General features: G+C 41.5%; 5 protein-coding genes across 5 annotated transcripts in view; 1 reads left to right on the top strand and 4 right to left on the bottom strand.

Moving 5' to 3' along the window:
- Positions 1-648: 648 nt before the first annotated feature.
- WBP11 (WW domain binding protein 11) lies at positions 649-13,498 on the bottom strand (the record flags this gene model as incomplete). The annotated part of the gene is made up of 11 exons (XM_080705123.1): positions 13,323-13,498; positions 12,182-12,213; positions 11,048-11,141; positions 7,604-7,800; positions 6,452-6,585; positions 6,053-6,252; positions 5,327-5,518; positions 3,914-4,015; positions 3,236-3,526; positions 2,260-2,442; positions 649-1,082 (listed from the first exon to the last, which is right to left on the bottom strand). The coding sequence occupies exons 1-11, from the start codon at positions 13,384-13,386 to the stop codon at positions 649-651; spliced, it is 1,923 nt and encodes a 640-aa protein (XP_080561249.1). The 5' UTR covers positions 13,387-13,498.
- Positions 13,499-18,363: 4,865 nt separating this feature from the next.
- SMCO3 (single-pass membrane protein with coiled-coil domains 3) lies at positions 18,364-19,041 on the bottom strand (the record flags this gene model as incomplete). The annotated part of the gene is made up of 1 exon (XM_080705558.1): positions 18,364-19,041. One exon carries the CDS (start codon positions 19,039-19,041, stop codon positions 18,364-18,366), a length of 678 nt encoding a protein of 225 aa, XP_080561684.1.
- Positions 19,042-30,956: 11,915 nt separating this feature from the next.
- Positions 30,957-31,667, top strand: LOC308270426 (uncharacterized protein C12orf60; the record flags this gene model as incomplete). Its single annotated transcript, XM_080706321.1, has 1 exon — positions 30,957-31,667. One exon carries the CDS (start codon positions 30,957-30,959, stop codon positions 31,665-31,667), a length of 711 nt encoding a protein of 236 aa, XP_080562447.1.
- A 1,433-nt stretch (positions 31,668-33,100) lies between these two features.
- On the bottom strand, positions 33,101-49,905 carry ART4 (ADP-ribosyltransferase 4 (inactive) (Dombrock blood group); the record flags this gene model as incomplete). Its single annotated transcript, XM_080705038.1, has 5 exons — positions 33,101-33,177; positions 33,989-34,046; positions 39,544-39,644; positions 46,888-47,596; positions 49,825-49,905. 5 exons carry the CDS (start codon positions 49,903-49,905, stop codon positions 33,101-33,103), a joined length of 1,026 nt encoding a protein of 341 aa, XP_080561164.1.
- Positions 49,906-68,647: 18,742 nt separating this feature from the next.
- The window catches only part of MGP (matrix Gla protein), a 3,626-nt gene continuing 380 nt past the window's right edge, over positions 68,648-71,893 (bottom strand). Inside the window, exons 2-4 of the mRNA XM_080706699.1 lie at positions 70,741-70,773; positions 69,357-69,432; positions 68,648-68,956 (exon numbers count right to left, since the gene is read on the bottom strand). Of these exons, the coding sequence (XP_080562825.1) occupies positions 68,815-68,956; positions 69,357-69,432; positions 70,741-70,773 (251 nt within the window). The 3' untranslated portion in view covers positions 68,648-68,814. The remainder of the gene's footprint in view (positions 68,957-69,356; positions 69,433-70,740; positions 70,774-71,893) is intronic.

Here is a 71,893-nt window from a genome sequence, read left to right on the forward strand (position 1 = left end):
ATAATAATCTTGAGTTTTTCCTCTTCTCCATCTCTTAACACTTAAAAAACGAGTTAGGCTGATTTCACTGAGATTCTTATTCTGTCCAAGAAATGGTGGTTCCTTAAACCCGAATTTTAAATAACTGCTTCTTTTCGGTAAGACAGAGGGTATCTTGGTGTAGAATGTTTATTTTTTCGATGAAACACTCAAAGTTTAGATCAGTGGGAAGTATCTTAATCAAAGAATTGTACATTTTCTCCCCAAATATTCTGCTCTGCATCAGGAAATGACATTGAGATCCATTTCACTACAAGTAAAATATTACAAAATATTTACAAGGAAAATATTAAAAATAACTCAACACAAAGGCAAGATGAAATAAACGTTTCCCCCCAGGAATCTCTACTCCAGTGCACACAGCACACACGAAGCGAGTGGGAACACAAGTAACTAATATTCCCCTGATGACCAATCCCAAAGAACCACAGAGGGGAAGAGCCGGGGCGGAACTGGTGGTGTGGGGAGGGCGTCTGCAGGACGCTCGACACCAATCACTGAAAACACCCCCTCTCCTGTGCAGCGAATGCCAAGCAAGGCTCGACTTTAGGACACTCCTTGACTGAAGTTAGGATCCCACAGGACCGCGCGCCCGCCTCTGGCCAGCGGTCACAGCAGCCCTTCCATCTCCTTCATGAACGCCTCATACACATCGTCCTTAGTCTGCACGGACACAGGGACAGAGGGGCCAGACTTGGGGGCCGCTTTGGCGAGGGGCACGGCAGAGTCATCCTCCAACTTCCTCTGGGGAATGGCGGCGGCCCCTTTGTTCTCCCGACGTACCCTCAGTGCCGTGGGCACAAACCGAGTGATCTCGGCCTTGGGGTTCGTGATCTGCGGCTTGGCACTGATGGTCGCCGTGGCTTTCTTCTCGATGGTGGCTGCGCTCGTGTCATCCGCCTTGGGTCGCTGAATCAGGTTGGGCGGGGCACTCAGAACCCCCGGGTTGGGCAAGGGAGCTGGTGGGAAAAGCCCAGGAGGGGCAGGTCCAAGCGGAGGCACCAGAGGCGGGCGCATCATGCCAGGGCGCGGCGGAGGGATGCCTAGGTGAAGCAAGAACAGGCAGGTGAAGAAGCAGAACTGGTGGCATCGCTGCCACAAGGGGGTAAAGCCTAAGTGGACAATTTTTTTTTTAAACACAGCAATTTACAGGAAATAAACTGAACTCAACACCTGCTATAAGAAAGTCAGGAATATGCACTGATAGCAAGGACTAGTGTATTATAAAACATTCACCTTCTGGCTGGGGCTCTACAATTAATATTTTTTTCCTCTCTAAATAATGATCTACCTTAAAATACAACGTAAAATCAGTAATGCCAACTGGATTCAAACTCCATGTCAACTGAGAGCGCGGATGAGTCTAGCTGTCGAGTGCAGGGTGGGCAGCTCCCCCTCGCTTTATTACTTCCATAACCACTCTCACCGCACAAGAAGGCAACTCCCTGTCTCCCTGTGCAGAGAATACCTTTTTTTTTTTTTTTTTTTTTTTGTGGTACTGGGGATGGAACCCAGGGGCGTTCTACCTCCGAGCTATACCCCCAGCCCTATTTTTTAGTTTTTATTTTAAAACAGTGTCACACTGAGTTGCCAAGGGCCTCACCAAGTAGCTGAGGCTGTCTCAGCCTCCCAAATGCTGACATTACAAGCACGTGCCACCACGCCAGCTAGAGAATAACATTTCTACTCTGGTTATTAAGTGGACATGGAATGAGAGAATGTAACTAACTGAAATCTGAGGTTATTAAAAATAATTCACATACTACTGATGAATAAAATGATCATATACCAAGACTGCAAATTTTTTTCATCACCAGTCTTAAGATGGAACATTAAGTACCATATTGATTATAGAGCCTCGGTTTTTAAAGGAGACCTCTAAACCAGGACATTCAGTGTAGTTAATACAAACCACAAGGAAACTGGCACACTAACTGACAGGGGAAACGGAAGTCTCCCCAGTGACTGAAATGTCCGGCGGTACTCGCGCAGCTGCGTGGAGCAGCCTCACACTCACCACTGAACTCAAAGCCAAACATCTCAGAGCCTCAGGCGGCCTCTGGCTGGGAGAACCCTCAGAGACACGCAGAAGCGAACAAAGCCCCCTCCAAGACCTCTACTTCATCCCGGCCCCAGCAACTGAAGCGGCTAGTGAGATGTGCACATACACGGACAAACAAAGCACGTGGCGGGCAGCCGTGCTAGACACCGAGTCCTCACCTGGGGGTGCGGGGGGCGGCAGCCGTGGCGGGGGGCCCCGCGGGGGAGGGCCAGGAGGCAGGCCAGGTGGCGGGCCTGGCGGTGGGCCGGGCGGGCGGCCTGGGGGTGGCCCTGGAGGTAAAAGTCGTGGCAAAGGCCCTCGGAGCCCTGGCATCCCGGGAGGTCGCAGGAATGGAGGAGCCCCTGGAAAGAGAAAAGTGATACAGTGATACCAACAGGCAACAGCAAGCGGCAAGAGCGGCGCCCAGGCCACGCCAGCAGCTGCTCAGCCTCGCTGCACAGCTGACTTGATGGCCGCCACCTTAACCCCAAGTCGGGACCCCAAAGTCTCGCAGTGAAATGTGCGCAGGCAGCATCCACCCAACAACGGATGGGCACGAGAAGGGATTGTTAGGGACCATTCCTTTTTATTTCCAGCACTGATAAAAACACACAGTAACAGCTGGAAATATACAGAGGAGAAAAGTCTTAAATGGTTCCAGTGTCGGCTAAGAATGAATGAGGTAGGATGCTATAAAGACCCTCTGTAATTCATTGAGATAGGCAGAGACCACCGAGAATGGCCTATTTTGCTTTACACCAATCAGAAAAGGACTAGCTCAGCTGAAGACAACTCAATTGAATGTGAGACTAAAAGCATAATAGCTAAGAAGTTCTCTACGTTGTCTCAAATATTTTATAGTCTAAAGCTGAACACACACATACACACAAAACAGACTAATTTGTCTCTATAAAAAATATAACTAAGAAACTCACCAAAATTAGTGACATTCAATAATTTCTAGCCTGAGAAAATAAAATACTATTAACTGTGCCCTGGTCCCACCTGCTACCAATTTACAACTGGGTCAACGTATCATAAAAAAAAAGTAGTTTAAGGAAACAAGAAAGCGTGAATGCTGACAACGTAGAAGGGTCTGGAACGTCCCCTGTAACACCATCGGGTCACCCTCCTGCTCGCCGCCCAAGTGCTCACCTGGAGGCGGTCCCGGAGGGAGGCCCGTGGGCGGCCCAGGGGGCCGCAGAGGCGGAGCGGGCGGTGGTCCCAGCGGAGGTGGTCCAGGCATGGGAGGTGCTTGTATCTGAGGAGGAGGAACGGACTGCGGGGGAGCCTGCTGCTGCGAGGAAGCAGATGTGCTGTCGGAATGGGGATCTTCTTTATGCTGCTTCTGTGATTGCTTTTCTGCTTCAGAATCATCAGAATCCTCCTCGTCATCATCCTCTGAAAATTCCTCTACTTCCCGGCCCTCCTCAGGGATTTCCTGGCCTGAAAGAAGATTTTTACACACACAGGTGAACAGAGTTGACTCGTCTCCTACAGCCTGAGTGCAGCAATGCCCAAAGACACGTGCTTAGTAAAGCATCCGTAAAGCTCCTGACTGCCCGCCAGCAAAGTGCTCGGGTGTGGAGGGCACACCGCTTCCCATCATCAGAGCCAGGGTCGCACACTGGCACACACTCAGGCTTCTGGGCAAGAAGGGCTTGAGCTTAAATGCCAACTCTACCAATGCACTCCTGTGTAACCTGGGCAGCCTATCAAATGCCTTCAAACTTTAGTTCTTATGAAACACAAATTGACTCCTCATTTTGGGGCCCGCAGAGCACTGGTCGGCGGAGACGCCGGAAGGCGAGGCGCCCTGCCTGCCCGTCTTACCAGCCATCCGCAGCATCATGGCCTGCAGTGGGGTGAGCTCCTTCATGTTCTTCTTCTTCTTCCTGGACTTCCCAGGCATATCGGCAAACCGTACACTCAGACCTGAGGGCCAGGGAGGGTGGGGGAAGGTGGACAGGGACCAACAGAATTCAGTGAGCGTGCACCGTATAACAAACACTACAAAGCGCTATCTGTGATTACAAACCATCCCCGGCAGAGAAGTACACCAAGAGAGCCACAAGAGAGACACTACACAGAGTCTCAGCCTCCCGAATGCTGGGATTACAAGCGTGCGCCACCACGCCCGGCTCAAGAAAAACACATTATAAGCATGCAGGGTTGGTCCAGAAACGCAAGATGGCTTAACATTCAAAAAGCTAGCAACGTAATTCACTCTAATACACAAAAAAAGAACCAAAAACGCTCCAACAAATGCTTAAAAGTATCATTTAAAAAAAGAAAAATTCTTAGCTAACTAGGAATAGAAAGACACTTCTTAGCCCGCCAAAGGCTTCCCACTAGACAGTTCTACATCATGTGTAGTGGATGACCCTCAGGTTTACTGATTAAGCTCCACAAAGGCAGGGCATTAAGTTTGTTTATCCTTTGTCTTTATTACCCTCAAATCATAGTCGGGAGCCGGCTCCAGAGCATGTGTGCCCCGAGTACTCATATTAGCCTCATATACTGGCACAGTGATGAACACTGTGCTGGGGGTGACAAAACACCCCCGAAGCCCAAAACTTCTGAGCGTGTATGCTGTGCACGCTCGGTACAGAGGCCAAAGCTGAACATTTTCTTGACACTATGTAAACACACATTATATGGAGAAAACTTGGCTCACGATTCCTCTAACAGATGTACCTGAGTTTTAATTATGATTGCGATTCATGTTAGACAGCATGAACACAGAGAATTCAAAGGGCCTCTAACACAGTAGGCATTTCAATAAGCTTATTTTTTTATTTTTTATTTTTTTTTGCGGTACTGGGGATGGAACCCAGGGGTATGCTACCTCTGAGCTACATCCCCATCCCTAGTTTTTGTTCTTTGTCTGGAAACAGGGCCTCACTGAGTTGCAAAGGGCCCGAGTGGCTGAGCCTCACTGAGGCTGTCCGTGAAATGGGATCCTCCTGTCTCAGCTTTCCAAATGCTGGGATTACAAGCGTACACCACCACGCCTGGCTTCAATAAGCTTATTTTTAAAACAACCACCTTGTTATTCTTTCAGCATATCCACAATAGCGTATCTTTCTGGTAGTCAATAGTTGCCTTTTGCCCCAAAGTGGAATTTACTAGAGACTTCTGACTACAATCGCTATTTCCTCACAAGCGTCTATTGAATACTACGTCAAAAACCTCCGAATGCTGGCACGGAGGTGAGACAGCCGGCCCGGGAGCCCCACCACGCACCCGACTTCCTCTCCTCGTTGCCGTCCCGCTCGCCGTCGTCGCGGTGTCCTAGCCCCTCCCCCTCGCTTTCTGCATCGGACCGGTCAGTGTCGCTGTCGTCAGAGCTGTCGTCATGCTTGTCTTGGTCCATGTCCTCAGGGTAGCCATCGTCCTCGCTGGTGCTGGACACGTCGTCGTCATGGCCCCGCTGAGCTAAAGCGGGAGAGTAAGGGATGAGGATGGGACTGGGCTCCACCACACGGTACCGGAAATACAATCATGCCCCGCGCCACTCAGGGTTCAGCTTAGTGAGTAAATACAAAGTCTGTATATCTCTGCTATTCGTGTGGTCTGACAATATATATTTTCATGGGTTAATATTTTAAAATATTTCTTGGTACATAAGTTTTTTAAAGGTTTGAATTAAACAATACATCCTATTTAGAAACAGTAATGTGTAAATAACCACACACACAATCCTGACTGTGTTACAATGATGCTCTGATCTGACAATTCAGTCTCCAATCTAGGCAGGAGCGCGACACCTCCAGTCACAATAAAGAGCGCCATCCTTCCTGTACACGCTGCCTTCACCTGGGTAGATCCCACCCCGTCCATGTGTGTACACTCTGGTGTACGCATGGCATCCTCACACGTTTCCCAAGTTCTGACGGAGGTGAGCAGCACATTCCACACGAAACCTGACAGTGAAAAGGTCCCAGCAGGAAAAGAACAGTCGCTCCTTACCAAGTTCAGGACTATACAGCATGTCTTCATCTCGCCTACGAGGGGGAAGGTCTAGTGCAAAGCCCACCTTACGGCCATACATCTGCAAGACTTGGGGAGGAGGCGGACCAGGCGGAGGGCCAGGAGGCTTCCTGCCAGGGGGCAAGCGTGGAACCCCATGTCCAAGAAGAGGAAGAATGGAAACGGCGCGCGTTGGGGGTCTGTAGGGAAAACATGGCATTAACCACACAACTGCAGAAAACACTTCCTCTTCTCAGCGTTTCCAAGGGGTTTACTTCACACTGAGTCAAATATCACACTGTTACATCCACGCTGCCTTCAGTTTCTCACACATTAATGGTGGCCCGGTCAAAAGGGCCTTCTAATACCAGCAGCTCTAATTGTGGCGCGCCTCCTTACCCGTAGGCTGAGGTTTTCTTGAGGATGGAGGGTGGCTGGGCCCCAGGAAGCGGGATGTCTTGGATCAAGATGTTGGAAGGAGCGTGCGGCATGTCTGGCAAAGGAATGCTCTCCACCTCCACATGCTGAGCGTTCTGAAACGGAGGAGCTTTCAGTAGTATCAGAGAAGCAATCCAGAGTCAACTTCCAAAACTCCACATCTGCTCTTTTGAAACCTGAATTTACTCTCCAACTTCAACATCATAAAAAAAAATCAAGAACTGACAACCTCGTCAAACTTTTAAAGACTGTCAAAGAACAAAAGAAATGTTTGAATTTTCTTAACTTTTTTGTGCCTTTACTATTATCAGCTGATTTTTCTTGGTATGATATAAAATAGCTATTTAGAAGTCCAACTGCTGAAGTGGTAACAAAGCTACACTACTATCCTAGAAATATACACATATCACCAAACACCTAATCAATTACTAAGCAGTAGAGCCTGGGCCTTAAAATTAGTCTGCCTTAGTTGGATTTCTGTTTGTATTCTCTGTATGCCACTAACCAGGTTATCTTTAGTTTCCTTATCTATAAATGGGACGCATACTACCTTCTTTAAAAAAAAAAAATACACCACTTTTTAAATTTTTAAGTAAAATTTGCAATAAAAGGCACAAATTCAGTGAGCTCTGATCAATGCAAACAGCCTGTATCCTTTCCAATCAAGCCTAACACCATCCCATGGTAACTATCTAAAGAATTTCCTTCATAGATTACTTTTGCCTGAGCTAGAATTTCACACACATGTAATAGCTATGAGAGTTCAGCAAGTTTTTGAGATCCGTGTGCTTTTAATTGTTCTTGTGTTTTGAGCATCATTAGGCCATCTCTCTATTTGCTGGGTAGTATTCCATTGTATGAACACATTACAGTTTCATTATCCAGTATGCTATTAATAGACAGGGGCTATTTTCAGTTTTGGACGATTACTGTGTTAATAGGTTAATTTCTTTTCTGCCAATTAAGGGGATTAGGTTTGTGGCTTACAGGATAAGTGTATGCCTAGTGTTGTAAAAATTCACATGAAGAGGTTTAAAATGACCAATTCTCCCATTAACTTTTTAGAGCAAATCCGAGGACATTTTAATTTCTTTGAAAAAGAAGCTGGATTACCTTGACGGCATCGAAGTACTGGCTCAGCTGAGCCCTCTTCTGCTCATACTCCACCTCGAGCTTTCTCAACTCTTTGTAAATGTCTGGATTCTCTTTCTCATAAAGCCGCAGGATCCGCTCAAAGGTTTCGCGCAGCTTTTTACGCTTGTCTTTGAGCACCTTCTCGTTTAATTGGGGCTGTTGCACCGGGTTAAATTCTGGGAGAGAGAACAGATTACAGAATCATAAACAAAGGGACACCTCATCTAGGTAGTCACAGACTATGCCTTTTAGTAAAAACCACCTAGATAAAACATTGGATACAAATACGAAGCTCTTCAAATTTATTCAATAGAACTACAATAAATATTTGCTGAAACGCATGTTTTTAAATCTACTTATTTTTTGGTGCTGGCAATCAAACCCAGGGCCTTGAGCATGCTAAGCACATGTTTTATCATTGAACTATACATCTAGCCTAAAATTCCACATATTTTAGGTCATTAATTTTTATTTTCATTTCTCAGATGTTACCTGGTTGACTTTTTCATTCTGATAGAATTAATTTATATTTCTCTACACTAAAAACCTGCTACGGTGACGTTTCCATCTTCAGATCGGTGTTGATGTACTACATTGGTTGTCATTTAATCCTAAAATCTTGAGCATTTTACTTGAATTCTCTGCTCTTTAGCTTCTTCCCCTGGAGAATGGGGTTATCAATTATAGCAAAACTTTGATAAAATGGGATCACACATAAAATGCCCAGTAGTGCTTGGCTTCGCACTTCTACTGGTTTTATAATGGACCCATGTCCCTTGTCTAGCTACTATAGACGGTTCTCTCCCTGACTGACCATGAATCCATACGGGGCTTTGTTTCGGCCCTCTGCCAAGGACATAAGAGCCCTTGTCCTGCCTGGTCAATTGGATTCCTCCATCCTACTTTTTAGAAGGTTAATAAAAGAAATCAACTGGCACAGCAACCCAACTGAGACCAGATCTTTCTCTGAAGACTTTAAATGCAGATGTGAAAAAGAAAAGCTCTCGTTTTACTTTTTCTGGGGATGTTAAGCAGGTGAGGGATGAAGATGAAGTGAACCTAGGGCTCCGAGGCCTCGCCTCCAATCAGCACGACTCTCACACCTAGAGCTCCGAGGCCTCGCCTCCAATCAGCACGACTCTCACACCCCACTCTCCACCCAGAGCTCATCGCTGCGTGCTGCAGGAAGCTAACAGTAACCAGACAGAGTCCAGGCCTGATGACGGCTGGGTTTGCCGGACCAGTTTCACTCGGGGATTTCTCAATTATGGGAACCACTGCATACTTTTTTTTACTTTAATTAGTTTGTATTGAGTTTTATAAATGTAACAAAGATTTGATGAACTGTGTTCTCTTCTCCCTTGTCTTGAATATCTTGAATTATCTTCTTCCCTAAATCCTATCACTATTAACCTTGATGATTAATTCAAATCCAGAGGGTATATTTTTAGATCACAGTATCCCAGCGTGATTAATGAAAGCATTGGATGGGTTTAATCCCAGCTTTACCACCACACAGCAACGAGGCTGTGAGAAAGGTCTGTAACCCCTCTAGGCCCCAGCTTCCTAAAGAGCTGTCAATGTTAGATGAAACATATGCAAAAACGTGGAGCAGCCTATTATGATTAGCTTTTTTAAACGAGTGAGAATTTTGGACCATTTAATGGGGGATTCTGAGAGATTTCATGGAAAGTAATTGTATCTAGTGATATTTAAACCAGAAACAACAAGTGGCACCAGTGACAGCTTAAATGGAAAAGGCTTGGGATCTGTCCCAAAGCGAATGCCAGACGAGCTGCCCAGGCGGCACTCTGCTGCTTGGGAAACTGGAATACTGTTGCCACACACGGCTACACTTTTGAAAAACTGCATTTAATGCAACACTGAAGAATTTCAATGGACCTCTTTCACCAACATATTTCTGTGTCTTTGGAAACACATTTTTTTTTATTGTTTTAAAAGATTTTTGCAAGTTTCATTTACAAAGATACTTGGTTTAAAATAAAATGGGTTGGGGGACACGTAAGACAAAGAAGAATTGGCAAAAACGTACCGGTTGAAAAGCACATGGGACGGACTAGACATTTTTTTGCACATCTAAAAACCGCTACTTCATAAATGCTACATGTTCTACTATTAAGGCTGAGTACCGTAAGTAGAGACATCATTTCCTGTGGCAGCTGATGATTCTTAACTTAAGAATTTCGACTTTATAATGGTACAAGAGCTGTAAATGTTCAAAAGAAACATCCCTTCAAGTGACCACAAAGCCATTCCATTTTTCACTTTTAGTGTTCAACCAGCTACGTGTGAAGTTCAACACTTTAACATTGAGTTTGATGACTCTGTCTAACTCAAGGTTACTGTTAAGTGCTCGGAGGACATTTAAGGTAAGCCGAAGCTGGGTTGTTCAGTAGGCCAAGTGTACTAAAAGCATCTTTGATTTATAATATTTTCAATTTATGAGTAAACTATTAGGATGTAACCTCATTAAGTAAAAAAGCATCTATACTTTCTGATTTCTTCTACATTCTTTCCAAATAGGTATCTTTTTGGATAGTCTCACTGAAAAAATGGAATATTGTCTTATATTCATAGTTGCCTAATATTTATATTTACATGGTAACTGCCAAGACTAAAAAATAAAACATGGTAAGCATCAAGGTTTTTTTTTTTTTTTTTTTTTTCCTGTACTGGGGAATGGAACCCAGAGGCATTCTACCTGGGTTACACTCCCAGCCTTATTTTTATTCTGTATTTTTTTTGTTTTTGTTTTTTTTTGGTGGCACTGGGAGATGGAACCCTTCTACCTTCGGGCTACACTACCAGACCTATTTTATATTTTTATTTTTGGAAACAAGGTCTCTTAAGCCAGCAAGGCTGTCTTCGAACCTGCACCATCCTTCTGTCTCTGCCTCCCAAGCATGGGGATTACAAGCGTGCCCCATCATGTCTGGCTTATTCTGTATTTTGAAACAGGGTCTCATTAAATTGCAAAGGGTCTAAGTAGCTGAGGTTGGCCTCGTCGAACCTGCGATCCTCCTGTCTCAGCCACCCAAGTACTGGGATTATAAGTGTGCACTACCACACCCGGCTTCCAAGGTAATTTTATAATCCAGATTGTCTTTTTTTTTTTTTTTGAAAAATGAGGTCAGATATGGCTTTTGTTACCATATGTCCACAATTAGGTCAAGTGAAATAATGGCTTTCTCTCATTCCAGGATATGGGATCTCCAGTTTACAACAGCCCTCCAACAGTCTCTCCATGTTGCTTTCCCGACACTAAAACTAAATCCCAGCGTCAAATGCTATCATGTTGTTGTGTTTTTCTTGGTCCAGGCTGCTGAGCTCATTACGAGCTTTGCTGTGTGGGCTCCAGGTGATGCGGACCGCTATGCAATCTAGACCTTAACAACTTCTTACCCATTTCATCCAATTTCTCCATATCCCGGATAATCTGTTTGGGATCTTTCATCTTCAAAACTGCAGCTCGTACCATCATGCGTTGTTTTTTGTTCTTAGAAAACGGAAGAGCAGAATGTTAAGAAGTCAGAAGTTCACGAGTGTTTACTTCAATTTGCTTCAACAATCAGCTTAAATCGAATTCTGAATTCCCCTTGGTTTCTGATCACTTGTTTCAACCATCATGAAGCTGTGTACTATTTTGCTCTAAAAAATGTTTAACTTTAGTCCAAAAGATGTGATTTAACCTTGTGAGATCTTTAGCAGTTAGTTAAAACTTTCCTTTTTAAAAAAATTAAGGTAGTAGCAGCCGGGCGTGGTGACGCATGCTTGTAATCCCTGTGCTTGGGAGGCTGAGACAGGAGGATCGCACAGGTTTGAAGCCAGCCTCGGCTACTTAGTGAGGCTCTCAGCAACTTAGTGAGACCCTGTTTCCAAATAAAATATAAAATAGGATAGGTCTGGGAGTACAGCTCGGAGGTAGAAAGCCTCTGGATTCCACTCCCAGTACTACCAAAAACAAAAACCAAAAAACAAAAAAAACAAACAACAACAAAAAAATGAAGGTGGTAGCTAAATTAAAAAGTCGTATATTGAAACAGGGACACACTTTGCAAGATTTATTGCTATCAATAAGACAAAACCAAACAATTGAAAATGATTAAAGACCTCAATACCTTCAATGTATTAAACATGATACTAAAGATTATTTCTTCTCTATTCTGTTGAAGTACTGTGCCACAAACTCAATAGCTAACAAATCAAGAATAAAGATAATCTAATATCACATTTATTTCCACTTGTTAATTCAATAACTTTTAAGAAAACTGCTCTACTTTGATTTATTACAATTATTTTCAAAAGTATTTTTTTTTAACTCACTGGAAAGATAAAACAATGTCATTATAACAATCATGAGCCTATCTGCACAGTTACTTCAGATAAGTAAGTTTTGGTTTAGTAAAACTTGTGGTTTCTGTAAGAAGCACATGGTATCTTTTCTAGAAAATAACTGGAAATGCTATTTTGAAATCCACGAATCCCAAATGACAAGAAGTACCAAATAACTCTTATAGAATGCTTCTGGAATCATACCTTCTTTAATTCTCTCTTCCGGGCTTCCTTTCCTTAAAGGGGAGAGAAGAAGAGACAATACGATTTTAAATCTTGAAAAATCAGCACTCCAATTTAATAAGGCAATCTTCTGTTGTGTGAGGCAATCCTGTACACGTAGCTATTTAGCAGCATCACTGGCTTCTACCTACTAGATGATGAATGGCCCTCGATGTTCACAACAACCATACATGTTGAGACATTTTTTAAACTTTTAAAAAATAATTATGAATCTTGAGGAAAAAGATATTAAACATTAAGCAAGAGTCTGTTCAAAATTCCAAACACAGAAAAGAAAAAACCTCGCCAGGTGCAAAAGTGCACACCTGTAACCCCAGAACTTGGCAGGACCACAAAGTACAAGGCCAGCCCCAGTAACTTAGGGAGACTCTCAACAACCTAATGAGAAGCTGCTTCAAAATAAAAATTAACAAGCTGGGTGTGGTGGCGCACGCTTATAATCTCAGTACTTGAGAGGCTGAGACAGGAGGATCGCAAGTTCGTGACCAGCCTCAGGTACTTAGTGAGGCCCTCTTCAACTTAGTGAGATCCTGTTTCAAAATAAAGAATAAAAATTTGGGCTGGGGGTGTAGCTCAGAGGCAGGATGTCCTTGGGTTAAATCCCTAGCACCACAATAAATAAATAAATAAATAGCAAGACGTGGTGGCACATGGTTGTAATCCCAGCCTTCGGGAGGCTAAGACCGGAGGATCGCGGTTCGCAGACAGCCTCAGCTACTTAGTAAGGCCCTTTGCAACTCAGTGAGACCCTGCTTCAAAATCAATAAATAAATAAAAATAAAAAATAGGTATGAAGATATAGCTTAAGGAGAGACCGTCTCTGGGTTCAATCCCCAGAACAACAACAACAAAAAAAACAACAAAAAAAAAAGCCTTAAGCCTATTCTACTTTGCAAGTCAAGCAAATTTGGAAAGTGAAATATAGGTACCAATTTATTTGCACATTTTAAAGTCTTAATCATATACCAACAAACAAATGCAGTTTGATTCCAGACAATTAATCCCTCTTGTCACTGATGACCCTGTACCTAGGCCACAGTGAGACAGATCCCCTGTATGTGCACTTTTAACACCACTCTCATTCCACACAAATGACACTCACGGGCTTGGTCTGTAGGATTCATAAATTTTCCACTCTTCGTGGATGATGTTGATCTCCGCCCCATGTTGACAATCTGTATGGTTTACTTATTTATGTTAAAAAAATAAAAGTCCTGCAAAGACAAAAGAAATAGCTTACTTCTATATTCTTAATATTTCTTCCTTTTTAGAGTTCCTATCAACCTCCAGGAAAAATATCCCTTTGATGATTAATTTTGAGACTTTGTTCTTTGCTTAGATTTGACTTTATTATCCACAAAATTTGCCTTAACTCCCTTGACCTCAAGAACGTAAATCACTATTCTTTAAAAGGATAGTAAGTCTGAGATCACTTTATAACATTTCTTTATAAATCACAATTTTCAATTGAAAAAATCAACTAGAAAACGTTTTAAAACCGAGAATAATGAATATAAGCCATTAGTCCTTTTCCTACATCCTCCCTTTATTTACACGTAGGATGAAAGAATAAAGAGGGAAAGGGGAAATGGATCAAACACAATTCCTCCTTTTCCCCTCTTGATGGTTTTTCTTAGCGTGTGTGTGTACATTTCCAACACTCCTGAGGCAGTAAATACTCATTAATTTAAGCGTATTTAACTCAGATTTTGTTCTAATCCAGATATAATTCTTCTCAAGAGCTTAAAGCATAAATTAAAAATGCAAATATTCAAAAGTTTAGAATTGAACTCCCAAACACTTCAACATTAGGAGATATAGATAATTCTCTTTCTTTCTCTATCTACATAGTTTTTAACTGTTACTTTCTTGACTCCTGATTAGTATTTTTAATTGAAAGTGATAACTGTGTTTGAGGAAAAAATATTTTTAAAGCCCATACTTTTTCTAACATATTTTCTTCCTCTTTTATTCCAAAGGAATAAAAGTTTAGCTTTTAGAAACTTAGTAATAATAAACGCTGACAATTTTGCTTCGTTTAGAAAGCAGATAATTTTAAGGGTGAGAAGGGGAAGATAAGGTAAATTCTTGGGTGCACCATACAACTGCACCTTCCCTTAACCCTTTTATGAAGATTTTGTTAGACCAGTTAACAGTTAATACCTCTCACCAAGCCTCCGATCGCCCCGATTTCTGCTAGATATTTCAGACCTGTTCCAGTGGCAATTATTTTGCCCTACTACGTGTTTCTTTCTCCTTTAAACGGGGGTGGGGGGGCGTGAGGCAGGTACGGGGAGGGTAGAAGGTATCGCATGGGGAAACCCAGCAAATGGGCACAAATACAAGTTCTTCTATCTCCGATGGCCTCTATCTTTAGTGTTTTCCTTCCTCAATCATCCTGAGGCTCCTGTTCCGCCCCTCTTCCCCCAGCACTGAAACAGAACTGATAAGAATTACAGGGAATGTTTAAAGACCACCAAAGGAGCCTTGAGCTACACAAATTACTTTTCTATCTAAAAGCAGGGGCGATCGGGAAATCAAGCCAACATCATCATCAGCATCACCATCATCAACAGCGTCAGCGTCATCAGATGCATCATAAAAGTAACCCTTGGGCTGGGGGCTCCACTCGGCCCCCGAGGCTGCGCGGGGTCCCGCTCCATTCCCACCCAAGGAGGCGGCCGCGGCAACTGCCGAAACCATAGCGACGGAGCGAGACGACCAGGCTCAGGCCACCGGCCGACGCGCACGGGAAGCGGCGCCAACCGACCCGCCGGGCCGCTGCGCCACGCCGGCCCGGGGCCCCCAAAGGCAAGAGGGAGAGCGAGGCCGAGGGGGCCCCGGCCGGGCCGAAGCAGCGCGGAGACGCAATCCCACACACTCACACTACGGCCGGGGTCCCAAGACTGCGAGACGCGGAGAGGGAGCGACTCCCGGCCCCGTCGACTCGGTAGGGGCCTTCACCTCTGCCTCTCGGTCAACCATCTAGCCACCGCCATCTTGAAACCTCGCGCCCCACCGCCATCCTGACGTCACTTCCGGCCCTCCGGCCGGCTATCTCCGAGCGTCGCCGGGTCCCGGAACCATAGAGAACACCAGGAACTGCGGGGCCAGAGTCGCTTCCGCTCCAAGGTGACACTTCATTGGTTGATTGTAGGCTAAGAGCCCGCCCCAATACGGAGACACCATGGCGATTGACACGCACGTAGTCCAATAGAAATAAGAAAGAGGAAGCCGTTTTCGGATTGGCTGGTTGCCTTGTCTTTCCAGCCAGAGGTATTTTGATCAAATTAGCTGGAGTTCATTACAGTGAAGTTTGTGGGTTTGGAAAAGAGCGAGGTGCTCCGCCTTGTTCTGTCTCCCGGGATCGTGTTAGTTGTCGGGTTTTCAGATGTCTTCTGATGTAAGCGAGGGTGACCCTTTGGGAGTGTCTGCATTTGGTTAGATTTGTCTAACTCTTGGCACGGAGTTTAAGGCGCTTTGCGAGCATCAGGTTGTCCTCTGGGGGCGCCTGGTGCATCTGGAACTTCTGTAGTGGCTTGTTTAAACATGGAGAACTTTTGTAAGCCTGAACACGTGAGTCAGTGTCTGTCTGCATTAGAGTCCCAAATTGCTAATCTACAGGATTGAGGAAGTGCGGGAGTATATAAGCAATCTTAAATTTACCAATGGCGGGTTGATTTCGCATTGGTTCCCTTTAGGACGGGTCTTTTCACCAACCAGAAAGTCCTTTATGATGTCACTGCCCAGAAGGGATTATGTACTTATCTGTAGTGTTCGTCCTTTTCTCCCCCAACATTCTCCTTAATGGTAAGGTAAGCATGATTAAAATTTATCTTAATTAAGTCGGGCGTGGCGGCGCACGCTTGTAATCCCAGCATTAGGGAGGCTGAGACTGGAGGATCGCGATTCAAGCTCAGCCTCAGCTACTTAGGCCCTCTGCAACTCAGTGAGATCCTGTCTCAAAATAAAGATTAAAAGTTAGGGCAGGGGGGTGTAGCCCGGAGGTCGAATGTCCCTGGGTTTCATCCTCAGACCCGCAAAACAAAAACAAAAACAAAAAAAAAACCAAAATTATCTTAATTAAATGACATGCTTGGTTATTTCAGATCTTACCCCGAGAATCCTTCATAGAAAAATAAAATAGAGGTAAATTCTTACTCTCAGTTATAATTATTTAAAAAATATTAGTGGAGATACATATTAATTTTTAGCAGTATATTTAAATGTGCCCTTACCATTATAAAATTGGTTCCATACCTAAACTAACCCTTGTTAGTAAATGCTTGGTGTGCTCTTGGATCGAACCCTGCAAGTAGATTTATTAACTTAATTAATTAATTAATTAATGCTTAATGTGCTCTTGGACTGAATCTGAGTCTCAGAAAGAGCAGTAACAAGATCCTGTAGGTCAAAGCTTATAAATCGGGAAATAGAAAAAGATTTCATCTTGAATATGAACTAAATTGTGATTTTTGCAACTAATTAATAAAAGCAGTGATAGAGGAAAGATAGTGGGAGTATGCTTGACAAATTAGGCTTTCAATTAGCAAATTCAAATTTTCATTAGCTAATTAAAAATTTGAGATGTGCTGAACGTTTTTTTTATTTCAAGACATTGTACCTGTATAAAAGAATCACCTATAACAGGGGCATTCTTGTATCAACAGCAATACATTTGGTTTTTTTTTTTTTTTTTGGTGGTACTGGGGGTGGGACCCAGAGGCTTTCTACCTCTGGGCTATACTCCCAGACCTATTCTATATTTGGAAACAGGGTCTCACTAGGTTGCTGAGAGCCTCACTAAGTAGCTGAGGCTGGCTTCGAACCTGTGCGATCCTCCTGTTTCAGCCTCCCAAGCGCAGGGATTACAAACGTGCGCCACCATGCCCGGCTCAGCAATACAATTTTGGAAGTAGACCCTAAGTGTCTCAAAGGGTGAGTTGGTAAAGAAAACAGTTGCATCTATGAAATTCAGCTCTCATAAAGCCTCAGCATTTTTCTGAAATCAGGCAATTCGTGAAATAGGCCATCAAATGCTCTGTGTAGCAGAGGCAGCTATCTCTGCTAGTATTAGAAATATATTTTTCTAGAAAGCTCATAATTTTGACTTTCTACCATACACACTGGGGCACTCTCAGCCTTGGGAGGCTGAGAGGACTGAAAGGAGGGCGCAGATTCTGAGCCAGTACTTAGTGACTTAGTGAGCCCTTATTTCAAAATAAAAAATAATAAAAAAGGCTGGGGATAACAGAGGTTCATTCAGTCTCTAGTAACACACACACACACACACACACACACACACACACACGACTTTTCCTTTAAGTGACAAATTTCTTTAAAGATAGTTGAGTTCCACTTCTGTATGCTAAATGCATTTTATGTATGTAGAGCTGGGGTTTTCTTGTTTTTTTTTTCTTTTATGTGCCCAAGTATTCCATCACTCGCATGTTAATTAGTCATCACAATTGGTCAGCACTGATTGCAATGATCGAAACGTTTATCACTTTAATGTTACCTTTTTAAAATCCATCTAGATTACATTGTATAATTAGCACAAGCTCAAAAAGACATTGTCTTTTTTCATCATTGAAACCAATTGTTAGAAGCCAGTTTTCATTCTCTCAGTATACAGAAAACTGGATTTAATCTAATGGTAAAAAAAAAATATATATATATATATGGTAGTACTTTCTCTTTCATTCTGGCTAGACCAGGTTTGCGTCTAAAAGTTATTAAGTATGTCTCCTTAGAACTCGGTGGAGTTTAGAGAGAGTGGTAGACATCAAAGTCTCTGCAGTCAATGTAAATTTTAAGAATTTTGATGGAAAATTAGAAAAAGGGGAAGTGATCCCTACAACTTGCTGTTCTGTGATAGTGTTTACCCCAGTGTGGATCTGGTAGAACAAGGTAAGTAAACATCCTGGGATATAATCTACCTCACAGGGTCTAGCACCAACTGATCCAGCGTTCATTACTCACAGAAAACTCAAGCGTCATCTAGTTTCAGCATGTCCAGTTTCCCTTTCAAAATTGTTTACCCTATTTACATCCATGTTGGAAGCATATGAAGAAACCAGAGCAGCAAAAACACTGTCATGGAGAGGAATGCAGAGAAATGCTCCGGAATTGAAGGGGGCTGTTCATTTCATTTGCCGTTTCACGGTGTCGGTGACCTCGGCAATGGCACGATGATACTTTTCTGAGGCCGACTTGAATTCCACCAGGTGCTTCTCATAACTTTTGATGGCTGCTTGAAGCTGCGTTTTCTCCACTGCTCCCAGGATGGCCCGGAAGATCATATCAATGCCAAGACCAAGAACGGCAACTCCAATGCTACCCAGGAGAGAGGCACCGATCTGAGCTAACACAGTGACCAGCTTGCTAATAATGCCAGTTGTGACGTTTGAGCCCACAAGTTTAACAGCCACCGCGCTGGCTGCAGACGTAGCCTCGCCCAGGATGACCGAAATGACCTTCTGTACTATGGCGATCTTCTCTGTTTCCCTTTCCTTAATGTCCTGGAGTTTTCTATACAGGGTTGGCTCTAGTTTCTCTTTTAGGGCCGCGTCGACCTTTTGCAGTTCCTTTTGGATTCCCACGATGGCCTGAATGATGAGATCACAGTTCTCTTTGATGGTCCCACCCCTGTTCATTTCAATGGAAGCCAGTGTGCACCCCAGGTGCACGTTTAGGACCCCGACCAGCTTATTGGTGGCATGGAAGCTGTCGGATAAGCAGTCGAGGAGCTGCTGGTGCAGGCGGTTCACCTCCTGCCGCCTCTTCGGGTTCTCTGGATAAAGGAAGTCACTCTGGGCCATATTTTAAGTATGATCACTGAAAAATAAAACAACAGTTTTCACTGAGAATCTTGGAAAATGATCTGCTATCTATGGGAATTCAGATGATAGACCACATCCCTGTTCAGATTAGTTAGGTGAAAGAAGTTGTTTCTCTTCTCCTAAAAAAACAGGAAAATATCTCTAGTAGCTATTATAGCTTCATGTGCAATCTTAGGAAGGCACAGCTTTGAGAAAATGCGCATCCTTCTACCTCAAGATAAGTAGAGATAAGAAACATCTTTTTGGATGAAAGGTCAAATGTTTCCAAGTGGTTGATTCTTTTTAATTGGTTTATCATAGCTTCACCAACTAATAAAATGTTTCCGAAAGACTGAACAGGTCAAGAAAATTGATAGGACCTCTCCCTCATATTAATATACTCTAAAAGCACAATATTAAACAATACGGAACAGATGCAAGAGTAGGCAGTATATAAGACGGAATGTCCTTGAAACAGCCCCTCCCATCCATTTAATAATGAATGTGGATTATCATCAATAATAATTGAATTTGTTGTTTCAGAAATGGTTCTTGCATAACGGGCTGTCAATAGTTGGTTTCCGATTCATGAAAGTGTGATAGGTCAGCTCCTGAGATTCGAGAGAGGCATCGACTTAGTGGCCAGAACATTATACTACATTGTTCAGAAAGACAGTAAGGGAACTACAGCTAGAGTCAAAACTGAGAAGACCAAGGCTAGTGCTCTCATTTGTTGGGGACGTTTCATAAGAATCCAGAGGCAAATAGAAAATATCATTCAGGTTTAACATGAGGGATGTATTCAGTGGATTTTTCAGGTGTACATCTGTCTTGTCTCCTAATAGATCTGAGGAGAATAAGAATAAAGTTGGGAGTCATCTTTAAAGCCCAAAATTAATAAATTAGTATGGTAACATATGTAAAACATTAAATGACAAAATAGCTAGAAGGCTGTAAATAATTTCCTGATGTCTATCTACATAAAGGAGGGTCTTATATATCTAAGGCTAATGGAAGCCAGGCATGGTGGTATGCATCTGTAATATTGATACGTGGGGGACTGAGAGAGGATTACAAGTTCGAGGCCAGCCTTAGCAAGTCAGTGAGACCCTGTTTCAAAAACGAAAAAAATAGGAAAGGCTGGGGATGTAGCTCAGGGCAGAATGCCCCTGGGTTTAATCCCTGGTCCTTGCTACCAAAACAAACAAGCAGCACAAAATAAACAATGGAAAAAAGATCACGGGCAAAATTTTGACCAACGAAGAACTGAAGGCAAATTGGGATAAATGCAATAAAATGAAATATTAATTTTTGAAGTTTTATTGTTAACAAAAACAGGAATAATATAACTGAATTAGCGAAGAACCCTAAATAGTCAATACAAGAATAAATAGTAACCAATAAATTGATAACAAAATTCAGTCTTGCCAGAAATCAAGGAAAGACATGGAGTGTTTTCAACCATAAAAGTAACTTTCATTTTCCATTTATTTATTAACTTATTTTTTTGTTTTTGTGGTATTGGGCCTGAACCTAGAGGAATTTTACCTACGAGCTATACTGCCAATCTTGCCTTAATTTTAATTTTAATTTTTTTTTTTTTTTGGTGTTGGGGATTGAACTCAGGGGAGTTCTGCCTCTGAGTTAAACTCCCAGTTTTATTTTATTTTTTATTTTGAAACAGGGTCTCACTAAATTGTGAAGGCCCTCATGAAGTTGCTAAGGCTGGCCAGGAATCTAGAAGCCTCTTGTTTTAGCCACCCACTTACTGGGATTACAAGCATGTACCACCTTGCCTGGATTTATATCTTTTATTTTGAAGCAGAGGCTCAGCAAGTTGCAGAGGGCTTAAGTTGCTGAGGCTTCAAACCTGGATCCTCCTGTCTCAGCTTCCCAAGCTGAGGCCCTAAGGATCTTCCCAGCTGAGACCTAAGGATCACAGGCATGCGCCACCATGCCCAGCCACTTATGCCTAACATTTAGACTCTAATCTACAGTTTTGTTTCAATAGCAATTTTATTTTTTAAATTTTTTTTATTTTTTGATGGTACTGGGGGTGGGACCCAGAAGCTTTCTACCTCCGGGCTGTACTCCCAGACCTTTTTTATATTTTATTTAGAAACGGGGTCTCACTAAGTTGCTGAGAGCCTCACTAAGCAGCTGAGGCTGGCTTCGAACCCGTGCGATCCTCCTGTCTCAGCCTCCCAAGTGTGGGGATTACAAGCATGCGTAACCACGCCCGGCTCAATAGCAATTTTAAATAAGAGACACCATGTTTCTTATTAAATTTTAAATAAAATTTATTAAAAATATGAAATAAGAGACACCATGCTCACAATATTTTCCCCTTTACTAGTAAGAACTTTTTTTTTTTTTTCAGTACTGGGGATGAAACTCAGGGGCATTCTACCTCTGCGTTATACCCGAGCCCTATTTTTTATTCTTTATTTTGAAGCAGGGTCTCATTGAGTTGCAAAGGGCCTCACTAAGTAGCTGAGGTTGTCCAAAAACTGTGGTCCTCCCGTCTCAGCCTCCCAAATGCTGGAATTGCAAGTGTGCAACACCACACCGGGCTTTAAGATCTTGTTTCAGAGCAGACAATATAAAGGTTTGGCTCTTGTAGCTTGGAGGTAGAATGTGTGTAAGTTCAATCACCAGTACTATGTAAAAAACCAAAAAAAAAAAAAAAAAAGAAAAAGAAAAAAGAGAAAGATAATAGCTAAATTTCCCATATAGGCTAGTTTTAGTCAGTGTGACCAAGTTCTTCTGTTTTCATTTTTAAAAAACAAAAACATAACTTGTGTGATGTTAACCATTTTGTTGTTTTTCTACTTCTCCATTCTTGCCTTATAAGCAAAGCAACTTTGAAATGGCCAATGTGGTTTTTGCTTTCTGTTTCTGCTTTCTTCAGCCCTTTTCTATCTATAAAACCAACCTTCTCTGCTCAGTTTATCGGAACATTATTCTTTCTTATGGGATGAAACATTCCTCTATTCTAGGATGGAAAATAAAGCCGATTGAACTCTTCCAACTAAGTTTGTTGTAACCTTTACTTTGGCCCAATTTATCTAATAGGTAGCACTTTACGATGTGTGCGCCAGCATGCTAGGCTCTCTGTAAAGCATAAAGAAGAAAAACACGTGGCCCTTGCTTTCTTGGAATTTTTAATCTTGTCAGGAAGTTAAGACAGATAACTACAATGTCAACATGAAAGTTATCTGCCATACAAAGTTGTAAGTACAGTTGGTGTTTGACTTGTACACGTTCAAGTTTTAAACAATCCACCCCTTAATACGTATCAGTCGGGGCTGGGGAAATAGCTCAGGGGTAGGCATTCTGCCTAGCATGTGCAAGGCCCTGGGTTCAATCCCCAGAACTGCCAAGAAGAAGAAGAAAAAAAAGATAAATATTGACATCTGTGGATAGATGGAGACATTTGGCCACCAGAGGACATTAACAGTTTATACTCTCCCAAACTGATACTCTTAAATATCTGCGTGATAATTAAGGGTAGATTGGGAGCACTTGGAGAACCATAGTTGGCAATCTGCGCTCCTTATGTTCAAATTTAGTTTGACTTTCAAATTTAGTTCTAACTCCCAGATTGATTATGTCACTCACAGAAACAAAAGCTATGTGCCTAATTACAGAGTCTCTCTTCTTAACAGTCTTAGTTTTTTTGGGCAAGCATCAATATATATATTTTACCAGAGCTATGCCTGAGAGGTGGGGCCGTGCGTATGCCACACCTTATTACATTTTCAGTGATGACTTGGTGACTTTTATAGATTGTGGCATTAGTAGCTCACCTGGTGTGTGTGTGTGTGTGTGTGTGTGTGTGTGTGTGTGTGTGTCTGTGTGTGTGTTCATTTATTTATGTTTGATACTGGGGATTAAACCCAGAGGGCATTCTACCTCTGAGCTACACCCCTAGCCTTATTTTATTTTTATTTTGAAACAAGGTCTCACTGGGTTGATGAGAGTCTCACTACCTGCGATCCTGTCTCAGCCTTAAGTACTGGGATTACAGGCCTGCACTACCATGCCTGGCTCAGTGGTATAATTTAACCCAGCTTTGATTAACTACACCTTTGTATGGCAATGTTTAATTTTTATATAGTTCGAGTTATTACATGAGGGTGCTTCCCATCAGTGAAAAGAAGTCTGTTTTGAGAGTTACCATCCATATGGGTACAGACTTTGTGCTATTACTTGAATATTTTATTGTAGTGCTCCATAAAGTAGATTCTAGAGTCCTGGAGCAGCCTGAAGGGGAATTGCTGGCCAGCAGGTGGCGCTCGTTGTCTGTGATTCCCGTTCTCCAAGCCTTTGGGAAAACAAGTATGTTTTCTCTTGCTCTATACATTTGGGCTCTGGGTGGGTAAAATTTTATTTGGTTAAAATTCTGTTGCTAAAACAAGTTTCTTAAGCCAGGTATGGTGAGGCACGCTTGTAATTTCAGCATTCGGGAGGCTGAGACCGGAGGATCGCGGTTCGCAGACAACTTCAGCTACTTAGTGAGGCCCTCTGCAACTCGGTGAGACCCAGTTTCAAAATAAAGAATAAAAAATAGGGCAGGGGGTGGATGTCGGAGGTCAGATGCCCCTGGGTTCCATCCCTAGACCCGCAAATAAATAAATAAATAAAACAAGGTTCTTTTTTGTTTTGTGGTACTGGGGATGGAACCGAGGGGCATTCTACCTCTGAGCTACAACCCCAGCCCTTTTTGTTTTTTATTCTTTGTTTTGAAACAGGGTTTCACTAAGTTGCCAAAGACCTCCCTAAGTAGCTGAGGCTGTCTGTGAACCACCATCCTCCTGTTTCAGCCTCCCAAATCCTGGGATTACAAACATGCACCAACAATCCCAGTTGAATTTTTCAATAATGCTTCTTAGATTATTTTTGGTGAATAACTCTAGTGCTCTCAAAGGTTTTACAGTATTCTCGGCTGTCACTGCCCCTCACCACCTGAACAGGATCCAGCTATCAGAGAAAAGTTTCCGTCACTCGAGACCGTGGAAACAGGATCATGGATAAAGTCAGAAGACTTGAAGGAGAAAAATGACAGCTAATCTCTAGTTCCGGGTCTTACTTAATTCAAGCCAAAATCATGGCCTTTAGTGTAAAATGAAAACTTGTCATGGAGTGAAGGCATACTTTCCAAGGCAGATTCTTTTAGGGAATATTTCTGACCAGAAAGCAACAGCATTCCTGTCCAGAAAGCGGAATATCAAGGTCATTCATCAGCATTTCTCAAATGTTCACTGTGAAGCCTCCACTATGCTTTGAAATATTTGAAGAAAAAGAATGTTCCTGGCCTTCAAGAATGACGGAGCATTTGGAGACACACAGCAAATATCTAGTATATTTAAGTAGGACACACACACACACACACACACACACACACACACACATTTATTTATTTATTTTTCGGTACTGGTGATTGAACCTAGAGGCATTCTAACTCCGATCTACACCTCCAGCCCTATTTTTTTTATTCTTTATTTTGAAACAGGGTCTCACTGACTTGCAAAGGGCCTAGTCACTAAGTAGCCGAGGCTGTCCTCAAACCGTGATCCTCCTGTCTCAGCTTCCCAAGTACTGGGATTACACGTGTGAACCACCGTGCCCGGCAGGATGTAATTTTGGAAGGAGCATAAAGCTGGTTTAAGAAAGAGCACAAAAGTGTACATTAACTAGTGTGAGAGTTCACGTGTGTTCTTACACAGATAGCTACCAAGTGCCTCTGTAAGGACATGAAAGGAAATGTTATCATCCACACAAGCGACACCCATCCCCACCGATGTCATTTCATCCTTCCTAAAACTGGTATCTTTACTGCTTGTTTCCCCCTATGATTCAGTCTTAGAAGTTGTTAATCTCCCTTCTCTCATACCTTCAGAGAAAGAATCTGCCAAATCGTGCCAGAGGATCCTCTTATAACAAGGCTGTCACTTTGTTTGTGGCTAGGATTCAAGACTGACCTGTCATTCCAAAGCCCCTTTTCCATACGGACAGAGTATGGTATTTATACTAATAGAAATTTCCACACTACGTACCTTGCTGTGTTCCTGAATTCCTTGTCCCAGCAGTTGTTTCGGACACTGTGGAAGTGCTTTTTCATCTGGTTTCATCTGGATGTTTCTGGTGGAATGTGATGACCTCCAGACTTTGCCAGTCTCTGCTGGGTCCCTCTGCCTGTCTGGTTTACAGGCTACTTGTGCGTGGCCCAGTCCTCAGACTTCTCCTGTTTCCTCTAGTATATATTAAGTCATGTAGTTAATATGAATTAACATCTTAATTATAACTCTGTATACATTAAGTAATAAAATGAAAGACTAGCAGAGCAGTAAAACTTTTAAAGTTTCTTCTCTAATGGGCTTTCTGTTGTTGAAAGGTGCTACACAACGGACCTCTTTCAGATCAGCCAGAGGATATTTCTCTCATGTCACAGCTGTGAAATACTGGGGTTTCATCTGGTCAACCGTTTCAGATATTAAGTTCCTTTTAGCTTCTGTTGCATCTGTACCTTTATCTCTTGCTGGGTTGCTGTTTGCTTTAAGTTCTCTCTTTCCTTCTCTCTTTCTCCCTTCCTTCCTCCCTTCCTCCCTTCCTTTCTTCTTTCCTTCCTTCCTTCCTTCCTTCCTTCCTTCCTTCCTTCCCTTCCTTCCTTCCTTGTAGTATAATGGAAGTTAAACCCAGGGCCTCACACTTTTTTTGACAAGTGCTCTACCTCTGACCTACACTCCTAGCCCTTTGTTTAGGTTCTCAAGAGATATAAAGCCATCTATCTATCTATCTATCTATCTATCTATCTATGCATGTGTGTTTAATTAAAAATACTTTTGGTCTTCTTTCAGGCTGGGATTCTGCCCTTTGTCACTAGGTCTCTCTTTATCTTGATGAGTTGTCTTGACAACATCAACACCTTAAAGACCAACATGATCCTTTTCCCTTAAAGCTCAGATCAGAGTTTTTGTGAGTCTCTCTCTGGATTTGATTATTCTACAGCAAAGATAGCACAGACTGAGCCCTTCTGTAACTTGGTAGAAAGATGCAGGCTTTACTTTCAAATGGTCCTAATTTTGTGTACCCCGAATACCACTTACTAGTAAGTCATGTGATCCTGGGAAAGTCGTTTAACTTCTCTAAGGCTTTCCACTGGTGCAACGTGTGTGTTGGTTCATAATTTATGGCCTGTTGTGAGTTAAATGAGCTGGGCCTGGTGACACCTGCCTGTAATCTCAGTATGTGGGAGGCTGAGATTGGAGGGGCTTAGTTTGGAGACCAGCCACAGCAACTTAGTGAGACCTTCAGCAATTTTGTGGGACTCTGTTCTAATATAAAAAATAAAATAGGAGCCAGGTACGGTGGTACATGAGATTATAGATAGGAAGATCACAGGTTTGAGGCCAGCCTCAGCAATTTATGTTTCAAAATGAAAAATAAAAAAAATCTGAGGGTGTAGCTTGGAGGTAAAAGGACCTTGGGGTCAATCGTCCTTACCAAAAAAAAAAAAAAAAAAAAAAAAAAAAAAAAAAAAAAAAGACGGGGCTGATGGTGTGGTGTCTCAGAGGTAGAATACCTCTGAGTTCAATATTTATTATTCCTTCCCCACACAATAAGAATTAAATGGGATAATGCATGTAAAATGGAAAGATACTCTTCTGTATCTATAAAGAATCTTTGATGGCATTGTGACTGTGAATTTAATCTATGAATCAATTTGGGAACAACTGATATACAGTGTCTTCCAATCCATGGACAGGGTTTAAATTGACATCCTAAGTATACAGTCTTTTAATCTATGGATAGGATTCTTCTTTCCATTTATTTAGGCTATCTTTGATGTTTTTCCTTATAAATATGTTATTTTGGCTGAGCGTGGGATTACAAGCGTGTGCCACCACGCCTGGCCTTTAGTCTGATTTTTAAATGTTAAAGCCAATCTTTCATTTCTAGGATACATCTCAAGTTGGTTTATTCAAGTTGGCATTATTCTTTTTATCATTGGATTAGATTTGCTAGTGTTTTGTTGAAGATGTATATGTTCCATCGTTGTCGTCCCCTTGCCCTTGCCCCCTCTCCTCCTCCTCCTCCTCCTCCTCCTCCTCCTCCTCCTCTTCCTCTTCCTCCTCCTCCTCCTCCTCCTCCTCCTCCTCCTCCTCCTCCTCCTCCTCCTCCTCCTCCTCTTCTTCTTCTTCTTCTTCTTCTTCTTCTTCTTCTCCTTCTTCGCTGCAGTTCTGGGGATGGAACCCAGGGGTATTCTACTTCCGAGCTCCACCCCAGTCCTGTTTTTTATTCTTTTATTATTTGAAACAGGGTCTCAGTGAGTTGCAAAGGGCCTCACTAAGTAGTAGCCGAGGCTGTCTGCGAACCAGGATCCTCCTGTCTCAGCCTCCTGAATACTAGGGTTACAAGCGTGCGCCACCACGCCCGGCTTCTGTCTATGTTTTTTAGGGATACTCTCTCTGTTGTTTTCTTGTATTTACTGCAATGGTGTCTTCATAAATTGAGTTGAGAACTATTTTTTATTTTCTGGAAGATATTGTATAATATTATTATTAAAATTTCACAAATGTTTGTTTGAGTTTACCTGTTAAATTATCTGGGCTTTGAGCTTTCTTGGTTTTGGAAGGTGTGTAACTGCATATAAAATTTCTTTAAAATATATACATTTATTCAGTTTTTCTTTTTCTTCTTGGGTGAGTTAGTATAGCTTGTGTGTTTTTTAAAGAAATAGGTTCATTTCATTTTAGTGGTTGAATGTTCAGTTTTTCTTTGTTGGGTTGGTGGAGATGTATTTTTATTCTTGAATAAAGAATGTATTTTGTGTCTTCTCTTCTTGGTCATACTGTCTTAAGATTTAGCACTGCCATTGGTTTTGCTTTTCAAATAAATACCTTTGGGTTTTATTGGTTTTATGTTTTTCTTTTAATTTTATTAATTTCTGATTTTTATTAATTTCTTCCTTCTGCTTGCTTTGAATTTGCTTTTCTATTTCTAATTTCTTAAAATAGAAGCTCATGTTATTCATTTTAGTTTTTTTTAAAAAATAGGCATTTAATCCATGGTTTTCTCTATAAAAGCAACATAAGTTTTGTCTCATAGATTTTGATATATTTTAATTTTCATTCAGTTCAAAATATTTAAAAATTTCTTTTATAGTCTTTTTGACCTATTGATTATTTAGTAGCATTTGGTTTAATTTACAACTATTTTGGAATTTTTTCATGCAGCCTTCTATGTTCATCTCTATTTTAGTTCAGCTATGTTAAGAGAATATTTGTCATCTGTTACATATATCAAAAAAGATTCTGGAATCTTGATTAAGATTGAGTTGGATTTATAAATAAATTAAAAGAATATTGACATTTTTAGCAATATTGAGTCTTTCGGTCCATTAACAATGTACATCTTTACTTATTTAGGTTTTCTCTTTGTTGAATACTTTGTTGAAATATAAAAGTCCTTAATATCTCTTAGAAGATTTATCTCTAAGTATTTAATATTTAATGATATTATGAATGTCATTGTTTTAATTTAAACTTATGATTTTGTTGCATATATTAGCATTCCTATATATTAGCAACAAAAAGATAACAAATATATAAACAAATATATTATTTGTTTATTTGACCTTGTATTTTGCAATCTTGCTACACTTATTCTAGTAACTCACATTTAATATACTAATTGATATGTTTAGATTCTCTAACATTTATTATTAATCTGCTTGTATTTTTTTTTTTTTGTGGTACTGGGGTTCCTGGAAGCCCGTCTACCTCCGGGCTACACTCCCAGACCTATTTTATATTTTTGAAACCCTATTTTATATTTTTGAAACAGGGTCTCTTACACCAGCGCGGTTGGCTTCGAACCTGCGTGATCCTCCTGTCTCTGCCTCCCAAGCGCGGGGATTACAAGCGTGCGCCACCGCGCCCAGCTTAATCTGCTTGTATTTTTTTAGGGTTTTATTCTTTTGTCTCCTTTTCCTGCTGTCTCCTGAGTAATGTAAATAAATTTTTGGATTTGATTTTAATTTGTCTGCTGAACAGAATTTGCAACTGGTTGCCCAGGGCCACCATCACAATGACCACGGGCTTGGTGGCAAAACAGAAGTTCATCCTCTGAGGCTGGAGGCTAGAACTCAAGTAGACTAGGACCTTCCTTCTTGGGGGGCTCTAAGGAACAATCCATTCCTCACCTCTTCCAGCTTCTCGCGGCTGTCACTAGCTCTTAACTTGTAGCTGTATGACTCCCATGTCTGTGCTCACGGTCCCTTTGATCCCTACTCTTTTCGAGAGGTTACTCTAGAAATGACAACATACTTCTACACGTCACACAAATACCTAGAATCTTATCTTCTCACTTACAGTAAAACAAAGAAGACTTACAACTGCTGGGTCTCCTTACCTTTTCTCCTTTATGGGCTACTGGTCCCATATATTGAGTCCGCACACACTGAAATCCCTTTGGTGTAATTTTTTTTTCTGTAATTTTTGCTTCTGCCTGTGACCCACCACCCCACCCACTATTTGATTCCCAGGGGGCCCTTTTCCTGGTGTTCTGGTTAGAAAACAGAGCTTTGCTTTTCCCATTGTTGTAAACTTCCTATAACTGGGTCTAGTCTCTGGATAAAACAGAGAAAGGAGTCACTGTTCCGACATCCCTGCCCTATAGTTGCTTCTGCCCAGCATAGAGTGGAGAGAGTGAAGAAGCCCCTACCCGCAGGGACAGCCTTGGCAGTTCCGGTTGGCAGAGGCGACAGGGCTGGGATGGCTTCAGTGCTGACAATCTGGTCCCAGGACTTGCTTCTGCTAGGCTTCTGGCTTCTGGCTGTCAGTAGTTCTGAGCTTGGGGCTGTACGATGCCCACCTCTGTTTCCATGGTCCCCTTGACCCCTATGACTGGTGATATTTAGTGGGCAGAGGATGGGATTGCGTGCTGCGCTGCTGTATCCTTCTGGTATTTAGAAGTCAGAAGAGCGTAAAGAGGCTGCTCTTCGGAGGCTCCTGCCCCTAGTGTGCTAATCAGAGTGGAGTTTCCTTTGGAGACTTCCCTGTTTGAGTTTGTTCAGTTTCAAGATGCCCTAGAGTGCAAGATACGATGTATAGGAAGCAGAGAAAGGCAGAAAACACACACACACACACACACACACACACACACACACACACATCACCCCAAACCACACAAGCAGAGAACTTCATTGTATTGTCCTTTGTGTGTATGGGTGTATTTTTGGGGGGGGTTGTTGGGGACTGAACCACCCAGGGGCAGTCTACCTGAGAGTTACACCCTAGTCCCTTTTTAAAAACAATTTTGAAACAGGGTCTCGCTAGGTTTCTGAGTGCCTCTTTCAGTTGCTGAGGCTGGCTTTGAACCTAAAATCTTCCTGTCTCAGCCTCCCAAGTAGTAGGATGCATGTCCTTTATATGCTGTGTGCCCTTCCTGCTTCTGCCTACCATTCGGAACGACTTGATTGTTATTTCGTGTAATGCTGTTCATGATTTTTAGTCACAGTGAGTAGAGGTGATCAGAGTACGCTTACTCCATTTTTACTGAGACCCAGAGCCCCTCTAAGTAAGATTTAATGCAGTATCCAATCTTCTTTATTACCCTGAATGGTTATTGAGGGTGATACCCTTGAAGGTCCTGTATCAATGTATATTCAGGAGCTAGAAAAATATTATATATACATATATATTATAAATTCAGTTGTATGCCTCTATTCTACTCTCTTAATTATTTTTGTCATTATCCTATTTAAGCACAGGATCATTTTGCCTTAGAGTTTGTATAGCTTTTTTTTTGCTTTGGACGGGAGTCTTCCTCATATTTAATCTTCCATCAACTTCTAGTTTTCATTTGAATTTTGCTTTGCTTTTCAGTGCTGAAACTTCTCTGCTGGAGAAATGTCTTCAGAGTCAGAAAAGGATAAAGAAAGACTGATTCAAGCTGCCAAAGTGTTTTTCTTTCACATGAAAGATCTTACTTCTTTTATAAACACATTTACCGAGTTCTTTAACCACAATATGAATACTCAGATCCTCTCCATCGCTGTGAAAGAAGATAGCAACATTAAGGATTTCTTTGAGCAAATGCTTAAAATTTTTAAGGAGATGCAGTCTGTAGTGGAGGCAATGCACAGCAAAATACAAAAGGAACCTTTATATTCCAGTGTTGCAAAGGCTATGTGCTCTGTGGCTGAGAAATGTACTCATGTGGAGTTACAGCATTCAGCTAAAAAGATGTTAAAAAATGTCCAGACACCAGTCATTGTCTCTATGCTGAAGAGTACTAATGTCCTTGGGAGTTTGGAATCTTCTCTTTCTCTCTTGATGAAATACCCCATTATGAGTCTTCAGTTATGTGATTTCTATAGAGAAGACACCAAAGAGCCATCAGAAACCACCACATCTGGGAAAACCCCGAGTTCAGACCTTTCCAAAACGACTGCAATAGACACCTTGAAAAAACTGCAGGATGCACTAAAATCTGAGAATGCCAGCAATCTCTTAGAATCAGCAGCAGATCATTTGGAACAAATTGTCAGGGTTATGCAACGAACCTTAGAGTCCCTCCAAAGAGCCATAAAGACCCTGGAAACTGATATTTCTCTTTAAGAAAGCAAATGACAAATTGGGGTGCAATAAAAGCCATGTTTATTTCCATCAGAAAAATCAATTAAAAACCTATGATTTCTTCATAGATTTTTTTTTTTTGGTGATACTGGGGGTGGAACACAGGGGCTTTCTACCTCCAGGCTATACTCCCAGACCTATTTCATATTTTTATTTGGAAACAGGGTCTCATTAAGTTGCTGAGAGCCTCACTACTTAGCTGAGGCTGGCTTTGAACCTGTGCAATCCTCCTGTCTCAGCCTCCCAAGCGTCAGGATTACAAGCATGCACCACCACGCCTGGTTTCATAGATCTTTTGATACCAGACATGTGGCTAACCATTTACGTGTAGTTTCGCTTTGTAAAATAAAAAGGTCTGACGAAAGAAAGCCTGTTTTGACTGGAAGTCACTACAAAAATATATTGTTGAAAAGAAATTAAGGTAAGATTACAGTTGACGGTATTTCTATGTATGTTATCTTAGAGCATAATTAAAACAACTAATTTCCACTCTAAGAAAGTCTATTTCCAGTCACTACAAATTGAAGTCTAGGTAAATGTCCATACTTCATCAGGGATGACTTTTCAGGCCTGGAGGATATAAGTATGACCACGTTTTTGTCACTAATACCAAGCTATAGAGTTCACTGCCTCCACTTTCCTAAGCCATCATTAAATATTTTTAAAATGATTTATCAAGAATAAGCAAAAAACAAGAATTAATTTTCTTGCTTATATGAATATAACCAGAACAAATGATTTGTTTTCTTTTGCCCTTTACTGAGGTCTTATGATTAGGAGACACTGCAAGTTCAGAACTGGAGGCCCCCCAACCTTTCACAAAGAAAGACCACGATGCCTGAAGAAGTAGGATTTCTGAGATGTGCCGTGCTGGGGCAGAAGAGTTAGGAAAGTCAGCCTGCCTACCATTCAAGTATTTGGCTCTCAGGTATTGTGAGTGTATACTCTCAAGATTGCCTTTGCAGTTACTATTTTACATGATACCTAATAGGAACTTTGTTGGGAATAAGAAAATTGACCACGATAATTTCCAACCATGGCTCTCAGTGTAGTTACTACTGTTTTGTTAAGGAATGACAAGGAAGTATAGTTACTATTGTTATATTAAGAAATGGCCATGTCATGTTAAGGAACCCTTCCTCCACTCCCAGACAAACAGGTCTTCAGACTGTCTTTTGGAAAGAGTCAGGTGGATTTTGACCATTCCCAGATCTTAGGGAGATGATGAGTTTCAACACATTACTTCTACATCTTTAGTCAGTACCGATGCTGAAATTTGCAATCGGCATCTGCTAATACTTGTTTTATTTGGAGGAGGGTCTTGAATGGACTCATTTGCTCCCTTCCCCCAAACAACAAACCGTGTAGAAATGGGAGGTGGGAGACTGCTTTCTCACTCTGTCACTTCTTCTGCATCATGTGTCTAGGATTTCACCCTCCTTGATCTTAGGACTGTGTCCTAGGATGTTGCGGCCGTCGAGGGAGGGCAACCCTATGGAAATGAACGGGATTAAAACCAGGAGACATCTTGGGTCAGAGTCTCCCTGTGAGGTAACTAGCAGAGCAGCTGGTGGTGGTTCAAGGGAGGTTCTTGATGCCAACCGTAAGGGCAGCTAGGGTAGTCACTGGGTGTTAGAGATGAGTCTTCCCAATTCAGTAAGGATGGGTGGCCTCCAGGTGACGGTGGCCCTTGTGAAGCTGCCACGTCAGTGCTTCTCACAGACATGTTTCCACCAGTGGCACCACCATTCGGTCCCCTCCCATGGCTTCCCATATGCTGCTGCTGCTTAGCTCGTGGAATTGTTGGGGAAAGGCTGAACGCTCCTCAAATCCATTGCCTTCATTCAGTGTTTCTCACGAATACTTTGGTTTTGGGTACATCTCATTTTCCTTAAAGTTCTTCAGGTTTTGAAGAATAAAGTGGAGAAGACTCACTTTTTTTTTTTTTTTTTTGGTATTAGGGATGGTAGCCAGGTGTGGTGGCACACACTTGTAATCCCTGTGCTTGGGAGGCAGAGACAGGAGGATCACGCAGGTTCGAAGCTGGCCTTGCTGGCTTAAGAGACCCTGTTTCCAAATAAAAAAGTATAAAATAGGTATTAGGGATGGAACCCAGTGGCACTGTACCTCCGAGCTATACCCCCAACCCTGTTCTATTTCTTATTTGTAAACAGCGTCTCAATAGGTTGCTGAGACCCTCACTAAGTTATCTAGGCTGTTTTTGAACCTACGATCCTCCTGTCTCAGCCTCCCCAGTACTGGGAGTACAAGTGAGCACTACTACGCCTGGCAAGAAGACTCACTTGTTTCAATGTGATGCCTGGTCTTACTCTTCCTCTGTAGCTGGAAGCACAGTATGGGCTAAGTGAATGAAACATAAACCGAGAGGAAAGGGCGAAATGCCATAGAAAAGAACAGAGCAAAAGACAAGATCATGACTCATTAAGAAAGGAAGCGAGTCCTGCGGTGCTCTTAATACCTTTCCCCACTCCACGATTCTTAGTTGCCACTTTAAGAGTCACTAACGTAGGAGAACTGTCTCACTCAGAAAACCTTGACTTCTCATGGAGAACAGATTGCTTTAGGCTGACTTCTTAGCTGCTCTGAGTGGCTTTAACTGCACCCTCCAGCTCATGCCTCTCTTTCCATTCTGCCAGACCTATCCACCTCTTGGCCTCATTTACACATGGACCATCCTCTTTCCTGCTCCACTCTTTGGCACATAGGAAGACTCTCACCTAAATAAAGCCTCAGCTGTCATAGAAAGGCTTATCAACCACAGTCCAAAGGAATTTCATTTTTTTCCCCGAACTCCAAAGATTTATGATTTGTACTTGTTTTGGTTACTAGGTGCTTGGTACGCAGCATTTTCTATTGTTTTTCTTTTTCCTCGTTGTTCATGCCAAACACCCCAAGGTCTGGCTCAAATGTTTCCTGCAATTAAAACCTTCCTGGCTTCTCTTTTATCAATTGGATGAAGTACCTTTATTGGACTTGCATGAACAGGCGATTTGATTTTCCTTCTCTTGGTATTTCCTCAGTCACTTGACTGTGTTCTTAATTTCTCTGGAGAGGCTGTAAACTCATGAGTGATCGGGCCTAGTGAATTCAACCTTTAATCCCCTAAGTACCTTGTGTGTTGCATAGCTCAACAAGTGCATTTATGTGCCACAAGAAAGATGTATGCAAAATGTAGGATGGATTTTCCTAATATGACATTTCAATATGGCTTCACCAAAGCTTGCTGAAAATCTGTCCCAGGAACTAATAGGTAGCTATCAACCTATTAGTGGATTCTAGAAATTGCCTGTTGTGGAAATTCCATGCTTGCTCTATCAGACATGGAGTCCAGTGCAGCTCAGAGACAGAGGTGCACTTGGTCGGAAAATCCCATCGTGAAGAATGATAGTGGCTGGGTGTGGTGCCATGTGCTTGAGTTCCAGCACTCAGGTGGCTGAAGCTGGGAGCAGAGGGGTCACTTGAATACAAGTGTCACCAGCCTGGGCAACATAGTGAGCTATCACCTCCAAAGAAAAATAGGAAGAAGAGACTATGTTGAAGCCTGACGTCCCTGACAGGTGATTTTATGTTGCTACTTCTTCATTTGATCTCTTTAATCTTCACCCAGATCCTCCGGGAAGTCCCGTGAGGGTAGATGAACTGATTTCCACTTTCTCCATTTCTTACCCACACTTCCTCAGGGCGTAGGAAGCATGTACTTTCAGAATTTGACCTTGTAGTGCTAGCCCTCTCTAGTACTCCATTTAGCTCAGCCCTGGGGCCTTTGGGGATCAGGTAAGAGAATCCCTCAGGTCTCCTCCTGAACTGAACACAGTTGGAGGACATTTCCGGATAATTTATGCTTTGTGGTTCATGGTTTGCACACAGTGGAGCTCATTTATCTTTGGTATTTTCTTGGTAAGCATTTTTTCTTTCATATTCTCTCTTTTACCTTCACACACAATCAAGTGTTTTTCTAATAAATATATTTAACTCTTCTATGAAGACTGAAAAATTCCATTTAGTCCCCGGTAAATTTACATGAGTTTAAATTTTAACTTGCATAATAATATCTTAGGAACATGTATGTAGCACCTCATTACTAGCAGCAAATAAGATTTCACTAACATCTTTCATTAACTTTCTCTTTTATTTCTAAAGTTCCTATGTTTCTTCCCATTTGAGACCATACAAGTTTGATCTTGAATATTGATACAGTCCCTGAAGAAAATTTACATTTTGGGTAGGTCTCTGGGGCTCAAATATTTTCCATTACACGAAAAATTTGTCTTTTGTTTTATAATTCAGTCTTCTTTGGTTTGTTCTGTTTGGGATTACTCAATTTAAAAAACAAAACAAAACAAAAACAAGGGAAGCCTGTATCCATCAGAACTCTTTCAACTGAGATAAAAAAAAATCTAATTTAAATTATGTAACCAAACACATAACTTAAGGACTTATGTGATAAAGAAACTTAGGGTGTTCACAGCTTCATGCCCAACTGGATCTAAAGGCTCATGTGCTCTCGTCGGGTTTCAGTTTCTTTTTATTCTCGTTTCTTCCTTCATCGGGTTAGCTCCTTTCCCAGGGTGGCAGGGTCGCCTTCCCTGGTGGTGAGATAGCTCCTAGCATCTCTGTGTTCATACCCTGCTTTTGTGACCCTCCATTCAAAACATGGATTCTCACCCAACTCCCTAATCAAATTTCAAAAAAGCACTCTGATTGTATCTCACAGGCTATCATTGGATGGTTGTCTTTTTCTCTGTGCCCATGGAGAAGAAATATACCAACTAGTCAAGGCATGAGTGGTGGTTTGAGTGAGCTTTGTATCAAATGGTAACCGGGCAGAGTGATTCCCCAGGGGTGTTCAGGGTTCCCTGATTGGAATGAGGCAAAGGGGTCCAGGAAGGTCAAAATAGAACTGGCAAAGAGGAGGCCAGGTGTTGGCTTCAGCAGGAGTACAATGGAATTACCCTTCTGGCAGAAAAAATAATTTCACTTCCAGCTATAGGGTTCATAAAAAATTTTCATTTAGATATATTTTTAAAAAGGAGTCACAAGGACTTCCGGGAAGATGGCGACCGAGAAAAGCGGGGCTTAAGAGTCCAGCTAACAACCAATCTCCATTACCACAAAAAGAGCGCCTTTCATAGCCAGAAAACACCATCACCAGAAAAACAAAAAAAACCACCAGGCTCCAGAGAGAAAGCGGACTGAGAACAGAGCTCAGGGCCACAGAGGAGACACACGCGCCCGAGGACGCGGCAGCAGCGCCATACTGCCGGCGGCAGCGGCGAACTCAACGGACGGCTACAGCAAGCCAGGTGAGCCGCTGCGGAACAGCCAGGCGGGATATTTCGGCGCAGACAGCATTTAAAGCTCCCAGTGGCTGAGCTCAGCACACGCTGCAGGGATTCAGAGTGGAAATCAAAACCAGAGAAGAAAAAATACACCAGCCTCATGGCCGAGGGCGTGGCAGAGGCGCCATATTGCCACCAGCGGCGGCAGCAGCAGTGAATTCACCGAGTCCAGTACAGCTACATCTGCGTACTCAAGAACAGTGAGTCAAATTGCGGGCCACAGAGGAGAAATCGCAGTATTGGGCCTCCTGGGACTTGACCCAGTGAGGGAGTGGTGGTGGCAGAGATATCACACCATAGGAGAACGTGCAACCTGGCACCCCCCATAGTTTAAAGCAGCCTCTATCGACTCCCTGGGTCGGAGACTCTGTGATACAACCCAGTAAAGGAGTAGTGGGGTCTGAGATAATACAGACTCGAGATCCAGAGCACCTTAAGGGAAGTCATAGTGACCCAAGGGAAGAACCCAGAGAAGGCACAAACATCCGAAATCATGGGAAAGAGGAATAACACTGGAGTAATGAATGTGCACAACCCCACAACATCAGAACCTGATAAAACAGAAAATCAGAGATTTCTAGAAGATCAAATCAGGAAAATAACTAGAAATAATAGAGGTGCTTCGAAAAGAACTCAGAGAGAGCCAAAAAGAGATAAAGGATGCAATTAATGAAGTAAAGGCCTCAATTCAAAGCACAAACAACCGATTAGACCACATGGGGAACAGAATCTCGCTCTTAGAAGATGAGCAATCCAAAAATGAATGCATAGTTTCTAATCTAGAAAAAATATCCAACAGCAGGAATCTGACATTGAAGAAATATGGGCCCATCTTAAGAGAGCTAACCTAAGAATAATTGGAATAGAGGAGGGAAAAGAAAGTGATACCAAAGGGATCAACAATCTCTTCAAGGAAGTAATAGCAGAAAATTTTCCAAATATAGAGCAAGAGGTTGATACACAGATCCAGGAAACTTATAGAACTCCCTTTAGACAGGATCGGAGAAGAGGATCCCCACGCCATATAATTGTCAAAATGACCAATGTGGAAGCCAAGCAGAGAATCTTAAAGGCAACAAAAACAAAGGGCCAAGTGACATTCAGAGGCAAACCAATTAGAATCACTCCAGACTTCCCAAACCAAGTCATGAGAGCCAGAAGGGCTTGGAGTAACATATTCCAAACTCTGAAAGAAAACAACTTCCAGCCAAAAATTTCCTACCCAGCAAAACTTTCTATCAAATTAGATGGAGAAATAAGAAGCTTCCATGACAAACAGAAACTGAAGGAATTTATGTCTTCAAAACCAGCGCTAGAGAAAATACTCAAAGAGATTAACTACAAAGAAGAAATAGGTAACACTCACCAGAACCAGAGAAACAAGAGTTTCCATCCAACAGACAACTAAGATTGGTTATCTGTGGAGATTCATTATTTATGTTAGTCTTTTACCTATCTTTAAGTTGTATTGTTTGCCTTTATTGTTGTTAATTTTTAGGATTTCTAGTTGGAATATTAATATACCTTCAGATATAGCATTTGGAAATATTTTATCCAATTCTGTTAGTAACTGTTAACTCTGTTTACATTGTCTTTGGATATACAATATTTTCTTTTATTTTTTAGGGAGTTTGTATATTCTTCTGTTGCCTGTGCCATTGAAATCATATCCAAGAAATCACTGCCAATTTCAGTGTTGTGAGGTTTTATGACCCAGATTTTCTCCTAAAAGTTTATAGTCTTAAGATTTATATTTAGGTCTTTTATCTATTTTGAGTTAATACTTGTATATGGGATTAGGTAAAGGTCCAATTTTATTCTTTTCCATGTAATTATTATTTTTCAACAATATTTAGTTAAAAGATTATTATTTCCACCACCAAATGTTCGTGGAAACCTTGTCAAAAATAACTTGACAATATAGGGAAGAATTTAGCTCTAGGCTTGTATTTAACTCCAATGGTCTATATATCTGCCTTTAGAACAGTACTACACTGTTTCAATTATTGTAGCTTTAGATGGTTTGAAATCAGAAAATATATATCTGCTAGCTTTGTTCTTTTTCAAGATCGTTTTGGGTATCTAGAATTCATATTCCATATTAGGATAGATTTTTTTCTGAAAAATAAATATATAAATATATGATAGTTTCACCTAAAAAAAACAGAAAAAAATATGCTCTAGTAAGAAAGAAAGCAAAAAGAAATATTGAAATGTTATCTTTAAGTCATCAAAAGCTTGGTATCAGACAAATGAAACTGTTATGTGAGATTAACATTTTTAATTTTGGATAAATTGCTATAATACTAGATGTCAACCACTAAGCCAAGCATGGGAAGGAGGGATGGGGAGAGAATGGGGTGGGGATCGGGTGGGGGCTGACTGGGCGATGTGTGCATGTATGTCTACAAAAGTTTGTATCCCACTATGATGTATGAATACAGTGCACCAATAAAATAAAATAAAAAAAAGTCAAAAAAAAAATAAAAAGGAGTCACAAAATTCCTTTCCACTCTGCTTTTGGAAGAGATGACAATACTGGCCAGAAAGGAGAGAGAAATAATAACTACAGGATCAGGAATGCACTTCTTGCTGGAAGCTGTAAAAAAACAAACAAAAACACAGAAATTAGAGGTATTTTAGGTAGCAGATATTTTTCTAAAAACAAACAAAATTTTTACTTATTTTTCCTTTGATTCACTAACTTAACATTCAAATTCTTAACAAAAATATTTGAAGTCAGCTACTCTTTGAAAAGTCTTCTATTGGATTTTTCCAACTCATAGAACGTTACATGCTTGTTCTGCAGATGATAAAACAGGTACCACAGGGTTAAGGAATTTACTTCATGTTACCCAGCCAGTTGCTGATAGAAAGACTGATGGTAACTATCTATGTTGAATTCCCTGGGATGTAAATTCTCAGTCCTCACTGTACCTATCGACCACACGAGTCACAGTTAATTCCTCTCTCCTCTTCCATACTTCTCACTTTAGTCCTGGGACTCTAACTTTGTTGGTGTTCTTCTTTCTCCCCGCCACTCCTTCTTAGGCTACTTTGCTCATTTCTTCTTCTCCTGGTGTTTTAAGTTGCAGTGTGCTGAGGTTTTGTCTTTAGACATCTCTCTTTAATGTACACATCTATGGAGAACTTATCCTACCCAGTCTTATGGCTTTAAATACTGCCTGATAGCTCTCTGACTCCAGGTTGATCTGTCCAGTCCGGGTCCCTCTGAATCCCAGACTCATACATCCAAAGTAGATTTGACATCTCTACTGGACACTATCTCATATCTCAGATACAACATGCCTAACACCAGACCCTGCTTTCTGTGCCGAGCCTCCATCCATAGGCTTCCACTCACTGAATGCCTACCCCATCACTCAGTTACTCAAAACTTCACTCCTTTTTTTTTTTAATCTCACTCTTCACATCCCTTCACATCTGGTGTGTTGAGAAATTCTTGGCTCTAATCTTTATGAGATATTCTGAATGTAGCCAGCCACAACCATCCCCACTGTTCCCATCACCTGCTCTTATCTGGGTTATTGAAATAGCCTGATGACTGGTTTCTTTCCTTGAATATTGCCTCATTACAGTAAAAATTACACTGAGTTGAGCTGTTAGGCCACCTCTGTTAAGATGTAAGTTAAATCCTCTGTGGCACCTGTCCAGAATCTTTCAGCAGTTTCTTTTCTGACCAAGAGAAAAAGCAAAATATCTTATAACTGCCTCCAGGGCCCTACGCTATCCACCTCCCTCCCCTCTTCACTTTCCACCACTTGCCTTTATTCATTTCCACACATTTGCTTCCTTGCTGCTTGTATTAGTTAGCCTTTCTTTTTTTCATCACCATGACCAAAATACCTGACAAGAAAAACTTAGAGGAGAAATATTTATTTGGCTCATGGCTGCAGAGGTTCAGTCCATAGTTGTCTGGCTCCAAGGTAGAAACATCATGGTAGCAGGATGTAGTAAAGAATAGCTGCTCATCTCTTGGCAGCTGGGTTGCAGAAGGAAAGAGAAGAGAAGAGAAGAGAAGAGAAGAGAAGAGAAGAGAAGAGAAGAGAAGGGAGAAGAGGGAAGAGGAGAGGAGGGTAGGGGAGAGGAAAAGAGAGAGGAAGGGATTAAAGATGGATATGCTGCCTCTTCCCATCCCCAAAACAACTTACCATAGCCTGAACCTCTAAACTGTAAACCAAAATAAACCTTTCCACTTTGTAAGTTGTTTAATACTTATATTTTGTTATAGTAATAGAAAGATGACCATCACAAGCCCCCTTCATAATAATTAGAATATTAAGTTATCTTGTTTTAAATTTTAGTCTCTCAAGTTAAAGTAACTTTTCCTTCCTAACTCTCTTTATTACTCCTTATCTACCTATTTTATGGCTACTATTATTATTTCTACCTCAGATTATTACTATTATTTATTATTATTGTTATGTAGATGATATTTGAGAATAATAAATGAAAATATCTGTAAGTTACAAACTAAAACTCATTTGAGGAGTCCTCACATTGGTTTTGCCATAGCGTTTACGTTTTATTTTCTTCTAGACTACTATTCAAAGCCTTTTATTTCTTTTTAACCCTGTTACACTATTTTTCAAATTGACAGTTGTGATCCACTGGGATGAGTTGTGACTCAGTTTAGAAGATCACAAGCATTACTGTTTAATACTCTGATAAAGCAGGTTAGAATAGAAAATACTAGCATTATATTGCATGTGTCAAGGACAAATTCTGTCATACATGAAAGTATATAATTGAATATTTATGTGTATGGGAGCTGAGTTAAAACAACTATAGCCAATAAGCTTGAAACTAATAGTATTTCTCTCTAAGGTTTGTAGAAGAACAAAAAAATATCCCGAAATGAATTCATATAGAGGATTGTCCTGGAATTCTTATTTGAAAACATGGGAAGGGTCCTACTTTTGCCATTTGTAAATTGTATGAATAACTTTTATGCAAACCCTTTTAATCATTCTGAAAGTCAGCATTTACATCTGTATAGTAGGGTCAATAACCCAAATTACAGAATGATTGTAAGAGCTAAACAGAGAGTATATATAAGAGCATTTTGTAAGCTAAATCACTATGCAAATATTTTATTTTTTTGCGGTACTGTGGATGGAACCTAGGGGCATTCTACCTTCAAGCTACACCCCCAATCCTATTTTTTATTCTTTATTTTGAAACAGGGTCTCACTGAGTTGCAAAGGGCCTCACTAAGTAGCTGAGGCTCTCTGTAAACTGCGATCCTCCTGTCTCAGCCTCCTGAATGCTGGGATTTCAAGCATATACCACCAAGACCAGCTTTACAAATATCATTTTATTGATGTGTAATAAACTAATTTTGATCATTTTTATCTTAGGGCATGAGGTCTAAGAGAAATACTAATTATAACTTTTGTTTTTATGAAATATGAATCTAAATTATATCAGATGCTTCAGAAGTAAATATTCAAACTCTTGACTAAAAGCAGAAAAGGGTAAGACTTGTAGCATACCCAGTTAATGTAGTGTTTGAGGCAAATGCTATCTATATTCTTTATCTTTCCACATGTGGATAGTGTAACCCTCTTACACTACTTTTCAGATTGGCATTTGTGAGCCGTTGATGAGCTGGAGCATTATTCTTTTGGAATACCACCTAGCAAAGAGAACAGCATCCGAAAAATAGTCTAGTTAATTCCTCCCATCCTTCCCTGTTTCTGCTCTTCCTGCTGGTCTCACTGAAGCGCACATTTGTGCCCTTGAGCCCTTATCTAGTTATCTTGATTCCATAAGCCACAGTCCTTCCCCAGCGTCTTCCAATTGCATTTGAGAGGGTGAATGGGTTCAAGTGTGGTCACAACCTTCTCGTAAAGTGAGCACTGCCTCTTCCAGTTTACAAGCGAAGAAACAGAATCAGAGGTGAAGTCGTTGACACAGGGCCACGCCGCCACTAACATAACCCAGAGCTTTCTGGCTCCAAAGCGCAATTGCCTTTTACCATGCCATTGGGTCCCCTGATTCATTCAGTTGTTCATCTTTTCATCTATTCTTGTGAGACAGACACTTTACTTCCAGGTCAGTGTGATGCCATAAATCAGGGGGGGAAAATATATCAGAAGCCCAGAGTCAAACAAAACAGGAAAGAAATAGTTAAACTAAGTAAACAGTACAAGCAGTAATAGTACCCAACAGGTTTTGCATACTTACATGTGTCAAGTGCCATTCTAAGAGCTTTGACATCTACTCATTCCTTTTTCTCCTTACCAGACTCTTATAAAATAGGTTTAAAAAAATTCCCATTTACTTGGAAAGAAACCGAGGGACAGAGAGATAAAGCTATGTGTCCGTGTTAGCAGTGCTAGTAACTGGCAGACTCTACATGTAAAATTGAGGCTACTACAAACAATTGGCTATAGTTTTCTAGAAACATGTTAAAAATTTTGATTATGCGAACCATTTTTACAGATAAATGCCGCTTCTTTGTGAAGGCAGCGAGACAGAACAGGGCATGTATTTGTGTGTTCTGCAGATTTTTTTTTGGCACAGATTATGTTGTTGAAAGAAGCAGTAATTTCAGGGCAAATAGCTAGTTAACATTCTGTTAACATATTTTGAGTCTCTCGACAAGCATGAAAACACGTTTCCATGGTAACCAGTATAGGTCATGGAGGGAGCAGGAGAAGAGCCGGAGGGGCAAAGCTCTTGGTTTAAAATGACTTACACAATTTTTCTTTTGCAAATTTACTCCCTTGAATGTACTGTGCTGCCAACTTGACCTCTTGACTGTGCAGACAACAGATTCCTGGCAACCCTTTGGACTTGAGTGGCAGGACAAGGAGATCAATTCTGACTTTTATTTTTTTTTAAGTCTGAGTTGAAGCCATGTTCTTTAATATTCTGTTGAATCATAGTGCAGGAGGGGGTATTACAGTATCCTGGCTGGTTAATTTTAAATGTCTTCATGTTGTCTTTCAAGTATTATGTTTTTTTGATTAGAGGGGAGCAGGAGAGAAATGAAGGGAAAAATAGAAGCTATCTAGAAAATCAGTTCTGGGTAGAACCTGCCGACCTTACTCCCTTCCCGTGAGGGACCCTCATTCAGATAAACAACACCTCCCTCCTCCTGAGGTTTATAGATGGGTCAGTCCCATACTGCTCCAGGAAGGTGGGGTAAGTAGAGTATTGCTTATTAATCAAAAGAAGTGTTAAGGAATATTTTAGGTTGTCTTACTGATTGACAGGAAAAAAAAAATCGCAAAGACTAACTAAAACCTTTTTAAAAAATAGGGCCAGGAGTGGTGGTGCACACTTGTAATCCCAGCATTTGGGAGGTTGAGACAGGAGGATCTTGGTTCGTGGACAGCCTCAGCTACTTAATGAGACCCTTTGCAACTCAGTTTTGAAATAAAGAATAAAAAATAGGTCTGGGGGTGTACCTCTGGGGGTAGAATGCCCCTGGGTTCCATCCCCAGTAACACACACACACACACACACACACACACACACACACACACACACACAAATAAAAAAATAAAATGATATTTGTATAGTGAGGCCCCTTGCAACTCAGTGAGACCCTGTTTCAAAATAAAGAATAAAAAATTGGGCTGGGGGTATAGCGTGGAGATAGACTGCCCTGGGGTTCCATCCCCAGTACCAAAAAAAAAAAAAAAAAAAAATTAGCCGGGCGTAGTGGCGCACTCTTGTAATCCCCGCGCTTGGGAGGCAGAGACAGGAGGATCGCACAGGTTCGAAGCCAGCTGCGTGCGCTGGCTTAGGAGACCCTGTTTCCAAATAAAAATGTAAAAATAGGTCTGGGAGTGTAGCCCAGAGGTAGAAGGGCTTCCAGGAACCCCAGTACCACCCAAAAAAAATTATTAGAGATAAGTGGATATTGATTGATAGAAGGCCATATAGTCTTCTTGTCCTCAACTGAAGCAACGGTGCTAAAAGCCAGACAAAAGTAGATAAAGCTTAGGAAAGCCCGACGAAATGAGATGAACCAGACTTCTCTATAACCTTCCCCTGAGGCCGGTTCAAGGGGAAAAAGCCGTCCCTAAATCTGGGGTTTGCGTTTATCCCTCCCTTCCCCTCCCAGATGTTTTCCAGCTGTGGCAGCTTGAGTGATGGCCATTTTCAGCTCTCAGCTGATCATGCGGTGCCTCCGACTTCTCTCTTCCTCTCTTCATTTTACAGAGTATCACCTGGCATGCCAGTGGTATTTTTGTTTTGCTATTTACAAGCCGAGGCTCCACAGGCTTCTAATTGATGAATTTCTAGAATTTCCCAGTTAATATAGTAACTCCTTTTTTTTTTTTTTTTTTTTTGGTGGTACTGGGGTTCCTGGAAGCCCTTCTACCTCCGGGCTACAGTCCCAGACCTATTTTATTTTTGGAAACAGGGTCTCTTATGCCAGCAAGCCTGGCATCAAACCTAAGCGATCCTCCTGTCTCCGCCTCCCAAGCTCTGGGATTACAATTGTGCGCCACCACGCCCGCTGGTAACTCCTTTTAAGCCTGGTTTTGCGTTCTGCATTTGGCCACACAGTCAACCATGGTCTTAAGACTTTGCATGTCAAGTTTTACGTGTCAAATTTCAGAAATAAGCAATCTATATATTTTAAATTGGGCACCCTTCTGAGTAGTGTAATGGAATTTTACGCTTTCCCCTTCAGTCCCAGTTAGAATGGGAATCATCCTTTTGTTGCACATTTTAAAACTGTCTACACTACCTGCCTGTCGGTCACTTGGTGACTGACACATCAATTACCAGGCTGACTGTGGAGGTATCCCAGCGCTTGTATTCCAGCGACCCTTATGTAGTAGTTTAAAATTACATCACCAGGCCTACATCATGCACCTCACTTGATCTCATCAGGTAGGCACCATATCATCTCATTTCATCCCAAGAAGAAGGAGAGTACAGTTCAGGAAGATATTTTGTGTGAGGAGGAGAGAGCATGTATATTAGCATCTATCACAAACCTTTTATACTGTTATAATTGTCCTATTTTACTATTATTGTTATGAATCTCTTTTTGTATCTAATTTATAAGTTAATTTTTTATCATAGGTGTTCATATATAGGAAAAAACATACTGTATAGGCTTTGGTGCTACCAGCAGTTTTCAGGCATCCCCTGGGGGTCTTAGAACATGTTCCCCATAGATAAGTCACCTACATAGTGACTTACCATTACAAGAACTAATTTTTATAGAGATAGTTGAACATAAAGAGAGGGGAACATAGCCAGGTGTGGTGGCGCACGCTTGTCATCCCAGCATTCAGGAGGCTGAGACAGGAGGATCATGGTTCCAGGACAGCCTCATCTGCTTAGTGAGGCCCTTTGCAACTCAGTGAGACCCTGTTTCAAAAGAAAGAATAAAAAAAAAAACAGGGCTAGGGGTGCAGCTCGGAGGTAGAATGCCCCTGGGCTCCATCTCCAGTACTGCAATAAATAAATAAGTAAATAAATAAATAAATAAATAAATAGGAACATAAAGAAAGGAAACATAAAGAGTTGACCGTAAAGAGAGGGGAAATCAAGGTGTATAGCAGCCTTTTCTCTAATCTGTCAGTTTCACCATAATTGGAGACCAATTTCCAAATTGTGAACTCTTTCCACCTTGTGCCTCCTGGGGGCTCGTGTACTCATGTTCAGAGTGTATATGACCAAGTCATAGGGTTGTAATATCATCAGTGGATGAATTCATTGGAATGAATTTACTGGGTGGTAACCTAGGCAGACACCCCACTCCCACCCCAGTCCCACTCAGAGAAGAACGTCATGAAGAAGTCTATTGCTCTGATAAGAGAGGATTCATTTTAGATCAAGATTACCTTTTAGCAGCTGGCAGTTATCGTTGCTCACATTCCCACTGGACCGCAACTGCAACCAGTCTCCTTTTGGGTGATAGTTTGCATTTATGACTTCGAACAACTCATAGGGAGGGACCAGGACTTCCTTCTTGAGGGAGAAGTCCTGTACTGGTGTACCCAGGCAGGTAAGCATGGTAAAGAGTGTTCGGCCCCCAGATTTCTCTGCCTCTTCTCTTAGGAGGGAGGCAGAGATAAATTGGCCAAACCTAATGGTAGCCCCTACGTTGGCTTCCAGGTGGACATCCTTCACCCCATGGTGTACCTCGAAACACAGAGTGCCGTTCTTCAGGATTCTCTCTTCCCTCAGGAGCTGGACCGCTGAGGTCAGGTAGTAGTGCAGATATTTGAAATGGAATGAGTGCTTATACTGCTGCGGGGTCCTGGCAGCACTGGCCATGGCTCTAAAAAAGTCGGAGCGCACCTTGTCATTCAATGTGTAGACCAGTATGGCCACAGCATGTGTGGTTGTCATGTTCTCGGGGAGAGCTTTTGCTTGGTTCAGCCACGTGAAGTGGGCTTTTTGCCATACTCTGGAGTAATTCTTATGGGCATCCAGTTCCTTCGTAAAATAATCACCTTGGGTCAGCTCCTCCATGACCCGTTGGCTACAGCCTTGGTACTGATCATCAAAGGACCCTGGCGTCAAGTCAAAGTCAATTTTAATTGCAACCTGTAAGTAAAAGCAAAATCTTGATTTTAATTTTTCAAGGCACAGGCCACACAGGGAAGCAGATTTGCGCTCTTCTCTAAAATCCTAAGTCTTCAAAACTGATGTTGGCGGATGTTTTACTAAAAATCACTACCCTGCATCTAGTATAATGATCCCCATATCATTCCGGAACCAGTGACCTGTGCTGGAGATTGATTTTGGCTTGATAAATATTACTGAGAGCTGAGAAAATTCATCTCCTTAGGGAGGCACTAAACCTTCTGGTATCACTGAAATTACAGTGTTTTTGCATCCTGAGCACTTGGAAGAAAAATTAATAACATTGTAGTTCAATTCTACTTTCGGTTTCCTCTATTTTCCTTCATACTCTTTTCTTTTATATTCCGTCCTAAATGTTGTAAGGAATAGCTTCTCTTTTTCTTTTATGAATGCCCAAGCCTATATTAAATCTTTGAAATCCTGGAGAAAAACCTTAAGTGATGAGCATTATTTGACTCCAGGATATAACAACCCTGTTGTCTATCCAGATGAGGGGAAAAAAACAAAACAACCTCCTCAAGGCCTTACTGAACAAGCCATGTTAGAGACACCTCTTCAGGTCTGATGGCAGGTGGGCTTGATTAAATTCTAGAACAAGGCTGCTTGCCCACTCAGTTACAGACAGTACTAGACTGAGGCCTCTCAGGTACGATTCCTGTCATGGAGAATCAAAGAACTATCTTCGTCTCTCAGACTGGCTCCCAGGAGGAGGAGGAGCAGAACCCAAGTCAGCTACCCTATTATTCCTCCCCATGTTACTAGCAAAATAATCCATCCATCTCCAGGGGAGCCGGGAAAGTGAAGGCTTGGACAGTGGTCAGGATGTGCCCGGGGAAGTCCCTCCTCTTGGAAACCAGGAGTGGGAAAAGGCCTTCTTCTTTGACGGATGGTCAGTTGAGTTTTACTGACTGACTTCTAGAGGTGCGCTAAACTGAAATTGGGGAGATGAATAGAGGTTCGCTAGGTGTCCTCAGTCCATCATGTAAAGTCTTATTTGAATTGTCCACATTAAAATAGACACTTCTTTCTTCACAAGAAAGGCTGCTCTTTTAACAAACAGTATTCGTTAACCGATACAATTTTACCCAAATGACAAGCCTGGGACTGGAACTCAAAAACATGCCATTTGGTATTTCTCCTATGTGACTTCTCTCATTATTCTTTAGTGCTTTGTGATTTTATGTTGTATTTGGGTATAAAGTGAATATGTGGGTATATATTGGGTATAAATATATGGGTATATATTGGGTATAAAGAATATATGCTGTGACTCTTGGTGCCCTTTCCACCGGGTCCCTCTCCTCTACCCCGCCTCCTGGTTCAAGTCTCTGAGATTGGAATTTGGTGATTTTGTGAATATTCATAGCATTTTTTTCTTCTTCTTCATCTTCTTTTTTTTTTTTTGTGGTACTAGGGGTAGAACCCAGGGGCATTCTACCGCTGAGCTACATCCCCAGCTCTATTTTTAGTCTTTATTTTGAAACAGGGTCTTGCTGAGTTGCAAAGGGCATTCCTAAGTAGCTGAGGCTGTCTGCGAACCTCGATCCTCTTGTCTCAGCCCCTGAATGCTGGGATTACAAGTGTGCACACCACACCCAGCTCATAGCATTATTTCAACTGTTACATTCCATGGGACTTATAATGAGATGTCATCTAGTTGTGTGTAAATTAGAACACATTTTCAGACTGATTAATTTTAAACAGTAATTCTTTAGAGCAGACTTACAAATAGATCTACAGAATCTGTTGAAGCCAAGCCAAACCGAGTCAATAATATTGCATTCTGTCAAATCTCATGAGCTCCAAAACTCTGTTAATGTATTACTAGAGCTCAAATGTGAACTCTGTCATCTCTTGCTTTTAGGTTATTTTCAACATTTCTTAAATTGGAATACTTATAACTTGAATTGGCCTGCACGATGCACTTTAAAGCCACATAGACTCAGTCTATTTTGCATGATTTATCTTGAGGAAGCGGTCTTTTAATTATTATGGAGAATCAAGAAAGGAACTGTATGCCGGTGGCTTTCATTAATGCCAAGTTTATAAGCTATAAAGAATTTGAAATTTTTAATAATTGTTTTCCCCAAGTTTTATTCACATTATTTACTAAAATGCCTGAACAGAATCAGACCCCAAGTCCCTTTGGAGCACTGGCCTCGGAGGGATGGGGTCCCCACGTCACCTACCGCATTGCTTCCCGTGGGCGTCTGCAGGCCGCAGAGGAGCAGCAGGACCGGCAGCTGCCCTCCTCGGACCCAGAGCCTCATCACGCGGTCCGCAGTCGCTCCGAGGAGGATTCTTTTGCGTCCGCTGATCAACGAGCAGCATCCGTTCCTGTAAAGAGTACTTTGTCCATGCAACTCCATCCCCAAATGTGTCCTCAGAGTTCTCCTCTGGAGTTTTCTTTGAGCGAATCTCAGCAGGAACTTTCTTCGCTCCTGTCTGAGCCAAGACTTCTGCGGACCATTGACGACCAACACTTTTCCAGAGAGGAGAAATCAGCTTGTTTGCATAGTTGAAATCTCTGTGAAATGCCAAATAAGGATGTCCAAAGAGAATTCCAGTTAGTTTCCAATTAAAAAAAAAAAATCCCTGATATGGTCTGTATTGAGGGGAATGACAAAGGCCGGTGAGAGGTCAGCCTCTGTGGCTCAGCTTTAAAATTCCCAGAGAGGCAGGAAAAGGCTTGCTCCGTGTGGAGTCTGGGGCCAAATGGCATTATCTTGAGCCCCAGGCTTTTATAATGAGTAATATGATCAGCATGTGCAGGGCGGCTGGGAGATGCTATCGCAAGGTGGGCCACTGTCCGGATCATCTGGTGCTGCTGATAGAGGCTGCGGGGACCGTCTGTGACAGCAACACGCCTTTGAGGATTATTAAGAAGGCTCTGCTGCGTTTCCAGGGCACATCTGAAACTCTCCAGTTCAGAGATTATGGCTGTTGGCTTCTGAAAACATCAGGTCCTCGCTGCAGTCTATTCCAGGCCACAGTGAGTCCCAGTGATGCTCTGAATTCTAACTGCCCTAAGCAGAGTGGACCCAGAGCAAAAGTAGGATCCAGCGTGCAAAGTCAACCCAGCACAGGTATTGTAGCAAACGCTTGTTTTTAGACATTTCCCGTTTCTAGTCTGAATATCCTTCCTCTATTCCCAACCCTCAGGGCAACAATTTTTTTTAGAGAATATTTTTTTTTCCATTTATACTTCCTGATTCATTATTTAACTCTTAGGGGAAACTAAATCCTGTTTTTTGAAATTCTGACTTTTTTGGGGTCTAAATTTTCTGATGATCACTACCAAACAGAAGTTCAGATTATCCAGAAAGTATAAAGAAACAAAATTACCTACAACCTAACTCTTGGGGAAAGTCACTATTTGTATTTATACTTATATTTCACACACACACAAATATACAAATACACACACAGACATGCTCTAGGACTGAAATAACACTAAGTAGTTCTACATACTATTTTTCCTTAATATTTTAATGTATGCATGTGCCCACATACTTTCATGCTTACTGAAATGTATTTTTTTTTTCAGTACTGGGGATGAAACCCAGGGGCATTCTATCTCTGAGCTAAAACCCCAGCCCAATTTTCTGTTCTTTATTTTTAAACAGGATCTCACTGAGTTGCAAAGGGCCTAAGAAGCTGAGGCTGTCTGTGAACCACAATCCTCCTGTCTCAGCCTCCCAAGTACTGGAATTACAAGCGTGTGCCAATATGCCTGGCTTTAAAACATAGTGTTTTATGGTTGCGTGATATTCTATCACGTAAGTCCTACTATGCAAAGAAATAGCACGGTGGGCCCACGGATTGTATCGCTTTCAAAGGAAATTAATCAGTGAAGAGAATGTGGAGTCTCGGGCAGGATCTTTTGGGTCAATTCCTGACTCCCCAACTTCCTTAACAGTCCATATCGGGGAAGCGACTTCATCTACCTGCTCCTCAGTTTTCTGTTGTGCTAAGTGGTGATGATGATGGTATCCACCCCACTGAAGTGCTAATATGTTCATAACTGTTAGAATTAGCATGCATTCTCTAGAGATTGTCCAATAAATAAAAGCAGTTATTATTACTTTTGCCAACGTTTGCTTAATAGCAATCTTATATTTAATTCATTTTCAATTTTATACTAATTTAATTTACAAATTGTGACTGTATCTTGAACATAAGTCTCTATTTCCTGGAATTTTTAAGATGCAATTCGAGAGAGATGACCACTGAATCAAGGGAATGCATATTTTTTGGATTTTTTCATACACTAGAAATGTATTAAAAACATCCTTTCAGATGCAGAAAAATTTAAGGTTCCTCATTAACACCTTTGTGAGATGTCCCAAACAGAAGTAGAGTCTGAAAACTTGGATTATAGGTTTAATTCTTCTCCTAACATTGGCTGACATAATTTAAAAATGAGTATTCTGGCCGGTCGTGGTGGCGCAGGCTTGTAAACCCCGCGCTTGGGAGGCGGAGACAGGAGGATCGCACACGTTCGAAGCCAGCTGCGCTGGCTTAAGAGACCCTGTTTCCAAATAAAATATAGAATAGGTCTGGGAGTGTAGCCTGGAGGTAGAAGGGTTCCATTCCCAGTACCACCCCCCCCCCAAAAAAAAAAAAGTATTCTGTGCTGAGCCTCAGTTTTATTAAGCTTACGGAGATGTAGAAATTCAATACAGCAGTAGTAACTTTCTTTTATTGAGAGAGTACTGTGCTTCAAGACCCTTTTTCATATTAACTTCCTCTACCAGCACTCAGTCCCAAGGAGAGAATTTAGCCTGCACTTTACTGATGTGTTTTCTGAGGCCCTTGGAACTTAACCCTTTGATGATCACAGACACGTTTCTCTCACCTACAACAGTACACAGTCTCCCACAACTCAAAAGTGTGTGTGTGTGTGTGTGTGTGTGTGTGTGTGTGTGTGTGTGTGTGTGTGTGTGTGTGTTTGCGGGGTATGCCATTTTATTATTGTCTATAAAATAGATTTTAATTTAGTAATGCAACTGCCACTTCCAAAATATAACCACCAGAGGGCAGCAGGAACTTTTGTAACCTTTTACTAGCGCTCCTTTGTCTAAAACTTGGAAGAAAAAGGAGAACCAGAGGTGGAGAAGAGGGAGGGAGGGAGAAGGAGAGGGAAAGGGCGAGGGAGGATAACAACTGGGGCAGGGAAAGGCCCAGTGTAGTGTGTGTGTGTGTGTGTGTGTGTGTGTGTACATACGCTTTGGAATTAAAATAAAAAGCAAATGTTTTCTTCCTTCCTTCCTTCCTTCCTTCCTTCCTTCCTTCCTTCCTTCCTTCTCTTCTTTCTTTCTTTCTTTCTTTCTTTCTTTCTTTCTTTCTTTCTTTCTTTCTTTCTTTCTTTCTTTCTTGGTACTGGGGTTGTACCTCTGGGCTACACTCCCTGACCTATTTTATACTTTTTCATTTTTGGAAACAATGTCTCTTAAACCAGTGGGGTTGGCTTCGAACCAGCGCGATCCTCCTGTCTCCGCCTCCCAAGCGCGGGGATTACAAGCGTGCGCCACCACGCCCAGCCAAAAGCAAATGTTTTCTGACAATGTTTACCATCATCAAAAAATCATCTTATGTTTGACCCTGCAATCTACTTAACCTGTTCCTCAGTTTCTTAAGATTCCTGGTGCCGCTTAGCAGTGACTCCAAGTGTCCTGGTTCTGTTTATGCAGATATTTGAAGACCCACAACTCGGGATACCCAGCACTGTGAACATTAAGTGTTTCTTACTTCTGTCTAAGCAGCCAATTATGAAGAAGCTTGCCGGTTTTCTAGCTCCCTTTTCTAGAGTCAACCTTAGACATTCTAGACTAGTTTTCCAGAGTGGCTTTCAGTAGCATGGGTTGCAGAGGGCCTTGTCCAGGGAGGAACTGTCTCTCTTGCCAGTGGCCTTGAGGCTTGGCACGTTATCTCAGCAGTTCCTGTTTGGGGCTTGTTGAACTCCTTCAGATCTGTGTCAACGTTATCGGGTTGCTTTACTGCCAGAAGCCCTTGGTACCCACAGGGAAGCCATGTGATAGGTAGCAACCCCACAGTCTCATGGTTAGAGCTGTTTTGAGTTATCTCCATATTAATTTGTTTCTCATTTGTCTTCAACACCCTTGGAGACACAGGAAAAGCGCATTCAATTATATATATATATATATATATATATATATATATATATATATATATTGCCATACTTGGATGGAACCCAGGGGCATTCTACCTTCCAGCTATACCCTCAGCCCTATTTTTTATTCTTTATTTTGAAATAAGGTCTTACTGAGTTGCAGAGGGCCTCACTAAGTAGCTGAGGCTGTCTGCGATCCCTGATCCTTCTGTCTCAGCCTCCCGAAGGCTGGGATTACAAACGTGTGCCACCACGCCCAGCTTATTTTATATATTTTTTAATAACTGAATCTCTTCCTCAATATTGTTGAGAGAGCAAGGTAAGCTGTGTCTACCATCCACAAAACAGCTGTCATTCAATATGCATTTGTGGAGTGAATTTAAAAATGAATGAAGCCAGGCATGGTGGCTCTCTCCCAACTAATCCCAGTACTTGGGAGGCTGAGACAGGAGGATCACAGGTTTGCAGCCAGCCTCAGCAACTTAGTGAGACCCTGTTTCAAAATAAAGATTAAAAAATATAGGGCTGGGGTTGTAGCTTGGAGATGGAATGCCTTTGGATTCAATCACCAGTACCACAAACAAACAAACAAACAATGAATGAATGTTTTCAAATTCCAGTAACTAGACATTACTCACTACCCCAGGAGGGCCAGTCATTGTGGGGTGGATAGGACCGGATTCCCAGTGGTTCATAAGAGGCTCAGAGGCCAGACTCACAGGTAGTCACATGTCCAAAGACTACGGTTGGGTATGTCCACAGCTCTGGAAACACAACGAGCACTAGGAGACGCAACATAATTCTGGGGGAATCTCTTTACTTGGGTAGCGTGATGAAGAAGAGCAGATGAGGGAGTGAGTGGCCATCTGTCCTGATTGCTTTTCTGTTGCTATAACTGACTACCATAGACTGAGAAATTTATAAATAATAGGGATTTATATCGCTCATGTTTCTGGAGGCTGCAAGTCCAAGAGCGTTGTGCCAGCATCTTGTGAGGGTCTTCTTGCTGCATCGAAATATGGCAGAGGGCATCTCACGGCAAGACGGAACAAGCGTGCTAACTCTGGTCTCCTCCTGTTCTAACAAAGCCACTCGTGTCATCAAAGGGGGCCCGACCTTCACGGCCTCATTTTATCCTAGTTACCTCCCAAAGGCCCGCACCCTCAAATGCTGTTAGCACGTTGGGGTTGCACTGAATCTGTTGATTGTGTTTGGTAATGTTGCCATTTTGACAATATTTATTTTGCTTACTCAGGAACCCAGGGGTTCGTTCCATCTTCTAATATCTTCATTTTCTTCCTTCAATGTCCTATAATTTTCATTGCAGAGGAGATTATTTCCTTGGATGGATTTATTCCTAGGCTCCTTCCTTCCTTCCTTCCTTCCTTCCTTCCTTCCTTCCTTCCTTCCTATTATGAATGGAATTGTTTTCCTGATTTATTTTCTCAATGGATTTCTTATTGGTATCTAGAAAAGCTATAGGTTTTTGTATACAGCATGCTACTTTGTTGAGTTGGTTTATCAGCTCTAATCATTTGTTTAAAAGTCTTCCAGTGTTTTTTGTGCATTGTAAGTATAGTCTCTTATGGACAGAGATAATTTGACTTCTTATTTTCAAATAAAGTATGTATCACTTTAATTCTCTTCTCTTGCCTAATTGTTACGCCTAAAATTTCAAGTACTGTATTGAGTAGGAGTAGCGATACTGGACACCCTCGCTTTGTTCTTGATTTATGAGAAAAAACTTTTCCCTGCTCAGCATAATGTTGGCTCTGGGTTTGTCATATGACGTTGAGGTAAGTACTTTCCATCCCTAATTTCTTCAGTGTTTTCGAAATGAACGTGTACTGGATTTTACTGAATGCCTCTTCTGCATGAAATTGGAGGTTAAGTTTCTAACACATTGACTTTATGGGGACGCATTCAAACCACAGAACAGTCACTCACGCAGCTTGAAGTAACGCATCTGCTAAGTGCGAGCTCTGTGAGAGGCCTGGGCAGTCAGCAGTAAGCAGCCAAGTCTGGCCCCAGCTCCTGGGGACCTAAGTCCATGCAGTGTTGCAGGTCGGCTTGTAGGTTACAGGGGCTTAGGGGTTAGAAGAAGATGAAGGGCCGGGCGTGGTGGCGCACGCTTGTCATCCCAGCACTCGGGAGGCTGAGACCTGGAGGATGGCGGTTTGTGGACAGCCTCAGCTACTTAGTGAGGCCCTCTGCAACTCAGTGAGACCTGGTTTCAAAATAAAGAATAAAAAATAGGATGGAGGGTGTGGCTCGGAGGTCAAATGCCCCTGGGTTCCAGCCCCAGACCTGCAAAAAAACAAAAACAAAAACAAAAAGAAGATGAAGGCAAAATGTTCCATTTCACAAAGGGATATAAAAAAGAGGTTAATTAGTTAGAAAGCAGAGTTTAGAATTTCATCTACAAAACATGAAAACTCAATCTTTGGTGGACTATGAGAAAATTGAGAAGGTGAAGTCTGGTAAAGCCACCATTTCCGGGGAGGTGGGAAGTGAGCTCTCCTTTCCTGGATGGAGTACAGGTTTCTAACCTAATGATACAGGTTTTTTCTTAAATTCTATGAGTATCTGGAGAAAAATCAATTCTACCAATTTTTAATATTAATTTTCTTTCTAAAACACTGTCATCTGCCGGCAATACTGATAATTTGCCCATAAACATAATATTGGTCTTATTTTCATAGAATCCAAACCCCTGCCTGGCCTTATGTCAACAGAGCTTTTGCTCTCCCCTGCTCTGAGACATGTTACAAACCTTCTAATACTGACTAACAGATGGTACAAAATAAATCACATTTCTCTGATCATCAATCACACCCCCACCCGTCCCTGCTAACCAGAGAGGAAAATGTTTCCATTTGCCTTACCCACCCCAAGTAATAACATATTAAGTAACACTTATTATCTCAAATAAGCTTAAATATTAAATAATATATATATAGATTTTATATAATTCCAACAGAATCACAATTGTTAAGAATAATCCCACCAGGGGTGGTGGTGCAAGTTTATTTTTTATTTATTTATTTTTTGGTGGTATTGGGGTTCCTGGAAGCCCTTCTACCTCTGGGCTACACTCCCAGACCTATTTTATACTTTTTAAATTTGGAAACAAGGGGGGGTCTCTTACGCCAGCGCGGCTGGCTTCGAACCTGCGTGATCCTCTTGTCTCTGCTTCCCAAGCGCGGGGATTACAAGCGTGCGCCAACACGCCTGGCGGTGGTGCATGTTTATAATTCCAGCATTTGGGAGGCTGAGACAGGAGGATTGCAGGCTTGCAGACAGCCTCAGCCTCTACTTAGTGAGGCCCTTTGCAACTCAGTGAGACCCTGTTTCAAAATAAAGAATTAAGAAAAAGGGCTGGGGATGTGGCTTGGAGGTTGAATGCCCCTGGGTTCTATCCCTAGTTCTGTAATGATAATAATAATAATAATAATAATAATAATAATAATAATAATAAATTCCTAGTTTGTGGAACCAAGACTCCCCCACTGAGCCTTCCTGATACCCGAGGATGCTGTGATTTTCAAAATCTTCTCTTTGTTCTTTCAAATCTTCTCTTTTCAGACTCAACATTCTGACACGACTTCTCCAGACTATTGCTGAGGCCATCTTTCTCTTTCTGGATTCTAGTAAGTCAGCGATGTCTGGGAAGCATGGTCCAGGACACTGAGCACGTGCCCGGCCAGGGCACGAAAGGCTTCCTTGGTCCCGACTCTCTCCCTCCACGGTGTTACTAAGGGGAAGCAGGTTTTCGGGGACCCTTATGCCATTCTTTGACTCACTGGATTTTTCTTTTTTTTCCCATCCCCTTCCCGGGGATGGAACCCAGGGGCATTCTACCTCCGAGCGACACCCCAACCCTATTTTTTATGCTTTATTTTGAAACAGGGTCTCACTGAGTTGTAAAGGGCCTCACTACGTAGCTGAGGCTGTCTGTGAACCACGATTCTCCGGTCTCAGCCTCCCGAATGCTGGGATGACAAGTGTGCGCCCCCATGCCCGGCTGACTCACTGAATTTTCACCTATTAGAAACCATAAGCCATTCCCAGGTGAACTTGCATTATTAAGTCTGAGCTACATCTCCCAGCCAGCCCTATTTTTTATTCTTTATTTTTAAACAGGATCTCACTAAGTTGCAGAGAGCCTCACCAAGTAGCTGATGCTGGCCATGAACCCCTGCTCCTCCTGTCCCAGCCTCCCAAGCGTGTGCCACTATGCCCAGCTTCTTTTCAATTTTAAATAACACAGTTCCTGGTGGCCCCAACAGCTTTACATTTTCTATTGCTCATTTTTTAAACAATATAATCAGGGATATTTCAAGGACTATTTTTTATTACAGAGAAAAGTATAAGATGCTTTGTACGTTTTGCAAATAAGGTCTCGTGAATTTTATGTATGTTCAATATGCTTAATTATAAAAGCAATAACTGGCAGATCTATGTTCTAGTACAAATGTAGAAAAGAGTAAGAATGATATTTTAGGTGAAAGGTAGTGTAGATTTTCTGGACCTGGGGTATGGTTTCATTGCTTTATTAGTAGTATTTTTTTTCCTTAATTTTAAAAATACACCTTTAAATGTTGTTTCAGGCTGGGAGATCTTTGGGTAAAACCCTAATTGCTGTCAAGGAAAACATAATTTTCCAGCCAGTGCACTATAACCACACAGTTCTACATTCACATAAGTTGTGTACAAAACTGTAGTGTAATATTGAGAAAGGAAAGTTTTGGTCAAGCTGGTGCCTCTGGATTTTGACTGTAGTTACATAAACATTGACATTGTGTGACTAATGGCCAGGAACACAGCTACTCTCACCAAAAGTTCAGCCTCAGCATTATTCCCGCACTGGCCTGGTAGAATAGCTGACTCTCTTTCCCCCAGTGATGGGAACTGTGGCGTTCCAGAGCCACAGGGGCAGAGGAGGGGAGCCGCGAAACCCACCCTCTTCTCTACTTAATGCTGACCTCCCTTGGATTCCCTAAAGTAAACAGAAGCTAGGCTTTCAGGCCACACCTGCAGATGAAGATATTTTTTAAAATTTTAATTAATTTATTTTTTGTGGGACTAGGAATAGAACCCAAGGGCATTCTACCTCCGAGCTACACCCCCGGCCCTTTTAAATTTTTGTTTTGAAACGGGGTCTTGCTAGGACCCTGAGAGTCTCTCTGTATTGCTGAGGCTGGCTTCAAACCTGCAATTCTCCTGTCTCAGTCGCTCAAGTACTGGGATTATAGTTGTGTGCCAGTTGAATATTCAAAGGCAGTTATCAATGGAAAAGGCCACACACTGATATTTAGGTATCATGGTACATGAGGATGATTGAAAACTGTTTACCAAGGGGAGATCTTTATTTATAATTTATTGTATTGTGTGTGTGTGTGTGTGTGTGTGTGTGTGTGTGTGTGTGTGTATGGTACAGGGGATTAAACTCAGGGTAACTCTACCTTTGGTATATTCTCAGCCCATTTTATTTTTTGTTGGAAATGAGATCTCCCTGGCCTCAAACCTGTGATGTCCCTGTCTCAGTCTCCCAAGAACTGGAATTACGGGTGTGGACTACCATGCCTGGATCAGAGGGGAGACGTTTATAGGTGTATGAGTTAAAGGGATTTATACAGGGTGACCTTGTACCTAATAAGGAATGGTGGTGGAAGGCCCAGGGAAAGGGGGATGAGAGACATTGAAGAAAAATAAACCAATTTTTATCATTTTGCCTCAAACTGATCTTTCATATGATAAAGATTCGTGAGGTTTTAGTTCAAAAGTATTGCATTTTTAGAATACGCAGAAACACATACATTAATATATTTTCACATTCTCTATATAACATATAGGAAACTACTATTTTAAAGACTGGTGATAGAAGTTAACACAAAATAAAGAAGTGATTTGTGATCTGTTAACAAGTGGTTGGCATGCGTTTATTTTTATAAGTTCTATATCAAGACAGATATCATAGTGTAGACAAAAATATCTAACCTAGCTCAGGAACTCTTTTTATGCATATTTTCCCCCCTCCTATACTAAATATGCACTGGTAGTTTGAAACCTCTCATGAGGTAGGCAGAAGAAATATTATTAGCTCTATTTTCCAGGTAATGAAACTGAAGAAAAATAGTGATTTGATTTTTTTAAAAGTAATACATAACAAGTATGTGTCAACACTTGCCATAAGACTCACTTCTATTGTCAGAATCTTGAAGGTCAGTTTAATTTTTATTATGTCACATGAACCACAGCAAAATGAAATGTACAATGCACCCATATATTCATTTAATTACTCTTTAATTATGAGACAGAGTTGCTTAAAGAGTGATAGAAATTCTTTCCTTTTTTGTCAAACTTCCAAGTACTGTGGCAGTAAGCTTTCCTTTACTGTAACTAATATCTGAGATAATAAACTTATCAAGAGAAAAGGTTTCTTTTGGATCACAGATTTGGAGGCTCTAGTCCATGATCAGTGAGCTTGTGGAGAGGCAGCACATCATTGTGGGGATGTTTTGTAGGGCAAAACTTGTTCATGTCACAGCCCAGAAATGAAAGAGAAGAGTGTGCTCCAGACATCCATCTCCATCGCACCATTGTGGGAAGCATGACTTTACCGCATGGACCTTTGGGGGAAACACCCAAATGCAAAATACAGCACTTTCCTACCTGTTTTCCACCACATTTAATTCACAACCCAGGATTGTGGCTACCATGAGACCTCAATGAAATCAGTTATCCAAGAAAGGAACGTCATCTGTGCATATGAAGGAAGAGTCAAGATGTGGAGCCACAACACTGGGAAGTGCTGCTTACTTCAACCAGAAACAACCCCAGCTCCACTTATAGTCACCATCCTCTGGTCCTCTGGCCATTCTCTCTACTTTCCTCTAGCCTGCTTTTGCATCTTAACACACTGAATGACTCTCTTCCTGTTCTGAGCAGAAGCTGGCTTTGTAGACAGAAGTCTTGGCTCCAGGTACTTCTCCCCTTTCACCACAGGTAAGAGTCACAGTGAGCTGGGCATGGTGGCACAAGTCTGTAATCCTGGTACTTGGGAGGCTGAGGCAGAAGGATCGCAGTTTCGGGACAGCCTCAGCAAGTAGTGAGACTCTCATCAACCGAGTGAGAGCCTGTTTGAAATAAAAACAAAATGAGGCTGGGGGTATAGCTCAGAGATAGAATGCCCCCAGGACACACACACACACACACACACACACACACACACACACACACACCTTTAGAAAAAATATATTTTCTCCCTTTTCCACATTAGACCTTGGCATGTTCATATTCTCTTCTCTCGCGTGTTCATATATGTCTTCTCTGCTCCAAATTACTTATCTCTTCAACTCCGGATCACCAGGCTTCACTTTAAGCCCCTTTTCCTTCTTAACCTCCTCTTCTCTAGATGCAGTACCCTGATCTCCAGAGCCCTTCTGGAGCTCTAAAGTAAAATCATGAAATGAGCAGGACATGAGCAGCTTGTCTGGTTTAGCAGATGCGGACATCTGAGCTTTCTAAAGGGGAAGGGTGGGCTATGTGAGGTTCCAGCCTGAGGAACCGTCAGACACACGAAGGGGTCTACTCCCATAGCTTGGATTCTAGAGTTTGGAGCGTAAGGGGAGGACGTAGAAGGGGATACCGAGAGTTAGCCCCAGTTGGGCCTAGAGAAGTACTGATAGAGGTGAAGGGGCTTTACGTTTCATGTCTTTTCAGAAGGAGGAAGCCTTTCTGCCCACCTTTCCCCAAAGAGCTCCGTGTCCTAGAACATCAGCCAATGGGGAACCGTGGAAGCACAGCCGAGGTCCGACCGCCAGACTGGGGCCATCCAGAGACCTTCATTTTAGCGCATCCATCCATCCATCACCTAATTTAATTTTGCAATTCATTTTCCAGCGGATGCCACAAAGAAACTATTTTCTCCATTCTCTTTGAAAGCCCAGATTTCTTGGTACCGGTGTCAGCAGAGCTGGGAAAGCTGCTTTGATAGATAACCTAACCACACTGTGGGGTGGCTTGTCTTCAAAAGCGGGAGGCTTGTGAATCTGGAAACTAAAACGACTTTGTAGAATATGTAGGGCCAATGCTAGAGCTGGAACCATCTAAAAACCTTAGCTGAGCCTGTCAACTAAATCGTGGTTGATCCTGTCAAACTCTCCCTTGGCTTCTATAAGGAACATAGAAGCTGGTTGCTCTGAACATGAAGGAAATAAATCATACCATTGTTTAAAAATTCAAAGTGTGTACACTGGGCAGGCACAGACCTGAATTATGACTTTGAAGCTTTCTAACGGCAACACTTGCCAGCTCGGTTGAGCTGGTGGAAAACCATCGACATATTTTGGTTTGGCTCAGGATCGCCTTTTCATCCTGCAGGTCATTGAGTGCAAAGGAGAGAGGGGAAAAATAACTGTAAATATTTTTGAAGCACGGGTTTGTTTTTCTCTTTTGCAAAATGATTTGATTTTTGTTCCAGGGGTCCAATTTGTTCTAGACAAGAGGCTGATTCCCGATCACTGAGAAAATGATTCTTTCGACTGATTTCAAGCATGTGAGTCTGAATCCAAGGGAAGTCTAACCAGAAGTGGAGAGATGACCCCAGAGCTTTTCATTTTCAAAAGCTTTCCTAGCTTGCGGGTGTGTCTTCTCTCTTCTCTGCAGAGGAGAGTCTAGTCAGTTTGTATGTATCCCTGTCCATCCTATAATGGTTAAGATATCCAGGTATTGATAGTTAAGTCCCAGAGCTGGTTTGCAGTTTTAATTTTTTGGTACTGAAGATGGAAACCCTGGGGCATTCTACCTCTGAGATATACCCCAAGCCCCCTCTTTCTTTCTTTCTTTCTTTCTTTCTTTCTTTCTTTCTTTCTTTCTTTCTTTCTTCTCTCTTCCTTCCTTTCTTTCTTCCTTCCTTCCTTCCTTTCTTTCATCTCCCTCCCTCCCTTCCTTCTTTCCTTCCTTCCTTCCTTCCTTCCTCTCTCTCTTCCTTTCTCCCTTTCTTCTTTCTTTCTTTCTTTCTTTCTTTCTTTCTTTCTTTCTTTCTTTCTTTCTTTCTTCCTTCCTTCCTTCCTTCCTTCCTTCCTTCCTTCCTTCCTTTCTTTCAAGATGGGTGGCCTGGAGCCTTTAATGACCTGAGGCCCCAAGAGGAGCAAAGGCAGGTTTCCGCCCTCCCGGACACAACCTGGTCTGAATCGCAGACAATCACGGTTAATTGTACTCTGAGACTGGCAGACATGGGTCACGCTTCCCACTGGGTCCTGCAGGATAGTCATTAATACACAGTGCATTCAGAAAAAAATGTAAAAAGATGCACGAGCCGGGCGTGGTGGCGCACGCTTGTCATCCCAGCATTTGAGAGACCGAGACAGGAGGATCACGGACAGCCTTAGCTACTTAGTGAGGCCCTTTGTAACTCAGTGAGACCCTGTTTCAAAATAAAGAATAAAAAAATAGGGATAGACTATGGTGGGGTCTGAGCAACACAGCAAATATGGACAGCTGAGACAAAGAGAAAACGAGTCACAGAGGAGGACCATCCTGCTTTGTTTGAGAGAGATGCTTACATTGATTCAGAATTAGATAATGAGGGCATCGTGTGACCCAGAGAACTTGATAACACGGGGACTTGTTAGAATAAACAGGAGGACCATCCGCCACATTTTGTAGAGTTGGTATATGACAGTTATTGAATACTACATACTTCTGAAAGAATTAAAGTCAGGATACCGTAGTAATACATGAACGACCATGTTTCTAGCAGCACAACCTACAGTAGCCAAATTGCAGAACCAAGGTAGGAATCCATCGACAGATGAACAGATACAGACAATGTGGCTTATATGTGTAACAAAATTTTACTTGGCTATAAGGAACAAAATGATATCATTTGCAGGGACATGGATGGAACCAGAGAATACTATGCCAAGTGAGATTGTCCAGCCTCAGAAAGTCAAGGGTTGTATGTTTTTTCTCCTATGTGGAAGCTGGAGAAAATAGGAAAAGAGGGATTTCAGATAAATGTGGAGAAAGACAAGTAGAATAGAGGAAGGGGATTGGGGGAGGACGGGGGAGGGGAAAAGGACGGGTGATGCAGGAACAGTTCAAATAATGCTCTGTCTAGTATAACAACATCACTACCAGTCTCACTAACATGGACAGGGCGTGGGTAAAGGAGATGGGATCCAGAGGGAATCACACCAAGTGCCGGGCGTATGTATGTTTGTAGCACACTGAGCCTCATTATGACGTATAATGACAACGTGCCAATAAAAGAGTATTTAAAAATGCTACGTGCATTCTAGGAATGCTACAGCAAGAAGGATATATTGGGCTCGATTATTGGTGGTTTGAATTGTTATTCGATTATCCCCACGATGTTGATCAATATCCTTTGAAAAGAGCCTTTGGTTGTCAAATTATCTTGTAAATCCCTGTGTTAATCAGACTCAAGCAGATTCCTTTACTGATAAGCCACACAGAGGATTTAAATTAACATATACCTACATATACCTTATCTATACATTTACCTATATATAACTATATGTATATCTACCTATATACATTCACATAGGCACATGCATCTCCAAAAGAAGCTATATAAAGACAGTAAAATTAGCCTGGACCCAGAACAATGTTTAACAGAACATGGATTGGAACACAGCTCCTTAGAATACCTTTTTTAACAGACATTGACCTAGATTTGTTCTGTATTTTCTTCTAATTTGTACTTTTCTTTTATGCTTTAAAAAAGATGGTTGCAGTTTTCCCCTTATGCTTCTACTGAACTTCGTAGTTCTGGCCTCTTTTTTTTTTTCCTTTTTCTGGATATTATGGTTCCTCCGTAGAAGTGTGCTTACTCGTGTAATGAAAAAATCACCTCCTTTTTCTCTGCTACATAATTTATTTTTTGGTATACTTTTATGTTTGAGGTCTAATTCACTCCTAAGATTAAGCCATAGCACTTGGGATTTTGTTTGAATAATTTTGTAAAACAAAGTCATTATCCTGTAGGAAGTTTTCCAAGACTCTGTTAAGCAGGAAAAATCTCTCTCAGAATGTTTAGAAACATCTACCTAAATGTATGCAGATTAATTTGCCCCTTTAATTGTGGTCAGAAGGAGTGGCCATTATTCTGAGATGAAAGAGGAAGAGAGAAATTTTGCGTATTGCTCTACTCAAAGTCAAAGAGCCAGAGGGTTTCTAGGCAAACACCATAAAATCTTCTGCATTAACTAAGCAAAGAGAACATTTCTTGAACAGTATTTTTCAAAGCTTAACCTCATGTTTTAACAACCCCAAATGACTCAAGTTTCTGGCTTTCTTGTTTGCTGGTTACCTTTCAATGCCTGAATTCAGAAAATTGAGAGATGGAAAAACCCCCTGACAGGTCACCAAGTTCATTTCTCCAAAGGAATGGACAGATGAATATCATAGTGTAGTCACTGCGTGTATCAACACACTCCAGGAGGGGAAGGGCCTCCATTTTCAAAGCAGAAATATGGGGGTCAATTTCAATCCTGGGACGCAGTTAAGGATTATCAAGAGGAGCCTTCATATCTGACTTCTGTCCTCTCAGTACTCAATGTATAAAGTCACAATCTGAGCAGTTAGGCTATGACACATCTTCAGCTTTGAACCTGGATCTAGCAAGTAAGGTAAGGTAAGTGGAAATAAGAAAGGTAATACAAGACTGAAATTAAGATATGAATCAGGGTCTTTACACCCTTGCGTGGACAAGTCTGTAGATATGGGATACTTCTGGAAAGTAATGCAACTGGGTCAAAGGGACTGTCTCCAGCAAAGGGCAGTTTTAGAAAGGGACCCAGGCAAATGAAAGCCATCAACTGGCAGCATCTGAGGGACGAGTGTCTCAGCTCTGGAGCAGGAATCTGGGCAGCATACCATCATCCGTTCGCACTTGCCTTCGCTTTAGACAAAATGTTCCAGGAACAGCTTCTCCAGGATATTGGTTGGTCTCTTTTCCAGGAAAAAAAGTAATAGGGAGGTTCTAATATTTTCCTGGGTGCTGTGGTTGTTTAATAAAAAATGGATTCCTTAGTGTTAGTGTAAAAACTATCTTCTTTTCCCCAGTTGTACAATTTCTCCTTTGTTATAGTCTCATGCCTAGGAGCAAGCCAAGGTGCACATTTGCAAGGACACCACTAATATACGTGTCTCTTAAGAGTATCCAATCTAGACTTCCCTCATTGTTAGCACGCCAGATGGTCCTGGTGCCCAGCTTGGTAAGGCAGATAAGAGTTCCATTCCAGTGTTGTGGGCTCTTGGTCACCATGCCTTGCTCAGGCGATGGCTGATAGACTGGTCCATTCACTATCACTGATGAGCCAAGTATCAAGAGATGCTCCAGCGGACCACCTGGGCATCAGATGCATGCTCCCTGAATATGTTGTGCTGTGGAAGCCTCGTCTTACTCTAATGAACATGGACAACTACTGTGGCTAGGAAGAGGACTCTTATTGGCTAGCAGTGTCCTAGCACCAAGGGCCTGAAGTTACCAGACAGCTTCTAGAGCTTAAATGGAACTCTTCTGTTTCCCATGCTAAAAGTATCCACTCTGCATGAATCTCCAAGCCGATAGATTAGAGTTGCAGGGATGCAAAATAGAAATTCCTCATGTGGGTTAAGATGATAAATAGGATCCAGGTTGTGGTGGTGCATACCTGTAATCCCAGTACTTGGGAGGTTGAGACAGGGTGATTCTAGGTTCATGGCTAGCCTCAGCAACCTAGTGAGGCCCCCTGAAATTTAGCAGGACCTGTTTTAAAATAAAAAAATAGGGCTGGGGATGTAGACCCTGGGTTCAATCTCCAGTAACACACACACACACACACACACACACACACACACACACACACACACACACTATAGGGCTATTCCCATGTATTCTACTTATTGGACATATTTTACTATACCATACTTGGTGGATGAAGAGACGGAACAGTGCTGGTACTCACTTAGGTGTAGAGATACTGTGTATTCCAAATCAGGGGACATTGGATGAAGTGCTCAGAAGGGCTTGCCTCAGTGTGGGGAGATACATAGCTCTAGATTAAATACTATTCTGGTTTCATTTTCAAAGCAAAACGTTAAAGGATCAAGGTTTCCCCAAGCGATTTAGCTCCATCTTAGAGCAAAGCTCAAGAATACTTACAGAAATATAAGTAATGTGCAGTATAAAAAAGGTAAAATTTACAATGCCTATAATCCCAGGCATTGTAAAAGATGACCGGTAGTTCAGAGAAGTAGAAAACTTGTGATCCATAGAAGTAGAATAATCAACCAATCAAAATTAGTTTAGGACCGACACATATTAGAATTAGCAGAAAAGTACATTAAAATAGTTATGATAATTATCAAAGATGTTTTAAAGGATGAGTAGAAGCATGGAAGACAGAAAAACCCTAAATTTAACTTATAGTGATAAAACCACAATGCCTGATATGAAACATAACTAGATGAGAGTAATAGGTTAGATATTGCTAAAGAAAAGTTTAGAGAACCTAATGACATATTCATAGAAAGTGTCATAAATGAAACTCACAGAGAAAAATTGTAAAGTAAAAATAACACCAGAGAGTTGTGAGACTAAGAGACTAAATACGCATGACATTGGAACCTCCAAAGGAAAAATATAAGAACTAATGGCTGAAAATGGCTCAATAAACTTCAAGAATAGGAACAGAAGGAAAGCCACACCAAGATACCTCATCATCAATTTGATCAAAGCCAAGAATGTGAAGAAAAATGGTAAAAGGAGCCACATGTAAAAGACAGAGCATGTTCAGAGGAACAAAGACACTAATGACAACAGATTTAGAATCAGAAATTATGCAACCTAAAAGACAATGGAACGGCATCTTAATGGAAAGAAAAAGCTAGCAACTTAAAATTGGATATAGGGTGAAAAATATTTTTCAGAAATGACAGTAAACTTACAAAAAAAGGAATTCAGCAGATTTGCACTTCCAGAAATGACAAGGAAAGTTCCTCAGGCAGAAGGAAAATGACACCAAATGGAAAAATAAATGTATGTTAAAGAATAAAAAGTATTGGATGTAGTGCTCGGAACAATATGAGTAACGAATGTGATATTTTTCTTATTATCTAAATATATAAATATTTAATACATATCTAATATATCTAAAATATCTATATCTAAAATATCTATATAAATATTTAATATATATCCAATATATAAATATATCTAAAATATTTAATATATCTAAATATCTAAATATCTAAATATATATGAGTAATGAATGTGATATTTTTCTTATTATCTAATTGTCTTAAAATAATTGTGTAACAAGAATGATAAAAATGTCTAGTGGAACAAGCAACATACATAGAATCTAAAATATTGCGTTGTTTAGATTACTGACTTACAATATGATTATTGTTACAGTTAAATTTAAGTATATCACCTTGTCATGTGTTTTTCATTTGTCTTTTCTGTTTTTAATGTCTCCTTTCCTCTTTTTTAACCTCTTTGTAGACTACCTTGATACTGAGATAACTTTTACCTTATAAGAAAAGAGAAACGAATAACACAGATAAATGTTATAACCGCCATTAGATTAGCCATAGAAATTAGAAAAGCCATAGAAAACAATAATTCACTAATCCCAGTGTAGAGAGGGTGGAGATAAATCGTAGTCAGGAGTGTGCCTTCTTAAGGTTCATTCCTTCTTTCGCTAGACAAAGGATTAAGAGACCATTTATACTTGGTTAGTTGGGTTGTGGCCTTAAGCATCTCAGCATTTTCCCAGAAGAAATCAGATACACAAAATGAAGGTATCAAACCAGATGTTTATTGTATATAGTCACATATCTTAACGCACTGTACTCTGTTACTTATCCAGCCGGGGCAGGAAGGAGGGCTGAGCCAATCAGGTGACTGTGTAGAAAACAAGCATCGCGTATGTGCCTCTATATGTCAGTAATGCTACTTCAAGGGGGGACCGAAAACCAGGCTTCAGACTCCAGAACAAAAGAGATGCTTATTTTTCTTCCCTCCTCCTTATTTGGCCCCTCGACGCTGCCTAAAATAGCGATTGTAGGCCGCATTGTATCCGTAAAGCAGGGCATAGCGTTCGCAAAGTTTATAGTCGTCGCAGGCCTCACGATTGATCTCATAGGCAGGCTTGGTGCGTTCCCGGACCCTAGAAAGTGGAAAGAGAGGCCAAGATTGAGAAGCATAAGGAAAATGGGAAAATAAGAAAAAAAGAATGCATAAGGAAATTTTGGGGAAAGCCCTTTTCCTAGTATTCCAGTATTACGAGATATTTGAAGAACATGGAAGGAAGGTGAAATAATTTTGATTTTTCTTTTAATTAAAATGTCAGTTTTCTTTCTATCCTCCTCCCCCTTCTCCCCTCTCTCCTTTATGAGTCACAAAATAGTAGTCTAAAATTTTTGGTTATTTTCTGGATATTGCCTTGAAATTCTTCGATTTCAAGACATAACTAGAAATGATCTATGATAACCCATTTCTCCGCCGCCATCCGGCTGCTACGCTGGGAGAGACGAGGAATTCTTTCTTCGTGGAATCCTGCTACCCACCTCTCCTGGGCCTTGGCTCTCCATCTTTGCTGAGGGGACATAAAGGTGTTAGCATTTCTCCTGTTAATGAAGGGACCTGAGAACAGAAAACAAACAATGCAGTTTTAGAAAACCAATAGCTGGCTGGGCGTGGAGGCGCACGCTTGTCATCCCCGGGCTTGGGAGGCGGAGACAGGAGGATGGTGCTGGTTCGAAGCCAGCCGCGTGTGCTGGCTTAAGAGACCCTGTTTCCAAATAAAAATATAAAAATAGGTCTGGGAGTGTAGCCCGGAGGTAGAAGGGCTTCCAGGAACCCCAGTACCACCAAAAAAAAAAAAAAAAAAAAAGAAAAAAAAAAGAAAAAAAAGAAAAAATCAATAGCTGAACATGTTTCTGTGGACTTTTCTGGCACAAACATATTTGAAAGCTCATTAATTGATTACATTTTATGGAACCAGAAATAGACAAAAATTAAACAAGAAGAGGAGGAAGATTTCATAGACTGATGTAAAGAAAAAGAATAACCCATGTGTCTTGGACTTGTCACACAGACCACAGGCACTTCTTTTTCCCCCTGTCTTTGGGCTAGCCCCTTAATACTTTTGGGGTAATTTTCACTGTGTGTTTTTAATTTCTTTGAGGAAAATATCTTTCTTTCCTAATGACTTACAGGGCATAACTTAGATTACCAGTACACGAACAGCTTAAATGCTGTAAAAACAATGAACAAATTAGCCGAGAGAGCGATAGTCCCTTTCCTCCCACACGGTCCTTGTAAGGCAAATCCTCAGCAGTGCTCAGCTCCAAGCTGACGCCTGCGGTCTCCGCCCGCCTTGGTCCCCCTTTCTCAGTTTTGCCATTTCTCTTCATTTTCCATGAGTGTGGTTCGTGTGGTGCCCAGTTGAAATTTCCAAATGGGATCTTATGGTTCCTAAGTATGTTGAGTGCATTTAAAATATCATATTATACTACTTCAAGCTTTAAACATGGCTCATTTGGTGGTTTTTTACAGTCATTGAATATTCACAAATTTACTCTAGTTTTCCAAAGAGGCCTTCCCTTTCCTGCTTTCTATATGTCTTACCACTTTATCTGAAAAATTTCAGTTCCCCTTCTTTCTTTCTTTCTTTCTTTCTTTCTTTCTTTCTTTCTGAGTCTGGGGATGGAACCCCGGGGGCATTTGACCTCTGAGCTACACCCCCTGCCCTATTTTTTATTCTTTATTTTGAAACAGGGTCTCACTGAGTTGCGGAGGGCTTCACTAAGTAGCTGAGGCTGTCCGCGAACCATGATCGTCTAGTCTCAGCCTCCCGAATGCTGGGATTACAAGGGTCCGCCACCACGCCTGGCCTGAGAGTCTTCTAAATGCAGGAGATTTAAATAAGGAAGACAAATATTCACTTACTAATTTCATAGGATTCCATGCTTTCGTGAGATTCTGAAATAAAACAAAAATTGTTATATAGCTATTTATCGTACACTGCAGTCATGTGAATACAGTGGTGGGAGGAAAGTAAAAAAGATGTGAACAATCTGTTTGGCAGTGTGGTTATTACAAACTTCAGGAACTGAGGGTTTGTGGATCGCGTCTGTGAACCGTCCCTGTGAATAGCCCCACACTGTTCATCTGATGTCGAAGGAGGGAGAGGCCAGTTTGGGCTAAAATTTCTCGAGGCTGTATGAGGTTTTCAGAAAGAAAAATAAGAGCTTTAAAGTGCTGCACAGGTCTCTGGGGAGCCTTCTTTTCTGATTTATTTGGGGCTTGTTGGAGAAGAGGATTGAGGAAGTTGCTAGAAGTTATAGAAAACAGCCAGGCCCCTCCAGGCGAGAGTGCCGCGGGGTCCTTGCTGCGCTTGGCTTCATCAGCGCAGGTTTCTGAGAGGTTCCAAATGCCTCTTAAGGACTTGTGTTAAACTGGCGGCCGCAGAAACCGCTGGATCCAGCTGACGGCTCATAACGGGCACGGAGCCAGCACAGAGCAGAGTCTAAGCACACGTTTCTTCTTTCTACTGCCCTGAAAGGGGATAAATTTGAGAAGCAGCAGCTTATCTATGTAAGCAAGCGAGTCTGCAAGGAAAGTTAAAAAGCGGTGACAAAAATCACATCCTCCTCTACAGAAAACTTGAGAATAATTTTAAGAGTGGAGAATGATTTGGGTCGTTAATGGGATTTTTAACTTAAGACAGCCGAAATATCTGGGTAACCGAAGCAGAATTCGTAAAGAGCTTAGCTTAAAAATTCCTTTTGTAGTCTTCAAACAAACACAGAGTTAATAATATATAGATACCAGAAAAAAGTTAATTTTTGACTTATGAGATCAGTTTCCCCAGAATTCTTTAAATGCAGCACTTCATTTTAAAAACAAATCCACTGAACAAACACATTTGGGGAGTTTATGACATTGTCCTGAACAATGGGCTATATACTACAGGGTTATACTTAGTGTTTCCCATGATTTTCTTAAAGGTAAATGATTCAACCAATATCCTTAACCCATCAATAGCAAGGCTTGGACATATACCCTTACAAATGAGGGTGCAGGGGCGGGGGATTTCATA

The sequence above is a fragment of the Muscardinus avellanarius genome (genome assembly GCF_963383645.1).
Source record: "Muscardinus avellanarius genome assembly, chromosome: 11".
Lineage (NCBI taxonomy): Eukaryota > Metazoa > Chordata > Mammalia > Rodentia > Gliridae > Muscardinus > Muscardinus avellanarius.